We start from the raw sequence: 63941 nt of genomic DNA on the forward strand, positions 1-63941 counted from the left end.
AAATGGTTCGAGATTTAATTTGTAATCTAGTAATTGTTAAGGATCCTCGAGATTATTTCCTGAATTTTCCTTAAGGTGAAATCTTCAATTTAACGGTTTGATGATAAGTTACACGACATGACGAGTCGTGAAAATTTTCAGAGAATTTTTCAGTCACCCGAGTTATTTATTATGAATTTTGGAAGTTTGAAAATTATGGAATTTTTTTTAAAATAAAAGAAAAATTAACTGAGCGATCTGGACCGTTGATTCCAATCACCATTAAATCTAAACCGTTGATTTGAAGCATTAACCCCCGATTTGATCTTATGAATCGAAAGCTCCAGATTTTTGGAAAGATGACGACCCTTTTCTCGACCCGCGAAAGCAACCCGGTCGGAACTCTGCTGTCCGGCCATTAAGAGGCGGCACAGCGGTGACGTTCTCATATCCGACCTCCCTCTGGTCTTGGTTCGTCCAATCTCCAAACGAGGAAGAAGAATCAAAGCCGAGAAGTTTCGGCAGCTCCGGCGGTTCTGCAATTTTTCCGGCGACTCCGGTCACCTTCGGTGATGCATGAGGTATGAAACTCGACCTGATCATCACGCTCTACAAGTTGGTATAATTGGATTTCAGTTTTGATTAAGTTTTTGAGGAGGTGGTATTTGAGGTGAATTCGGCCACCGCGAGTTCACTGTGTGTGGTGGCGGTTTGGTCTTTCAGTTGACTGCTGGATATTGTAGAATTGATTATGCAGGTTTTAATTGCTATTGGACTATTTGTGGTGGTTGATAAATTTCCCCTGTTTTCAAAACAGAGGACTATGTTGATGAACTCGAATCAAGTGACGACTATGTTGATGAACTCGAATCAAGTGACGACTTTGTTGATGCCCTGACAGTGATTCAGCAAGAAGCTCAAGAGAAGAAGGGCCGTCAGGACTCAAGAGAGGCCGAATTGATCTTTAATCGGGTAGGTCCTTCAAATTCTTCACCATTCCGAATTTGTATACGGTTAAGAACTTTTGTTTGTGATAAAAGGTTAGGAACTTAAGATAACACGTACCAAACATCCTACAGCTGCTATTATATGTACGTTTTGCAAACGTGTTGAGTTTTTTTGCTATTGATGGTTGATAACTTTCCCTTGTGTTCAAAGCCTTTTTTCAAAACAGAGGACCATGTTGATGAAATCGAATCAAGTTTGCTTGATTAGAGCTAATGACAGCAAGTTATTGGAAAATAGCTCTGGAGAAAAAGGGCCGTCAGGAGAGGACAAATTTGTCTTTAATTAGTTCGGTCAGTCCAAATTCTTCACCATTCCATTAATCTTGAAATAACTGGTGTTACATTGATATATAAAAGTATAAGGTTAAGATAAACACATATCTACCCTCCTACGGCTGCGATATGAACGTATGTGTTTTTTGACTTTTGTGTATGTAGAACGTATGTGTTTTTGTGCATGTAGCTAGAACCTATGTGTTTTGGTATACCAGTATAATGTTTGACTGTTCTTTTGTAGTCAGTGACATGAGTTGTTTTCATATATAACTTTTTAAGTAAATTGGTGGCTGGGTGCACCGAAAGTGGGTTAGTAGCATTTCCACTTTGTTATCACGATGTTGTTTTTTATTTGCCTCGAGCACTAAATGGTTCACAGTTGGTAATTGGATAAATATACCGGCCAAAGCAAATCGTCCTTTGATCGATTGGTCAGTTGTCCTTTTCTTTGATAGACTAACTAGTCAATGACTTTTTGCATTGAAGCTTTCAGGAAACTGCAAGAGGTTTTGCTAATACATTTAAAATTAGTCTTATCATTTCATTACTTCAGCAAAAATTTAACAGATCGCAACAGTGGGGTGATAAGAATCAATGGAGCTCACACTACAAAACATTTCTAGCCTGAAGTTGCACTGAAGCTTCCATCAACAGTTGTGGAATAAGTTAAGATGATGATCGTGTTCTGAATCTATTTGAGAAACTTTTGTGGAATACAGTATTGTTTTAAATGGAAGTAGATTAATCTTCTGGTTGTTTAATTGTGTCATTGTGATATTCTTTCGATCATTGCAAAAAACATAGCCATTTGAATATTCGAATCCGTGTCAAAGAAAGTTCTCTCTCTCAAAATGGCTCTGCAACTCTGGGAAACACTGAAGGACGCGATCGTGGCCTACACGGGCCTATCTCCGGCGATCTTCTTCACACTCTTGGCTCTGCTCGTGGCCACCTACCATATGCTTTCTGGGCTTTTTGGGCCATCCGATACCCACCAGCGGCCCAGCAGCTTGGAGGAGATGCAGCCTCTGCCGCCGACGGTCCAGCTCGACGAGATCACCGAGGAGGAGCTAAAGCAGGACGACGGCTCCGATCCCAAGAAGCCTCTGCCTAGGGCTATCAATACGGATTCAATTACTCCTTCCTCTTCTCCTCTCACCCGTTCACGTCCATACGATGTGTTTTTGAGTTTTAGAGGTATGGATACACGAAACACCTTCACAGGCCATTTGCACGCTTATTTGGTTCAGAAGGGAATTAATACCTTCATAGATGACGAAGAGCTTAGAAAAGGAGAAGAATTATCAGCTGCACTTCTCAAAGCAATTGAAGAGTCAAAGATTTCTATTGTCATATTCTCTGAAAACTACGCATCCTCAGGGTGGTGTTTGGATGAACTTGTTAAAATCCTACAATGTAAGGAGTTGAAGCAACAATCGGTTTGGCCGGTGTTTTACAAGGTGGATGCCTCCGATGTACGGTACCAGAAGGGTAAATACGGTGAGGCACTTGCTAAACATGAACGCAGATTCATGGACAAGGTGCAAAGATGGAGAACGGCTCTTACGGATGCAGCTAATTTATTAGGGTGGACTTTCTTCGACGGGTATATTTCCATATTTGAACATGGTTTTTTTTTTTTTTCCCTTCATTTTTTTATATAGGCCAAACCCTCACACTGTCACACATATATTAATCTCCAAAACACTGTTTTGTCTAATAAAATATTTTTTGCATTTAAATTGGCAGGCACGAAGCTAAGTTCATTAGTAAGATTGCTGAAGATATTTCAACACAAGTATTAAAACGTACCTATTTAAATGTGGCAAAGTATCCCGTTGGAATAGAGTCTCGTGTACAAGATGTGCTTAAGCTTCTAGATGTCGGCAGAAGTGATGTTGGCATTGTTGGTATATGGGGTATTGGCGGGATAGGCAAAACAACAATTGCTAAAGCTGTTTACAACTTAATTGCTTATAAGTTTGAAGGTTGGTGTTTCTTGGCAAATGTTAGGGCAGCTTCAGTACCCCATCAAGGCCTAGTTCAACTACAAATTAATCTTCTTCATGAGATTTTAGGGGGGCAGAAAATGGAGATGATTGATGCTGATAGAGGAATCCAGGTGATAAAGGAAAGATTGGGTGGTAAAAGGGTGCTTTTAGTTCTTGATGATGTGAATGAATTGAACCAGTTGGACAAATTAGCTGGAGGATTGGATTGGTTTGGTCCTGGCAGCAGAATTATCATAACAACAAGAGATAAACGTTTGCTAATTGCTCATCAAGTCTATCCAATATACAAGGCCAAGGCATTAGGTAATGATGAAGCCCGTAACCTCTTGATTTTGAATGCCTTAAAGAAAAACAGTAATCCAGATGAGTATCTGAAATTCCCAATTGATACTGCTGTACTCCATACTCATGGCCTTCCATTAGCTATAAACATTTTGGGTTCCCTTCTCTGTGGTAAGAGTATAAGTCAATGGCATGCTGCATTAGATAGTTTCAGAAGATTTCCCAACAGCGATATCCAAAAAGTCCTTGAAACAAGTTACAAGGCATTGGATTATCCATTGAAAGAAGCATTTCTCGACATTGCATGTTTCTTAAACTGTGAAGATAAGGACTATGTGATGCAAGCACTAGATAGTTCTTGCCTCAACCCTATAGATGCTATTGAAGCACTTGAAGAAAAGGCCCTCTTAAATACTGATAGATCTGGTATGATTTGGATGCATGACTTGCTGGAGGAAATGGGAAAAGAAATAGTTCGTAGAGAGTCACCTGCAGATGCTAGCGGACGTAGCAGACTATGGTTTCATGAGGATGTTCATCGTGTTTTGACTGAAAATACAGTATGTATAGAACATGTATTCTTCCATAAGTTTTTGTGTGTGTAGAGCTTCTTAATTGTGAAAAATATAGTCGCATATATATAGTACTTGCTCTGCTAAGCCTATATTTTTGTTCCATATCAGGGCTCAAAGAAAGTTAAAGGCATCAGAGTAGAGCTATCAGGAGAAGATGAGATATGTTTGAGTGCTAAATGCTTTAAAAAGATGAACAATCTTCAACTTTTTATAAACATTAATGCACGCTTCTCTGGAGAGGTTAATTATCTCCCAAATCAGTTGAGGTTCCTTGATTGGCCTGGATTCCCAGCACAATCTTTGCCATCCGACTTCAGTCCACAAAAACTGGTCAAGCTCAATATGCCAAACAGTCACATCTCACGACTTGGGCAAGGATTCAAGGTATTCTAAGCTTTTAACTATTAATTTGCTATTTTGCAGAGCTTTTCTATTTTGAATCGTTATAGATTTGTTTTGAAGCTCATAATATTATCTTTCCTTTCTTGTGTTGCAGAATTTACAAAATTTAAAATCTGTAAGTTTTAAAAGTTGCAAATTTTTAACAGAGGTCCCTGACTTGTCTGGAATCCCAAACTTGGAGATGTTGAATTTAAGTTACTGTACAAGTTTAGCTGAGTTGCATCCTTCTGTTGGATTCCTTAATAAGCTTGTTAAATTCGAGATTACAAATTGCGACAACCTTAAGATGTTCCCAAGAATAGTCAACATGAAATCTCTGGACTGTTTTGATTTGAGTGGCTGCATGAGGCTCGAGAACTTCCCAGAAATTGTGGGAAGGATGGAATCCTTAACAACCTTGTTTTTAACTGGAACTGCCATCAAAGAATTGCCTTCATCAATTGGATATGATCTCTTTGATCTTCGAGTTTTGGATTTATCTTTTTGCAAAAACCTTACTAATCTGCCACTCAGCATTTATGAGTTGCAAAAGCTACGGAATCTTGGACCCAACGGTTGCCGAAAACTGGTGCTACCGTCATTTCCGAAGAAGGTGGAATACTGTGAAGTGCCAACTCCAACATCCAGCTCAAAGATTTCACATTACGGCAAGGCAACTTCAACAGAAAGAGAAAGTGATTGTGACGGTGATGATCAAGGAAATTTAGCGTTTCCTTCACTAGAGTGCTTCTCAGCGAGAGGATGCTATACTTCGGACCATGATTTTCTTGTGAGGTTTGATGGTGCCTCCACTTTTACAGTGCTTGATTTTCCAGAAAGCAATTTTGTTAGTCTTCCCGCTTGCGTTACCAAATTTATCTACTTGGAGGAGCTTTACTTGTGTGGGTGCAAGAGGCTTCAACAAGTTTCGAAGCTTCCACCAAAGTTGAGACTGTTAGATGTGAGAGACTGCGTATCATTGGAAAGAATTTCAAAGTTATCAAACATTTTGAAACATCAAGAATCGCAAATGTTTCATTGGCTGGACTTGACCAATTGCTGGAGACTGTGTGACAATCTGGTTCAGGAGGCAGAGAAGAAAGGTTTTTTGGTGAATTATGGTCATCAGGTGGAGGCTGATCTCTTCTCTCTTTTTCTCTTTTCTCAGACTTCTGAATTCGGGGTTGTACTTCCAGGTTATGAAATTCCAAAGTGGTTCAGCTGTCAAATGGATTTCAAAGGGAATGGACTGTTTGAATTTGGTATTCAAGTCCTTCCTAATTTCAAATGGGGGAACACAGGATTGGCTCTATGTGTTGCTGCCGAACGGATGCTAGATTGGGGATTCGAAATTTTTATCAACGAAGTACTACTGCCGATTGATACTTTAAATGAACTTATCCATTGTGCTTGGGAAGTCAATCCTGGAGATTCGGCTTGTGTGTGGCTGCTTTATATTCCGTTCGATAGAATTGATACGAGTCCGTTTGATTATAAGCGTCCGCGGGCACCTTTCCAATGTCGAGTTAGTATTTATCAAAGACTCTGTAGTAACATGGTTCCCTTGAAAAGCTGCGGAGTGCACCTGGTAACGCCACCAAATGAAGTGTGTATGAAACTATCCCACGCACAGAACCTCAGGAATAGACTCAAAGCAGGTCTCTTCTTGTTTGTTGTGGAGACTTTATTTTTAGTTTTATCTTTATCGATTATGGTGTTTTCCCGGTTAGGACTTGAGTTGACTGCTGGATATTGTAGAATTGATTCTGCAGTTTTTCTTTGCTATTGTTGCTGGTTGATAACTTTCCCCTGTTTTCAAAACAGAGGACGAAGAGCTCAAGAGAAGAAGGGCCGTCAGGACTCGAGAGAAGCGTCTTTAATTGGGTTAGTCCTTCAAATCCTTCACCATTCCGAATTTGTATAATTGGGTTAAGAACACCTTTTTTTTTTTTGGTTGGTGATAATGGTTAGGAACTTAAGATAAAACCTATCACCCTTCTGCAGCTGCTATGTATGTGTTTGTATGTATAACAGTATAAACTATGCTTTGCTTTCACACTTAAAAAAATAAAATAAATACGCTTTGCCATGTTTGAACGCTTTTTTTTTTAGTCCACTGACATGAGCCGTCTTCAATTTTTCGGCAACAGATCCAAATCACCTTGTTTCAATATTCCATGAGACCGTGTGCGTTATGTTTGGATTTAATTGATAGACCAGATACTTGTTTCTTATCAGTTATCATGTAATTAATGGAACTTTTCCCAATTGCAGGATTAAGTGAAATGGCTGGTCACAAGATTGCTGATGCTGAAGGACCAAGTGTTGTCAATGAGATCTGTAACATCACTGCCCTTGCTTTAACGCATCACTGGCCGGAATGACCACAGGAAAGTGAAGGCAATAATTCTATGACTTGCTGGATAAAGGTGAAGAAATCAATCTTATCGATCAAGTGAGATGGTAAACTGCTATATTAGACCATCATGTGTTCATGGACACTTCCAAGTTTCAACAGTGTTGTTTTGAATAGAAATTGTTGTTGTTTGCTGCATTGTGATTTTAACCAGGCTTCTGTACGATTTTTCTTTTGACAAATAAATGGTTCATAATATGTAAAATCAAAGTTGACCATTCACTGCTCATCGTCATACTATTTATGTATTACAGATCCGAAACACCCACGAAAATTCATCGAATCACTATTTGCGTAACCCTTTTTAGGTATTTTTTTGGTCTGAATACTATTGCATAAGTCTGCACACACCTCTTTCTTTTTTGGCCAAAATAATACACAAATATTTTACCCCAACAGCTTCATGAATCATGAGACAGGCAATAGAATGTTTTGGTCCTAATCCCCCCTCACCCCAACTTCCTCCCCAAGCTGATTGACCGTTCACCGTTTTGAATATTATGGTACGGAAAGAATATTGGAGGAAAGTAAATTTGGGTTACAATTTTGAATAGTACACCACTAATACAAATGCAAATTGCACCTGAGGAAGCATATTGCTATTGCGCTTTCACAGGGGCGAGCATCATGCTGTTCTGACATAGTTTGTACACGACAATGATGTGCAAACTTATACTCCTCAGCAGCCAAGATCAGCAATGTATTCTGCAGTATATGTAACAAACCAAATTTAACACTCGGCAAAAATGCATCTATAATTTTTGGCAGGAAAGAAATCATGCATCTATAATTATATATATTTGACCCAACAATTAATTGTTGATGTTTGAAGACAAGTTGCTGAGGTCTGAGGTTTGGTCGTTTGGATATGTTCAAAAAGAAGTGACAAGCATGAAGAGATTGTAATATGTTTACAGTGAGTTCTAATTTTGACCATTGCTTGAGTTAATATTACTATATAACTTCATTCTCTGCAAGAGAAGAAATTACCATAACAATGACCTCGGCAAAGAGTCAACTCCTTCATGCTCAGAATTTGACAATTCTGAGCCACAGCCTCCGCCAGTAGCCACTGGTTTGCTTTCAGAGTTTGTAGATCCTGTGCCTATATTGTCTTTACATGCATCTTGATTAACATTTACATCAGAAGTGTCGGACACACAATATTTTTGCAACCACCTGTCAGTTTCCCATAGCACATGCATGATACTCTCTCTTGCAGCATAGCCATGGCTCTCAAAGGGAAGAATCACAAGGCGGCAAAGAGCACCATGACCTTTCAGAGCATTAAAGAAACGATCGGACTGCACAGCACACCAGATCATTAATAGCAAGTCAACAACTTACAAACAAGAAGAAATCCATCACGCCACTAACATTTAAGCAAACTAAACATCCAATATTGTAGGTTACTTATTTGAAACAATGAAGGGCATGAAGGATGACGGAAATTAATAGTTATAAGCAATGCTGGAAGGGGCTGGAGGGCCTTTTTACCTGCATGGTTAAAGTCCCTGGATTATTGTCTTCCTCTCCATGGATAAGCAAGATTGGCTTCTTAATTTTATTAGCTGACATGAAAGGACTCATCTCCACATAAGTACTAGTAGCCTCCCAAAGAGTTCTCTCCTCATTCTATACACAGAAATTAATGAGTCAGACTATCAGAATAAGAAATAAAAATCTACTTGGGGACAATATCTTGGCAAGAGAAGAAGGAAGAAGAAAAAAGAAAGAAAAAAAAAAGGTATTTGTTCAATAATAACACTAATAACTTTTGGAACAGCTAATAATCTAACAAAATATTTAGCAATCCTAATCAAAGCAATGCCCAACCTGAAAACCAAAAGGAGTAAGTGTTCTGCTGTAAGCACCCGAACGAGCAATTCCACAAGCAAAAAGATGAGGAGCATGTGCCAGTAGGTTTGCAGTCATGAATGCCCCATATGAATGTCCCCCAACAGCAATTTTCTTTGGATGAGCTAGGGGTCGTCAACGGGCCGGGCCGGGCCGGGCCGGGCTTTATTAAAAATCAAAGGATCCAAGCCCGTCCATATAAAGCGGGCCTTGCGGGCTTTATTTATAAATAAATATTTAAAGACACAAGTATTTTTTTTTTTAATCAAGCTTTGGAAATTCAATGGATAATGATCAAATACAACTAAAGATAACATATCTATATAACTATATTGTACCCAAAAAAATCTATATTTATATATAGATACTAATTTATTGATAAATAAATTTTTAAAGACACTAATTTTTTATAAATCTATATTTATACATCATACACTCCAAAGAGCTACATATAGCAATTCAAAGAAAATGAGAAACCGACCGTTGGATGAGTTTATTACAATAAATTATGAGTGTGGTAAAAAATTTAGCCAATTTCACCATATTTTCGAATCCGATCGGATTAGTCAACCGTAGTCACTTATATGTTTTATTGGTTGACCGATGGCGTGGCAACCGCGAAACGTGCTTATTTTTTCACATCACGTTTGTATATATTCCATTGATGGATGTGCGTGGACATAAGATAAAAAAAAAATTAATTTTAATTACAAACACATTGGACTATACCAATTTTATTCCTAAAGTTATATCACTTATACATTGCATTTAAATTGTTTAGGTTCATTCTAAAGCAACCATGAAGTGGAAAATGAATTAGGAGAAACCAACCGCTCGATGAAGAGATTGTAATGTTTTATGGTGGTTTTAGAAAATCCAGCCAATTTGGTTCTCGTTTCGAATTCGATCAACTAGGTCAAACGTAGTTACTCTTATAAACTTATATTTATATATCATACACTCCAAAGAGAAACCCCTATCAATTCAAAGAAAATGAAAAAACCGACCGTTGGATGAGTTTATTACAATAAATTATAAGTGTGGTAAAAAATTTAGCCAATTTCACCATATTTTCGAATCCGATCGGATTAGTCAACCGTAGACACTTATATGTTTTATTGGTTGACCGATGCCGTGACAACCTCGAAACGTGCTTATTTTTTCACATGACGTTTGTATATATTCCATCAATGGATGTGCGTGGACATAAGATAAAAAAATTAATTTTAATTACAAACACATTGGTCTATACCAATTTTCCTCCTAAAGTTGTATGACATTCATTGTATTTAAGTTGTTTAGGTTCATTCTAAAGCAATCATGAAGTGGAAAATGAATTCAAAGAAACCAACCGCTCGATTGAGAGATTGTAATGTTTTATGGTGGTTATAGAAAATCCAGCCAATTTGGTTATCGTTTCGAATTCGATCAACTAGGTCAAACTTAGTTACTCTTATAAACCTATATTTATATATCATATACTCCAAAGAGCAACCCATATCAATTCAAAGAAAATGGAAAAACCGACCGTTGGATGAGTTTATTACAATAAATTATGAGTGTGGTACAAAATTTAGCCAATTTCACCATATTTTCGAATCCGATCGAATTGGTCAACCGATATGTAGAATATATATATATATATATATATATATGCACATATTCTATATAGAATAATAGATATATAAGAACCTCCACACACACACACACACACATATATATATATATATATTATATATATATATATATATAAACACACACACACACACATACATATATATATATATATATATATAAACACACACACACACACACACATATATATATATATATCTATATATATATAATTATATATATATATAAACACACACACATATATAAATATATATACATATATATAAACACACACACACATATAATATATATCTAAATATATATATATTTATTATGCGGTAATGCATATATATGTCTTATATATATATATAACACACACACACACACATATATATATATATATAAACACACACACAAATATATATCTATGTGTGAGTGTGTGTATATATATATTTATAAACACACACACACATATATATATATATAATATTTTACGGGCTTTTACGGGCCAGGCCTAGCGGGCTTTTACGGGTCGGGCCTAGCGGGCCTTTGGCGGGCCGGGCCGGGTTTTTGCGGGCTTTTGGCGGGCCGGCCCTCGGCCCACCGAGGCGGGCTTTTGCGGGTTTTTTGACGGGCCGGGCCGGGCTAAAAGCCCTCAGAGCCGGCGGGCCTCCATCGGCCCACTTGATCCGCGGGCTTTTTGATGAGGCCTAGGATGAGCCACCTTAATATGGGTAACCCAGTCACCGGAACAGTCGGGTCAAGTTTTAAGGCCAAAAGCATGTAAACAAAATTCAAGCTGCAAATATGAAGAAGCTTACTCCACGTCGAATGACTTCCTCCACAGCAGCCTCTGCACTTGCTACCAATTGCTCCACATACCTGGTCAAAAATGCAAATGTTATTCATTGATAAAATCCAAATCATTACAGGCGGTTATATAATAGTTTTATTTTTCTTGTTAAAAATGGGAATACATTATGTAATATGAATCTTCAGTCACTCCCCTTAGAGTCCTTAGGCAATAAAGTTTTATTTGTCACCGAAAAAAATTCATAGTTCTGGACGCCAAAACCTGCATTCATAGATGTGTGACTAACAACTTACCTATCATTTGCTTCATCATCACCCTCACCAATAATAGGAATAGTTGGTCCAGATAAAATAGCAAACCTGCATAATTTGGAGCAACCAAAAATTGGCTTAGCATATTCCAAAACAGTCCAGACATAGAAAGGGTCAATTATAAAGAAGAACCATACAAATAGAAATCACCAAAACATAGGAAGACAAACAATGATACCTTCGAGCCATCCAGAGCAGGGCTGATGTTGGACCTATCCCAGCAAATTCATTAGGAGAACCACGAACTTGTCCGGCAGCATCTTTGCTTTTGAATTCTCCAGGATAAGACCAAACCAAACATGGAAGAGGGCCATCTCTGGATGGATCGTAGCCTGGTGGAAGATATAGTGTTGCAGTTAGTTGAACCCCATCCTTTCTCTGGTACCTGACCATCTCTTTCTGAAATGATGCCAGCTGTGGATACGGATGAGGGAAATTTGTAATTTGACATGCTTTCTTTTCCGGCCAGCTTAGGATATAATATTGGGTGTTTTCAGTTTTTGACTCTTTGGAAGTCAATATTTTCAAGGTATTGATGGGAAGATCTCCTTCTTTCTCATCAGACATTAAAGCAACAACACCCTCATAATACTTTTCTTTGTCACTCTTCCATATTCGTTCATTATTTCCTGTATTTCTGAAAGAATTTGGTTTAGACCACTACAGCACAACTTGGAGGATGCACCTAGAAACAAGTAATTTAAACACTTACATGTCAAACAAATCGAGGAAAGGGATATTCCCCTCTGGGGTAGCACCATTTCCATTCAGTAGTAAATAAGTGCCTTCATCATTTTCTTTCTTCACTTTTGCAAGCACATATGTGCCAGCAGGAGTTCTCCGCAGCATGGGGGAGCCAGGATCGGAGTACACATCTTCCGATGACCTATCGAACAGGATGCGGGGACTGACATCATTTGATCCAGGAGAAATTACCCAGGTTCTTGTTCTCCGTGTTTTGTACCATGACTCGTAAACTAGAGCTAGTGAATCATCGGACCAAGAAATCCCTCTGAAAAAAGAAGTTCTCACACATGAAAAAAAGTATGGCTACTGCAGGACACGTCATGGAGTACATTATGCTTACAACAATTTCAGAAGTCTCAAAAAATAAACTTCCTTTTGGAAACATCGCCTTCCAAATTCGTAGTAATATATATATATATATATATATATATATATATATATATATCCTATCCAGAGCGAGGTTAGGGTTTAGGATCACTTTTCGGTCGCATTTCCACATCTCGACCGTTCAGTTTTTAGCTACTAATGTATAGATTATCTCTGCAAAATTTCAACCAAATTGATGGTCGTTAAGGCGTTGATAACTGTCTTAAAGCTAGTACGGTTTAGGTTGGACAGATTCAGTTTGTCCACTGGTTTAAGTGAGTTAGATACCTTAAAGATCATCAATTTGGCTGAAATTTTGCATAGATGATCTATACATTAGTACCTAAAAACTGAACGGTCGAGATGTAGATATGAGACCAAAAAGTGACCCTAAACCCTAACCTCGCTCTGAAATTTCAAAGCGAGGCCTCGCTCTGGATAAAATATATATATATATATATATATATATATATATATATATATATAAACAAGTTGAATTCTTTTCCAAGAGAACATCCACCATTTCAAATTTATGGTTTTTGTTATGAAATTTCAAAATAAAAATTAAGAAGACAAGTTCGTACCCATAACGGAGATCAAGTTTGTGTAAGATTGTTGGATCTTCACCTTCTAGTGGTTCAGCAGGCTGTGTATAAACAATATCACGTGGAGAAACTTGCACTTTCGCATCTCCTTCATCTTGGGTCTCAACCCTAGTAATGAGAGAGTCAAACAGGTAAATGAAACAATATACACAAAAGCAACTCTGTGCAAATAATCTCTTGACCATGGGTTAGACTTTGCTTCGAAATTTAAAATCTTAATGGGTGAGGAACAAGAAGTTGAGACACGGTGATTGAGAGCTGCTTCAGTAAACTGTTTAGTATTTAAGATAAGTATAGGTTAACAAAACATTGTGGGGACAAATAAGAGAAAATCCAAAGCCCACTACTACAGAAAGGTCATCAGACGACGGTGATTTTCTGTTGTCTGATGACCAAACTAACCGTGGTCTAAACGAGTGTTGTGTGATTGAAAAATCAGACAACGGTGATTTCACCGTTGTGTGACAATACTTTGCTCAACAGAATATCTGTTTCCGTTGTGTGAATTTTGCGCAAGCATCTGCCTGGCATGGCATGCGCGCGGATGTGTCGGTACATTCAGACATCAGAAGAAAGAATTCACGGTTGTGTGAGATTCATAACACACAACAGATATAACTCATTCTTTGTTGTCTGAGATATATAACACACAACAGATATTACCCATTCTTTGTTGTCTGAGATCAATAACACACAACTGAAGTGAAATTATATCCCTTGTCTGTTGATTACTCAGACAACGGAGATGATTTCATTTCTGTTGTGTGTTATGAATCTCACACAACAGAACTTTGTTTTCTTTTGTTGTTGGTTGTTAGTTCACACAACTACTCTATTTAGTTTCTGTTGTGTGTTATGAATCTCACACAATAGAACTTTGTTTTCTTTTGGTGTTGGTTGTTAGTTCACACAACTACTCTATTTGGTTAGCTGTGGTGTGAATATTGTAATCAAATTGAGTAACAAACCAATGACTGTTGTAGGAAAAGCCTCAATTTTGAACTCTTTTACAGTCAGACAACACATTGATTTGCATTGTGTTGTAAGACTAAATATTGGACAGTAATTACCACATAAAAAGTACTCAAATCCATATCATTCCATTACCATTTTTCAAACATCCATACATTCAAGTGACTAGGTAATGTACCAAACAAGAAAGCATTCCTAGCTAGCTACACATGAATCAAAAGCTGAAACAAGCATGACTTTGGCTGTTGTACATTATCTCAAATAGTTGCATATATGCCATATCCTGTTGGTAGTAGCAAAAAAAAGGTTTTATGCAGCAGCACCAGCTGCCTTTCCCTTCTTCCTCTGGAGTTTCTTCATGTAAAACTCTAATTCTTTCCCCTCCAAAATGTACCTGTTATACAAGTTCAAAAGTTATATATATGAACTTGAATAAGATTCCAAGGTTAGCATTAAAGAAACAATGGTCATCATGCTTACCCATCAGATCTTCCACATTGGCCTGGGCGGGAAGAAATGCAAGCCAACAACCTACCACCACTAAACTGCTCTTCGATGTGGGAATCAAGAATACGATCTTTCTGGCGCTTCTCAAGCTTCCTCAGGAGATTGCTAGAGCTTTGGATCATCTTATCTATCTAGCAATTAAAATTATTAACTTCTGTGATATTCTGTTTGCTCCTCATTGTACTGAGTGATTTCAAGAAAGGCTTTTGTGAAGCATATATACTTTCAGTTTTGAAAATCAGCATTTTTAATTCCCCCAAAAAACCAAAACAGGAGATTAAAAATTTATATGAAGAGCTCATTATACACTGCCACAACAATCGCATTTTGTGCACCATGCTTAATAGATATTATAGCATAGTCAATGAGAAAATGTAATGCCAAGATAAAATAGTTGGATGTGTTTGCATATAATTTATGGTTGTAAAGTTGCATCTTAATATATGCTACTTTATACAAATCAGATTACTCTGTTATGTACATTGAGAGCACATAATACTTTTCATAGAAATATAGATATTAATGCAGTTAACTAGTATTTTGAAAAATATTGAAATGGTATTTATCATTGACATGTTGTGCACCTTAAACATCTCTTGTAAACAAAGTCTAGTAATACTGGTAACCAAGGAAGGTAAACTTACTCTGCTTATTCAACTTATCAATCTGCTCCTTCAGGGTCTCAGGATCCTTCTTCAAGATCCCCACCTCCCTCACAATCACCAGAAACTTCTGTTCTCTACAGGCAGAAAAGGAACAAAGCAATGAACATTTCAAACGGGAAGATAAATGCAAATTTCCACTGGCAAAGGGAAGATAAAATTAGTATACATGATCTGGTACAGAATCTGATCACAAGTGATAAGTTCCTTGTGTCATAAAGTAATACCTCTAGTGCAGAAAAGCATCACATGTCAAAGAAAGTGATTGCAATCACCAAGGAAGGGGTCACAATCACTTTCTTTGACAACCTGCAAAACAGTATGTAAGCCCTGCAAAACCCCCAGTATCACATAACTGAACTAATTAACCTTCTTATTAACCACTGAGATAGTATTACTAACCAAATTTAAAATTGAGTTTCTTAGAGTTTCAATAATTTCTTTCTTCCCAATAATTTTTTACCATCAGATTAAAGGAAAACTACAAAAGTAGAAATCTACCTTAACCATCTCCCAATGAACTGTTTTGCGATTCTTTCTTTCCTTTTGAGCATCAAAATATTAATGGCACTGCATCACGAAGAGCTCAGTAAGAACATAGTAAGCTAGTGATCTAACCACCATGGAAACAAAAAGAAGCCACAAAAGGAGGGGAAAAATGCCTTTGAATTTCTCCTAGCAATTACTGACAATCTTCATCTGAACATTTTTAGTATCAATTCGAACTTGCCAACAACCTTTACTACAACCATATATGTCTACAATGTATTCAAAAGTTTCAGTCCAATCTAAAGACTTATCTGTGAAAATATTTCTGAATCATTCTCTTTGGTAAAATGTAAATTTGAACATATTAATTGTGCATATATATAGAGATAGGAAAGAAAGAAGAAAAATCTGCAAATGCTATAGTGAGTCACCCTGCAGCACTGAATATTACAGAAAACCACATTATTTGCTTGATCAACACATGCAAGGAATAGAACAAAAAAAAAAATTCAAATTTCACATTAAACAATCTTCAGCAGGCCCAGAGTTAAAGAGTATATTGAAAAACTTACACCTCTACAGAATAATTCAGGATTGCAAGCACACTGTTCAAGAGCTAGAAACATCAGGATTGCAAGCACACTGTTCAAGGGCTTCTACATAATTCAGGCTGCAACAACATCAAATAAACAAGGATAAGCAAATATACAGAATATATGATGCTTATGTTAACTCGAAACAATACAGTAACTGCAAGGAACAAATCAGGATCATTGACAATTTGTTCATCCATGCATGTATGCCTCCAATATTGTATTGACATGTAGTTGCACCAGGGCACATGCATAGAGAGAGAGAGTTGTATTTAGAATTTTCAGTGGGGGCAAGATCTCTTTTTTGGATGCTTGGGGAAAGGAGGGCGGTGAATGATCCTCAATGACTGAAAGAGAAAGGTTATACCTTGAGAATTGAGAAGGATCCTTGTGGAGACAGAAGGCAAAGTTTGCCAGGGCAAAAGAAGAGGATAGACAATAAACTATTTTTCTTTTTGAAAAGGGGCTGAACTGCAAATTAGCACGGTATCATGATCCTTTTAGTCGGTTTTGTCTTCTGTTCAAATTCGACCATGAACATACACCCTTTCAAGATCAATATTCAAACTCAAAACTCACTTATTTATTTTTCTACAACTAGTTGACCACTTCAGCTGTAAACCGGTTCATCTGTGTATGAGTGTGTATTAACTGTTAAGGAGAGAGAGAGAAAAAAAAAGCTGAATGGGATGAAGCCCTACTTTGTCATTCATTCTTTGGAACTTTAGATCATTTTGTCCCTTTACTCAATTATATAAAAGATGTAATGAAACAGTGAACCAATAAGCTAAGGTCAACTTATTGTCTGCAATCAACCATGTTAACATATACGAAGCAATCAAAGATTCAACAATGGCTAACTAACAGAAACAAAACCAAATGAGAGGAGGGGGGGGGGGGGGGGGGGGAAGGATTATCTTATTTGGATAGGAAAGTAAAACAAAACATTATAATACAGGAGACAAGATGTCCATCTAGGTCTAAAGATAAATTACCTTTGATGTGTCATTGCTTGCAAGCAAACAGGTAAGAGTTTGAAGGACACCCATAACCAGAGTCTCTCCATTAGCATCATCAAGGTTACCATTTAGTAAAGAGACAATGTGCAAAAAGCACTCTCCCTCATGAAACAAAGTCTGATAGGACTGAACAAAAAAAAAAAAAGTTTACACTGGAACATTAATTAGAGTACAAAGAAAAGAGCATTAAATCACTGAAAATGTAGCATTCGGTCAAAAAAGATAAAGAATTGACTACTAAAGAGCCAGCTATAATATGTATATACATGCCACGAAACTTTTCTAAAGATGATATCTTCATTTGAAGAAAAAAAAAAAAAGGCCATATTCTAGAGATTCGACCATCAATGTGGTCAAATGCTTTTTCAGGTTACCCACTAGAAACATCCCCTTATTACAAATAACCAGGATTCTGCATCCATTATTACCTGAATAAACAGTTAAGAGGTAATATAGCATGGCAATCAGAAGAAGCAAAATGTACCTGCAGACCAACTGTCATGGTGAGTAGAGCAATTTCATTCTTCCCTGCCTTCAGAAAGATAGGACTTTTTAAAGTGAAGGGTGGATGTGTGCCACTTCCAGATTCACTATCTGAAGATCAAGTAGATATGAGATTCACTAGCAAGACGTTGTCTAAAAAGAATTTAATCTAGAACATTAACTCATCAATAGGTAACCAAAATTTGTTAAAATTGTGTTATTTGGAAAACACAAAAATCTACCCATGCTAAAGCCAATATTATCAGAAAACATAAATACCTTGCACTTCTAGAAATGGTTGGGAAAATATTGGACTGCAGCAATATGACTCACTGCCTTCTGCATATCTATTCCTTTCCCACATGTAATTACTTTTGTTCATTTCACCAGTTTCAAATACGATATATATATATATATATATATATATATATATATATATATAATAGAGAATGAATTACCAGACCTTAAGATGGGTGATTTCACTTTAACAACCTACATTGTTTATGCTTCAGAATAAAACTAATACTGGGATTATGGCATTTGTCCTGCAAGTCAAATTAAGCAAGAATGTTCAAGAGTAGACAGATACAATGTCAATTCATATCATTAGTAATAGAATCGTAATTACCTCTCTAGGAAGAGCCCTCATAATAGTTAGAGTAGTCATATCCAAAACATAATCACTTCCACACTTCTCAAACACGAAGCAGCTCTAACAAAATTACATTCACCAAAAGTTTCCATTTTCTACTTAGAGGCCGATCAATCCTAACAAAATCATAATCACCAAGAGTTTCCAGGAACTATGTTTATGTTCTAGACAAACAAAGGTCCAAGCTTTACTTACAGTGTTCATAATCGAGAGGTCTCAGAACTTCCCCTATAATCTGACCAACACTTTGAAGCGACTTCAAATCATCTTCAGTTTTCCCAAAATCGTTCTTAGCTCCAACCACAGTAATACTCACAGTAGACTCAGATTCTTCAAAACTAAACCCACTTGCGTCTTTACTTTCCTCCACAGACCCAGACGTAGCTGACAGCAACCCGTCTTTCAATTTCTTGAAAGCAGTTTCATTCTCAACAGGCTTCACTGCTGGAGCCACTGCCCACACAACCAACATAAATCCAAATAAGACACGCTAAATTCTAAAGCCACAAGCTTTCCAAGTCCAAATTCAACAACAGCTTAGTTTTACTAAAATCCCAAATGCTATAACACATCAAAGACTTAAACTTAAAGAAATAAAGACTGAAACTTTACATTCAAGTCAACACAGGCTATACAAACAAGACAAGCCCAGAAAACTAGTGCATTGAAAAGAGTGAATGAGCTAACCATCTTGCATGCTGACAACATTTTGCTGCGAAACGGATTGAGACTGCAGAGAAACCTTGGCGGAGACGAAACATTGCGGACTCGGAGAAACGGCCACCCTCTGGAGGCTTCTGTGTACGGAAGAATACGACGCCGATGATGAGGAGGAGTAAGTACGGCAGCAATGGGTGGATGGAAGGGTCGCCATTTCTGGGTTCTGTGTGTTTTCTTGATTGAGAAATTCAGAGGCCAAATTAGAGTGGAGGAGTTTGGTCTTGTTGAGATTGGCGAATAGGAGGAGATGTTAATAAGGAGGACTTGGGAAACATCGAGGGGTCGACTGGGAGGGCGAGTACTCGGGCAAGTGTGACGGAGACGGCGAGAGCGAGTGGGAGGGCTGGACCGGGTTGGTGACGGTGACGGCGGCGGCGTTTTCGTTGTCCAAGAAAGTGGAAACGGCGGCGTCGAGGTCGTAATTATGGAATTCGAGGAAGAAGAGGGCTTCTTGTTTGGAGGCGGAGGTGATCTCGCAGAAGGAGGTGAGGACGGCGTCGTTTTGGGGGCTCGATTCTTGAGCTTCGGCTTCCATAGTGTTCCTCTTCTTCTTCTTCTTCACTCTTTTGATCGGATTCTTGAGCTTTGGCCATGGTTGCAGACTTGCAGATCGAGATTGAGAGAGCTTTCACGAGAGATAGGGGTTTCGCACAGAGATAGAGAGAGAGGATGGTGAGAGAGATCCAAATAGTCAAATAGACTTAGGGTTTGTGAGAGAGGATTGAGAGCGGACCGAGATTTAGGGTGTGTCTGAGAGGACTGAGTTTCATTTCGTTTTGTCGAGAGAGTTTCAAGAGTGTGGGAGGTATAAGTAAACTTCAAATAAAATCTAAAGTGACTCACACAACACAAACCTAACAAACTGTTGTAAGAGTGCACTACAAAAATCAAAATGCCAAACACATGGAGGGAAATATACCGCGCCCATAGCATTTTGGCTTAAAATGTTGCCGCTTATATTCTAACTTCACACAACAGAAAAGTATAACTTCTGTTGTCTAATTTCTACAACTTGCACTAGGTTTACCTTGTGGAAGACATTCAAGCAAGCTTCCTCAAAATTTGGCATCCAGTTTTCAATCACACAATGGAAACCTCAAGCACCGTTGTATCAAGTAGCCCAAATTTCAGATTTCAAGAGGCAACCAAGACTCGAGAGTGGAGGGAAATCTGCCGCTAAATTTTTAAGAATCAGACGACGGACCATGCTTAATTTCTGTTGTGCAATGTAGTTCCTATAAAAAAGTTATCACTTTGTTGGCATTCACACAACAGAATTCAACCAGCACCGTTGTATGATTAAACTGACTTCAACACACAACAGATGATTTGTGTTCCGTTGTGTGATTAGTGTTGTGTGATTAACTTTTTGTACTAGTGGCCGTTAATATCTTAGGTAGTTTTCAAGTGCATGTGTTAGATTTACAGGAAATTAACTATTAGTACAAGGAATCATGAATTGTACGCCTTTATAGAAAATTCTTATTGAATATATGGTCTTATCTTTTACAATATAGCATCTCAAAAACATGTCATTTAAGATATCCAAATAGTTTGACATCAGGGTTACATATACATACCAGTAGAGTGTTGATGGTTTATCCGCTCTCCAGTTGAGAGAGCGCATCCCTCTTCGCACACTATTGAATGCAATGGGGATGTCCTCCGCAAGAGGCAAATCACAAAGTTCTCTAACAAACTTCCCATCAGCTGTCCACATCTCAACCTTCTTGGGAAATCTTCCGCATGGTACAATGAAAGAGTATGGTCTGTGAAGCGAACTAATTAAAAGGTATTTGTGATCTGGGGAGGGGTCCATTGATGTATATACAGCCGCTGGACCAATTTCCTTCACCCTGCCATCCAAAGAAGCTAAAACAAGCTGTGAGGTGGCATAGTAATCAAACAAATCTTCATCGTATTCATCCTTCAGCAAATCCTGGAAGGTCCTGACTTGAATAATGTTTTTCTGCTCGTTAGATTGAATTTTCGGCCCAAAAGGCACCAAAGGTTTCTTTGGCGGGTCTCCACGGGACAGAGGAATGGTGCAAACTAACAAAGAAGAGTCGTTCACCCAAACAAAATTGTCAAAAACCGCATTCAAACAGTATTCATGCGACTCAAACAAAGGCCTGGCTATCCCGGTTTCCACTTGGGCAACCCACACTTTAAGCTTACTACTAGTATCTTCATCATCAAATCGGATAGTGAAGGCCAAATGGCGGCCATCAGGGGACCAAGTAACAAAATTGATCTTAGCACCCTCAGGAAATCCATGCACCTCAACTTCAGAACCAAGAGTACCATCCGGCAACAATTGATGGATCCCAATCCCAGTATAAAACGACATCCGAGTCCTTGTATTGCATTTCCCATCAATCCGAACACCAGCAAGCTTCTCCTCTGGTCTTGCAAGTTCTGTCAACGGCGGCAAAGCTCTCCGCTTAAGAAACAGTATCTTATCCCAACGCGGTGAGAATGACAAGGCCGGAAGCGGCGGAGCATCAACTATATCTTTAATTTCTTTCGGAGGAAGATGATATCTCAACGTGGAATCTTCTACATACACCAAAAAATTCACAACTCACATACAATCCTAAACTCTATATTACGAAAAGAGCCAACAAATTCAAATTCCTTAAGCCAAACTCAGATTATGTGTTCAAAAAGAGCATGAAGCTCCACAAGAAATTCAAATTCCTAACAGAAAACTCAGATGTTGGATTCCAAAAAGTTGTGAAATCACTAATAAGCAACCATAGCTAAGACCGTGAAAGTAAAATTGAAGCTCAGATTTTGGTTAAGATGAGTATTAAGCTTAAATGACTGTAATTAAGTACCTTCATCTTCAAATGGAGTAGTAGCTGTGGCTGAAGAGACGGATTTGAACGTGGTCAAGTTTTTTGCTTCAAAATCTTTCGCGACAGATCAAAATCGGCCATTGAAATTTTACAATGAAACTCGACCTATACTAATCACGGTCTACACATTGGTATAATTGGATTTCAATTTTGATTATTTGAGGTGATTTGGGCCATGGGCCCCCCCCCCCCGGCACATATCTCTTTTTGGAGTGACCGATAGATCATAAAGGGAAATCTCTTTTTGAAGTGACACATATCTCTTTTTGGAGTGACCGATAGATCATAAAGGGAAATCTCTTTTTGAAGTGACCGATAGATCATAAAGGGAAAATATCTGATCTTCCACCGTTTTTGTGAAATTTCTCCAATATCGTCAAATATCCTCAATATTTAAGATATATTTCGATAAAATGAAGAAACATCTATAAAATATGACGAAAGAAATAAAAAAAACAAAAAAACAAAAAGTTACTCAGTTATTCACAGTGAAACACATATTAGGGATTATTGAGGATTGGAGGTTATGTAGGAGTCTAAAATTTTAAGAACAGTTTCTAGTCTGAAAATGGTCTGCTAGAGTGGCAGAGCAACGTGTTTGGAAAAAATGTCTTGAGGTGAAACCCTCAAAGTAGATTTGGGTGAAGCGAAATCCCCTCAAGGCGAATCCAGGTGATAGAAATTTCCTCAAGGCAAATTCAGGTGAGAAGTAATTCACTAAAAGTGAATATGGGTGAGGAGTAATCATCTCAAGGCGAATCTAGGTGAGGAGAAATCTCTTCAAGGCGAATCTGGGTGAGGAGTAATTCCCTCGAGGGAAATCTAGGTGAGGAGTAATCCTCTTAAAGGGAATATGGGTGAGGAGAAATCATCTCAAGATGAATCCGGATGACTATCATGTTCATCATTAAAATACGTACTATATAGGTCATATGTTTTGGTCTAATTATTAGGTTAGTCCTTATTCAAATTCTTCACCATTCTAAATTTTTATACGGTTAACATATATATATATATATATATGTGTATATATATATATATATATATATATTTGTGATAAAAGTTTTTTTTTTTTTTTCCTTTTTGATATGAAAAAAACTATAAATTAAAGTTGGAAGCCCCAAGGGCATTCAGAGTTAACAGAGTCAAGCAGTAAGGCTGTTGAGGCCTCGGATGGAACCCTATTGGTCCAAGTAGATCCTGTTACAACATTGTGACTTACATTAGCAATGGCATCAGCCACAAAGTTTGCTTCTCTAAAGATATGATTTAAACTAATAAAATTAGAGCTAGTGGCAATGGTATGAATATCTCGAATAATTTTAGTAATCTCCGAGGTGGATGTCTAAGCCTGTTTGCTGCATCTATGACCAATTTATGTAGAATCGTTGTAAATCTGTATGTAATTAGGATTCTTATTTATTTAGGTTATCCTGTAATTATAGGAAGGATTGTTTCCTATTAGAGTTAGACTACTCGATCCTTTGTACTTGTATATATACCCGCTTTGTGGGATGAATAGAATCATCACATTAAAACCCTAAATTAAAGTACTCTTTTCTACTTGGAATCAGAGTAGGTTCAATCATTTGAACTTGCCCTGCATCCTTTGAATCCTGAATCCTGAATCCCAAAGCACACCACAAACCGCTGCGTACCACCACCATTAAAATCAAGCCATCCCTGAATTTCAAACCACCATTTTTTGAAACCCTAGAAAAACCAATCCTGAAAAAATCTCAAATCCCTCAATAGCCGGACCTGTAATTGAAGGCGAACAGTCAAGTCCCGAGAAGGCAAAGGTGCCATCCTCACAAATCATCCATCACCACTACACCACCCAACAAGACAACTCTGCTTTCCCCACAAGTGTTGTCTTGAATGAATCCAACTACACCATATGGGCTCCTTTTATGCGAATGCGCATTAGAGCACGAGGGAAGGTTGGTTATCTGACCGGAGTAAAGGCTGAACCCCCCCTGAATTCTGCAGAGTATGAAGTGTGGGCCACATACAATGAAAAGGTGAAAAGTTGGCTCATTGACTCCATGGAATCCTCTCTTATGAACCGGTATATTCGTCTTCCTACTGCAAAAGATATTTGGGAAGCTGTAGAAAAAACTTTTTATGATGATTCTGCTGAAACCCAAATCTTTGAGTTGAACAAAAAGTGTTTTGAAGCAAAGCAAAATGGACGGCCCATTCCGACCTACTACAATGAGTTAGTGGCAATGTTCCAGGAGATTGATCAAAGGGTGGCCTCTCATAATGATAATGTTGCAGTTGTAGTTCAAGAAACTTCAGCGATGTCCCAGATGCGTGTTCACATGTTTTTGAGTGGACTTGCCCTAGAGTATGATCAGGTGCGTGGAGCAATCCTGCGCAAGGAGCCTAAATTCTCCTTGGAGCAAAGCTATGCTTACATTCACAAGGTGCAATCAGAGAAACAAGCTATGGGGCGTTCAGTACCTACCGAATCTTCTGTTATGGCTGTTCAACGCAAATCGTGTCCTCCTCTAGGCTTCTCAGGTCTTTCTCCACGCCGCCCTCAAGGTAAACCAAATCCATATGCAAACAAAAAATGCGTAATCTGTGGGGAATTAGGTCATAGCAAGGAGCGGTGCTATGAAGTGATTAGTTACCCTGATTGGTAGGACTTCACCAAGAAACCGCGAAAGAATCTGGGCAAGGCGACCATTGCTACTACAGAGGAAGAGCATCTAGACAATGCCTCCACTTATGTAGCGCAATCAGGTATGAAGGGTAAGGTTACTTTGAATAATACATAGATAATTGATACAGGTACATCTGATCATATGACCAATGACCCTAATCTTGTGAAAAACCTTAGACATTCCTCTCAAAATGTTGTCTCTACTGCTGATGGTACTCCAACTCCGGTCACCAAAGAAGGTTCTATTGCTTTATCTGATACTATAGCCCTTGAATCTGTCCTAGTTGTTCCATCACTAGCTTATAATCTCCTATCTGTACGTTGGTCAAATTATTTTAGTTCTTGCATGTATTGTGACCTTCTATCCATCTTTCTGTGTGTTTCATGACATTCTGACTCGGCGGATTCTTGGTTATGGTGTTAGAAGAGGGAAATTATACTACCTGGATCTGACAGAGACTGGAGAGAACCAAAAGCATCTTTTAGGGCAAGCTAATCAGATTAATGGGGTAGAGAATGCAAAGGAAGCTGTATGGTTATGGCATCGCCGTTTAGGTCATCTATCTTTTAGTTATCTTAAGAAACTGCAACCTCATTTGTTTTCGGTTGTCAGTGATTTGGATTTCCATTGTGACATTTGTGAAATGGCCAAGAGCCACTGTATTTCATATTCACCAAGTCTTAATAAAAGTCCTGTTCCTTTTATGAAAATTCACTCTGATGCCTGGGGTCCTGCAAAAATTCCTTCTCTTTCTGGAGCTCGATATTATGTAACATTTATTGATGATTGCACTCGCATGACATGGATGTCATTACTGAAGAATAAGAGTGATGTATTTGGGATGTTTACCGAATTTCACAAAATGGTGGCAACTTAGTATCAACAATCCATCAGAGTGTTTCAATCTGACAATGGTGGAGAGTTTGTGAATGGCCCTATGAATGAGTTTTGCCGGTCACATGGGATTCGTCAGCAAACCTCCAATTCTTATACTCCTCAATAGAATGATTTGGCAGAACGGAATAACAGGCAGTTGCTGGAAGTTGTTCGGGCTTCCTTGTTTGGCATGAATGTATTTCGGTCCTATTAGGGAGAAGCAGTGAAATCAACAGCATATCTCTTTAACTGTACTCCTTCACGGGTAATTGAGTTTCAGAATCCTCATCAAAAGCTTCATACACTTTTGACCATCCCCTCTATGCCTAATTTGGAGCCCCGTGTGTTTAGGTGCACAGCTTATGTTCATATACCAAAGCCACACCAAAGCAAACTTGATCCCCGTGCAAAGAAGTGTATTTTTGTGGGTTATGCCTAGTTTCAGAAGGGCTACAGATGTTATGACCAGATCACTAACACAATACATATATCTCTTAATGTCTCGTTCCGTGAATCTAAGCCATATTACTCATGGGAAGCTTCTCAGTCTTCCCTTCAGGGGGAGAGAGGTTGTGAAGGGAATCTTTGTCCAATTGTTGATTTTGATATCTTTGAAGACTTCGAAAATTTGGAGGAACGATTTGAAGGAAGAGATTCTGAAACAGCCAAAAACGATCGATCGTTTGACCCTGACGATCAATCGTTTCGAGAGACGAAAACTTCCAGTGGACAAAACGATCGATCGTTCAGTTCAAACGATCGATCGTTTCCTGAGGCAGAAGCAGACGACGTAAACGATTGATCGTTTGAAGCTAACGATCGATAGTTTCAACAGGCAGAAACTTGCAAAAGACGACTTTTTTGGATAGTTTGAATAAAACATATTTGAAGCTCACACACAAGATATTTCCCCTTCTACATCACCAACTAAAGATTCCGCTCAGAATGATCCACCTTAGGTACCCCTAAACTTTAATGAGTCTTCTGAGTTAGAAAGTGTTGAACCGAGGAAATCACAAAGGGTTACCAAGAGAATCCCTAAGAAACAATATGAACTAGATATCAAAGCCAAAGCTAAATACCCTATATATAACTTTATGTCTAACCATAGGATTTCCGGGTCACATGCACTTGTTGTTGATCAATTGTCTAATATATCTATTCCTAGTAACGTGCAGGATGCATTGACGTATCCAAAATAGGCAAGGGCGATGAATGAAGAATTGGAAGCTCTTCAGAAGAATGCAACATGGAAGTTAGTACCTATGCCAGTTGGAAAGAAGACTGTAGGATGTCGTTGGGTGTTTATTGTGAAGCTTAATGCCGATGGAACTATTGATAGATACAAGGCGAGGTGGGTTGCCAAGGGATATACACAACGCTATGGGATTGATAAAGAGGAGACTTTTACACCTATGGTAAAGATCAATACTGTCCGGATTCTAATCTCACTTGCAGCAAACAAAGATTGGCCCTTGCACCAGTTTAATGTGAGGAATGCGTTTCTTAATGGGAATTTAGAGGAAGAAGTGTACATGGATATGCCCCCAGGTGTTAAGAATTACCCAATTGCAATTGGCAAGGTGTATAAGTTGAGGAAATCTTTGTATGGCCTGAAACAGTCTCCAAGAGCTTGGTTTGGGAGATTTTCAAAGTCCATGAGAGCATTTGGATACAAACAGAGCAATTCTGACCATACCTTGTTTATCAAGCACAAGAATGGCAAGATTACAGCTCTTATTGTGTATGTTGATGACATAATTGTTACAGGGGATGATCCGAAAGAGATGAATGAGTTGCAAAAGTATCTGTCAAAGGAGTTCAAAATGAAGGATCTGGGATAACTGAAGTATTTTCTAGGCATTGAAGTTGCGAGATCTAAGAAGGGGATTTCACTGTCACAGAGGAAGTATGTTCTTGACTTACTTGCTGAAAAAGGGATGCTGGACTGCAGTCCTATCGAGACATCCATTGAGATGAATCACAGACATGCTATTTATCCTGATCAAGTTCCAACTGATAAAGGGAGGTATCAACGTCTTGTAGGAAGGTTGATTCATCTTTCACATACTAGACCTGATATTGCTTATGCTGTGAGTGTTGTCAGTCAGTTTATGCATTGTCCTAGTGAAGAGCATATGGATGCAGTCTTTCGAATTTTGAGGTACTTGAAGATGGCACCGGGTAAAGGGTTACTGTTTGAAAAAAAAGATGAATTGGAAGTTGTTGGATACACAGATGCAGATTGGACTGGTGATAAAACTGACAGGCGTTCTACATCTGGGTACTTCACTTTTGTAGGAGGGAACCTTGTCACTTGGCGTAGCAAAAAACAGAAAGTCGTTGCCAGATTAAGTGCAGAAGCTGAATTTCGAGGTATGGCACATGGAGTCTGTGAAATGTTATGGATTTGTAATGTCCTGAAAGATCTAGGTTACAAGCTTAAACAACCTATGGATTTGCATTGTGATAATAAAGCTGCCATTGAGATTGCATATAATCCAGTTCAACATGATAGAACAAAGCATGTGGAGGTTGACTGTCATTTTATTAAAGAAAATCTTGACAGAAAGGTTATTCGCTTTCCATTTGTAAACTCAGAAGAGCACTTACCTGACGTTCTTACTAAAGGAGTGTCCAGGAAGGTATTCGACAGCTCGGTTGACAAGTTGGGCATGATAGATATCTATGCACCAACTTGAGAGGGATTGTAGAATAACTGTAAATCTGTATGTAATTAGGATTCTTATTTATTTAGGCTATCCAGTAATTATAGGAAGGATTGTTTCTTATTAGAGTTAGACTACTCCTTTATACTTGTATATATACCCCATTTGTGGGATGAATAGAATCATCACATTAAAACCCTAAATCGAAGTACTCTTTTCTACTATTTAGAGTCGCCTTCCACTTCAATTGATGTGTAGCCTTGGTTTCGTGCACACATAAGCCCATCTCTCAATGCGATGGCCTCCGCCAAAGTAACTGAAGTTAAACATGCATTTTTGGCAACTGCTATAAGTTTTGGTGATAAAATGTTAGGAACTTAAGATTACACATACCAAACAGCTGCAGACTATATGTACGTTGTCGAATGTATGAGTTTATTTGCTATTGATGGTTGTAACTTCCCCTGTTTTCAAAACAGAGGACTATGTTGATGAACTTGAATCAAGTTTGCTTGATCAGAACTAATGACAGCAAGTTATTGGAGAATAGCTCTGGAGAAAATGGGCCGTTAGAAGAGGACAAATTTGTCTCTAATTAGGTCGGTCAGTCCAAATTCTTCACCATTCCATTAATCTTGAAATAACTGGTGTTTCATGGATACATAAAAGTATAAGGTTAAGATAAACACATATCTACCCTTCTACAGCTGCTATATGAACGTATGTTTTTCTTTTGGGGAGTGAATTTACACTCCCCAAATTGCAAACCACACTCCCACTAAAATATTTAATACATTTTATTTGCTATTGCTTTTTCATTTCCCAAAATACCCCTTATTAGATTTGTTCTCTCTGGCCTCTAACAAAAACAATGAAACGATGCCTTTCTCCTCTCTCTGTTTGTCTCCTCTTCATCTGTGAAAAACCAATCCCATCACTTAATCTATAATCTATCAAGAGCCACGCTAATGGAAGAAAGAGAAGGCTAAGCCAAAGAGGTTGGGGTAGCTAGAATTAGAGGAACTGACCTCAAAATCATAATCAAATTCATCATCGAGATCATTCATGAATTCCGATGTGTCGATGACGGAGTTGATGGAAAACGATGAACAAGAGCATTCTAATTGTTTGCCTTGCCCCCAGATTAAACAACCCAGAAACCTTTGAATCCCTTGCTGTAGCCACCACCATTTCCACCTTCGAGCGAACCAAGAAGCTTTTCTCTCTCCCTCGTCCATCTCTCTCTCTCTCTCTCTCTCTCTCTATATATATATATATATATATATATATATATATCTATAATCCAACTCCCCAATTTGGTTTTTCCAGAAAACAAACACCAAAATTCTCTGAAATTGTGAAAGATGAAGGTTATGGAGGAAAACTAAGTGAAGCCTTTGACAGTTGAGGAATTGGAGCAGTACGAGTCCGTTTTAGAGTCCTCCGACGACGATGACCTCGAAGACGAGGATGAGGACAGCGATGAAGACGAGGACGACGACGCCGCCGCCGATGACGACGATAAGGATGAGGATGGCGACGATGGCCAGGAGGTCGTACAGTCCTCCGGTGGCCCTTCGGTTTAGTCAATAGACGACGACGACGATGATGAGGACGAAGAAGATGAGGAAGACACGACGGCCACCACCGCTTCCGACGAAGCAACAAAACCTGATCAACACGATCTCTGCAAAGCAATAGCGAGAAATAACCACAGAAAAGATAAAGACTAATTTGAGGAAGAGAGTGAGAAATAGAGACAGTAAATTGGTATTTGATTGGGTTTATGGATTAGGTGATAGGATTGAGGTTGAAGTTCTCTCTACTTTTCTGGGTAAATGTTCATAGCTCGGGTTGCAGATGAAGAGGATGAATGGGAACATGGGTCAGTGAAATTTGGTGTTTCATATAAGGGCAAAAAAGGAAGTGCAACACATAAAATTATAAAATAGATTAAATTTAGATAGTGGGAGTGTGGTTTGCAATTTGGGGAGTGCAATTGCACTCCCCTTTCTTTTTTATGTATGTAGAGCGTATATGTTTTTGTGCATGTAGCTAGAACCTATGTGTTTTGGTATACGAGTACAATGTCCGACTGTTCTTTTGTAGTCAGTGACATGAGCTGTTTTCAATTTTTTTGCAACACATCCAGATCATCTTTCAAGGATAACGAGCTGTTTTTGTAACGTCCCATATCTTAATTTACCTGTTTACTAGTTATGTGGACGGTAAACGACAGCTACTGTCACTTTTTATTCTGTTTCGATATTTTTAGTGGCCCTAAATGTTGACTTTTTGCTCGGGTCAAAATTTGAGAAAATGTTCTTCATGAAAGTTGTAGAGGACGTTAAACCGAGCGCGTGCATATGTGGTACGTAAAAATCAGAGTTCGTTTGCGAAAGTTATAAGCGAAATACGAAAGTTACTGTTTATGATAATTAGTATATATATGGAAAGTTACCACTGTAGGTTTCCATTTTCGGAAACCCACAGTAAATTTTCTCTCTCCTCTCTCCCGATCTCTTCCTCCCTAATTTTTGCCGGTTTCTTCTTTCCCTCAATTCTTCGCTGTCTGGCCACCAACCGGTGGGCAACCGGCCACCACGTGATCGCCTCATCTGCCTTTCCACGTTGGTGCCTTCGGATTTCTACAATTTGGCCGGAAAAGCTCGAATCGAAGCAAGGTTCCTCACGGGGGCAGTTTGAGCTTTTCCGGCGATTCAGCCATTTCCGGCCTTCTCCGGCCACCAAACCAGCGTCGAAGGTTTGGTTTTTGCCAAGGATCATTTTGCCCCTAGCCTTGAGCCACGATTTGCAGTGTGGAGGTCGAATCGACGATTTCAAATTCTAGGGTTCGGAGGTTTTTTCTGGGTTTTCTTCACCTGCCAATTTCGAGTGCTTTAAGGTAAAATTGGAATGTGTTGTAGTTGAGAAAATTGTTGGGCCTGTTGTGATGTTGCTGTTGCCAAAATTTAGTGGCCATCGAAGGTGGTGGTCACCCCATGCGCCGCCACTGTGGGTGGTGCGTGGTGGCGCGTAGAGCTGAGTTTTAACTACTGTTTTGGTCCAATAAATCCTATAATGGTTGTAGAACTTTATACATGAAGTTTGGTGGAAATTGGAGGAGATACGAATTGAGCATAAATTTTCAATTATTGAATTACGTGAATTCGATCGCCGAATTTCTTTCGAATTCACTTTAGAATTTATACTTCGATAAATGACTATTATTGGAGAATTACAGATGGATTTTGATGTGAGTTTAGGAGTTGGATTTTGAAGGGGGGATGTTTTGAATTTCCATTTCTAAGTATCATAAAATTAAATTTCCGTCCTGTAAATAAATTTTTATGAGTGCTATTCGTATAGGACGAGAGGAGTCTCCATACTAGGAAAGTACCGAGCGACGTTAGGATTGACCGCATACTGTGAGTGGACTTTTGTTTTTAAGTAAATGATGCATGCATTTATTTCTTTAAGTATGCTCTATTTAATTATCATCATACAATTCAAGCATGTGATTTAAATTCCAAGGTGATTTCCGGATCGAATTATACTATTTATATCTGTCGATTTGAGATTTTTAAAAGATTTTCGAAATGGGATTTCGATGGTACATTAGTTCATTATTGAACTTCCTTGCTTAATCGTCATTGATTCGAGAATATTATTAGTGTGTGGGACACACCGTTGATTTATCGATTTATTTCTTATTTATATATCGACTTTCGGTTTTGGTATTGGGAATGCCTTGATGATGATCTTGGAATTGGTTTTGTTTCGATTTATGGAGATTATGTTTTATTATTATTTCTCTCCTATTTTTTTTTTTTTTTGAACTTGAGATTATCTTGGCGTGTGGGACACGCCATTGGAAATTCTTTTACGAGAGATGGGGAAGCCTTATGTATTTATGGATTTATTTGGTTTTCGGATTTTTTTTGCCATACTTTGGGTGATTATTTATCATGCTAGCATTGAGTCCGCCTTTGTGGCGACGTGATGGGATCACGGAAGCCCGTCTGCCTTTGTGGTGCTGGTTACTGTCTTTGTGACAGTAATACTAAAGCCCAGTATCCTCATTGCCACACATAGTGGCGTAAGGGTATATATGGGAGTATATGGGAGTACTTTAGCCTGGGAGGCTATCACCCGAGCCTGAGAGGCTCACTCGTACGGCTATCATCTTCCCCTACTCATTATATTATTTATTTTTGACTAGCGGGGCTAGTCCAATTTCCCTTAACCAGCGGGGCTGGTTTGTCTTTACGAGGTTCTCGTTTTTCAAAGATAAATGTTTTACCATTGTTGCATGCATCGAGTTTTTAAAGGAATAAATGTGGGAAAGTATAAAATCCCGTTTATTTACAATTACTTATTTTTGTCCACTCACGCTAACGTTTTTGTGTACTTTCCCCTGGGCCCTTCGGTTTCTAATGCCCAGTCTGCAGTGTAGCTGTTCGGCTTAGGAGCTGAGGCTTAGCACCACCGTTGCCATCTATCCTTCGTAGGTTACATGCTAACCTACTTTGTTTATTGTTGCTCTTTGATTCTAGATTGCTCTGATAACCATGAGACTATGATATTATTATTGTAACCTATAATTTGGTTGTATTTGAGTTACTCGGATAATTTTATTACTCTAAACTTTGGAGTTGTTAAATTTTGGGGGAGCACGGTGGCTCCGAGGGGTTTTGAGAGTGATTGTTGGAAGTGTTATTTTGGTTAACAGGTTGTTGGGTTGTTCACTTTTAGGGGAGGTTCTGCCAAATTTCTTGTACGATTTTCTCGAAGAGTGGGCCCCGCAGGAGCACCTCGGTTTCTAGGGGGGATCTTGAGGTGGGTCCTGACAGTTTTTCAAGTGAAATGGCTGGTCACAAGATTGCTCATGCCACATTGAAAGGACCAAACATTGTTAAGGAGAAAACCATCGGGCTGGTGCTTGGTTTGGCTACTGGAGGCCTTTGGAAAATGCATCACTGGAATGAGCAGAGGAAATTAAGGACATTTTATAACTTGCTGGAGAACGATGAAATCAGTGTTGTGGCCGAAGAATAGATCTTCCGAGTTTCGAATCATGATTTTTGTGGACTCATTTGAAGTTTGTTAATCACTGTCACTACTTTCCATTTGGCTCTTGAACTTAAGATGATGAGCTCAGTCTGCGTTCTCAATTAGTTTCTCAAATTGTTGTGGAACACAGTACTGTTTTAAATGGAAGTTGATTAATCTTCTCGTTATTTAATTGCTTCATTGTGATTGCTTTCATGGTTGCTCAAGCTGAGCTTGTTTTATATTATCTGGTGAATTTCCCGTGCTCTTTCTCCCCGTTTCAAGAATGATTATGGTTTGTTTGTATACATATATAAATTTTTAAGTGGGTGCGCCGAAGGGGGGTCAGCAGCATTTCCACTTTGTTATCACGATGTTGTTTTTTGTTTGCCTCGAGCACTAAATGGTTCTCAAAGTTGGTAATTGGATGAATATACTAGCTAAAGCAAATCGTCCTCTGATCGGTTGGTCAGTTGTCCTTTTCTTTGATAGATTAATATACAAGCAGTTGGTGACAAAATTAGTCAATGCATGACTTTTGCATTGAAGCTTTCAGGAAACTGCAAGAGGTTTGCTAATACATATATAATTAGTGTTATCATATATAATTAGTCTTATCATTACATTACCTCAGCAAAATTTTAATAGACCGCAACACTGGGGTTATAAGAATCGATAGAGCTCACAGTACAAAACATTTCAAGCCTGAAGTTGCACTGAAGCTTCCATCAACGGTTGTGGAATAATTTAAGATAATGAACTTAAGATTGTGGCCGGCTTAGTCTGGTATCTGAATAAGTTTCCCAAACAGTTGTGGAATACAATATTTTTTTAAATGGAAGTTGATTAATCTTCTAATTGTTCAATTGCGCCATTGTGATATTCTTTCATGGTTGCTCGAGCTGAGCTTACACTACTACAAATGTGGGCAAAGGCCACACTCTCTTAGCCACGAAGAAGTTAATCGTGGAGATTTTGCTCATATAGTACTTAGCATGGTAAAGACTCCCACTTTTCTGATTATAATCGTGCCTACGCAATTGTTTATCTTTTCTCTCACCACTGGGGCCCACTTTTACTGTTACGAATAGAGAACCAAGCAACTTACCGCACTCTCAACTTCAATTGGAATGGTAATTTTTTTTCTTTTTCTTTCCAAGCTTTTTGTCCATCAGACTTTATCTTTGCACGTGGTAACCGTTCACTCTTCTTCTTCTTCTTCTTCTTCTTCTTCATCTCATCTCTCTCTCTCTCTCTCTCTCTCTCTCTCATGTTGCAGCCATCTCCAGTCCATGGCAACAACAGCAGTACTTTTCCACTTGCTCTCTCTATCAGATTAGCAATCCGCTGCTCATTGTTAGGGCTTCAAGAGTATCGGCCATGATCTTCTATTACGGATGGTCTCTATATGTGTTTGGCTTCATCTCACTTAAATGGCTAGACTGAAATCTCAGATCTGTAAGAAAGGTGCAACAAATTGGTTTTCTTTGTTAACTTTAGCGAATTGATTCTTTTCTTATGTTTGGTTGTTTCTTGATTTTGTTTTTAGGCTCTTACATGCCCCTTTTTGTAAGGCAGATCTAAATTTTGGGGTTAACCTTTGAAGGTTAGAAACTTAGAATGTAACTTTTCATATTTTTCAAAAAAAGCTGACTTCTTTTTATGATCACTGGATTAGGCAAAGTTGGGATAATTTAGAGTAGTAACTAGGATTTCAAAATAGGTTCAACATTGTTTTTTACCTTCCCTAAAAGTGTGCTGGGTTCTTCCAGAAACATGAGAAAGGATGGTGCGTTTTAATTAAACAATTTCAAGTCATGTTTTATCCTTTATAAATTGTGTTGGGTTTGGGGTTCTGACCTTATAAGTCATGTGAATTTGTGTGGGTCTTTCGTATTTTCTTGTTGTTATCCATTAGATTTTTGCTGAAATGGTTAGCAATTTATATTTTTTCCTTTTAAGACTTTCGTTGTTTCTATTATCTATAGATGTAAGACATATAGTTGGAAAACAAAAGAGAAGCCTAATTGGTTTCTGTTGGTGCAAGAGAAGTTGTACTCTTATCTTTAGCCAATGTACTTTCCAAGTCTTTAGCATTGTAATAGACTATATGAGTAAGCCAGATAGTGATTTCTTATTTGTTGTTGTTGCCTTGTTGGGTCTGAATTTTTGTTTGCAGAAAGGACTTGTCGTAAGGACATCACAAATCAGGGGTCACTGGATCTTACACATCATTAGAGAAGGTTGGGCAATTTGATCATTTAGAACTTGTTACTCTTTACATATATGGATTCCAACATAATCTATATAAAATAAGGCTTTTGCCCGTGGAGTTTGATACTCATATTATCTTTATGAGCTAAAAAATCTCATATACGTATGTTTGTATTTTTGCTGGTTGGCTGGGCATGTCAATCAAATGATAACCACAATTTATTTAAATTTTTTCTCTTAGCACATAAGAGGGCCAGAGGGTGAGTTCGAGTTCGAGGTCATAGATGTGTAATGTATAACTCTGTTTAGCCAAATTAGAAGCATTTTGTTGAGGTGGTATGGCCTCTGATCCATTTCTTGATTTGCAGGTTTGCGAACGAGTTTATCAGTACTTAGTTGAAGTGATCAAGTTGGAAGAGTTGCAACTTGCAAGTAAATGACTTCATATCTTATCATGTGTGATGTTTTGTACTATACTACATTTCAATGTTATATGCTTGTTCTTGCTATGGACTTCACATGATTAGCTTTAGTAATAAGAGCTTTTGTCTTTATTAGTTCTACTAGGTAACTTTGTGGGACAATATGAACTACATTAATGTACAAGGTATCTTACTAATATAGTCATATATGTCAAATGTAAAAGATAACAAATGACTCTATAAACTTGCAACTGTATGGTATTGCCTACTGGTTCTAGTAAGTTTATAGGATGCTACCTTTTGATAGAGAATGATTCTGTTAAGTTATGTTCTCATGCTAAAACATGTCAATGATCCATATAGAGAATTAATGGAGAAATAGAAAGATTTGTATTGAAGGGTGATTTTAAATTTGTGCCAACACCCATATGTTGCAATTGGAATTTAGGTTTGCAGTTTGCTCACAGCTTTTATTGCAATTGTCATTTAGTGTTTGATTAACAGCTTTGTTCATGTATCTCCGTATCTTTCATTTATAGACCAGATTTTGCAGGAGGTGGAGTTGCTGTTGGAGTTTCAACTTGAAGTTGTAGTCATAAGCCATTGAAGTTATGATTAATTTAGACTAGTATAGATGTACTGATGTATTCCAATTAGTATAGGAGGGTAAATTCTTGTTAGTACAAGCTATGTATCTATATTTCAATAGTAAGAGACTACTGTATTATTTTTATTTATCAAAATTGAGGATTTAATATTTAGTAATCCGTTTCTACATTTAAAAAAAAAAAAAAACTTTTTATTGATGAAGGCACGAACAAAACAAAAGTGGTTTGTATATATACTGTAATCAAGGTTTTAAATTTCTCCGAAATTGCCGAAATTTCCGTAATTTTGAAGTACCGAAACGAAATTCATATGCTATATCATTTCCATCAGAAGTTTCCTGAAATTTTCCAAAATTTTCCGTACATTTCCGCGAAATTCTTAAATTCTGAAATATCTACACACAAAATATATATTTAAAAATTCACACCGAAATTTCTCTAAAATTTCTGTTAAATTTTTATGTCACATACAATGAATTTTACTTCATACTTTTATAGAGAAAATATGAAATTTTGATTTTTTTTTTTTTTTTTTGCAATCAAGTTGAATACAACAAAAAACCTTTTTGTTTGGGGTAATTCCCGTTTGCCCAAAATTCTTAGGTATTGTTCCCAAATGCACCAAACCTTCCGTATCTTACTATTTGCTTAGGAAAAGACTAAAAAGGGTTTGTTCCTATGCTATTTTGAATTTTTAGAGCTTTTGCCTCCCTTAGAGACTTTATTAAAAAACAAAGACGAAAACAAAACTAGCCTTCAACATGCCTAATTTTCTCCTAACGGCTTCCTGCCTAACGGATACTTTAACAGGCGGAATCACTGCTGCTTGTCTCAATCTTAGTTTTAAAACTGGTTTCGTCTGTTTAGCAAAAACTTTTCAATTTTCAAAAGGCAAATAGGAAATGGATGGTGATGTTTGTGGATGGTATGCAGGAATGAGAAATAACTATAGATAGAACAAAGATGTAAAATAGAAGTTTAATAAAGGTTTTTGACAAACCGGGTGGGTATCTCTTATTTATTCAACAGTAATACATGCTAATAATTCAGAGCCTCATTCTTAGGTAAACAGTAAAAACTGTTTAGCTAGCCATAAGGATGAGATCAGATACTTACTTGTAATGAAAACACACTATTGCTGAATGAGAAACACACTGCTACTATGGCTTTCGTACTTCTTGAGTGAAGACTCTTCTCTCAATTTTCTGATACCTTACAAATGGAACTTAACGCTCTATATATAGAGAGCGGAACTCAAACTAGAATTCAAAACATAAAAATGTACAGGACAGCTCCGTGAACAACTTTTGCTTTTCTAAGTGCTCCTGCTGGTGGAGGTCGGGAAGAGAAAAACAAAAGCAGAGGTGAAAGTTGGTGAGTGAATTGCTTTCCGTCATTTCTTTTGGAAAAGTAGCTTTAACTTTTCTCAAAGTCAAAAGTGCTACAGTATTTTGCTTTTGGACAATTCACCTGTTTTTCACCCGTGATGCTACATGTTTTCGTCTGTTTCTGAATGATAGCCAAAGACAAAGGAGCTGTTGTCCGCCTGGGCCATTCTAACAGTGGTAGCATTGTCTTCAACGTCAGTATCAACATACATCTTATAGTGGTTGTCAATTTCAAGCTTTTCCACCCACCGCATGCATGCCATAGTTGAATCTATCTCTTTTCTGGTGAGAGATAGGAATAGGTCACTGCTGACTACGTCAGGATGATCGTAAGCAGTGATTATTATTTTTTCTCCTGCTGCCAGGAAGGTGTTGCTGATGTCTTCAGAGATGATCTTTTTTATGTATTCCAGAGCCATAGCTTTCATCCAAGGAATGCTTGAATTTGGCTGGCCATTGTATGCTACACAGGCTGGTTGAAGATATTGTCTTTGAATAATTCGCACATAATGCTATGGAGGAATATATTCAACTTCTCCGTTTGCCTTCTGACTCCATTCTGGGGGAGTAGATCTGAACTTCAGCCGAAGTGTACAGTCATTTTTCCGGATGTTCTTGACTGTGTTGACAATAATAGGTGGCAAACCCTTTAGATCATCATTAGTTTTAGTCCACAGATTATGGACAAAACCATTTTCAACAAGCCAAAGCTTGTGTTCTTGAGGATGTTCACTCTGAACATTTACCAAGTATCTTCCAACGTATGGTCCAGCAACAATGAAGAGTGTTGGAGGAACTAGGTCTTCTGAATTGTGCCTTCCTATCAGATTGTGGAATTCATGCCACTCTGATTCATTAAGTGCCATGATAGGGACTTTAGCACTTTCTGGACTTTCGAGGAAGGAAATTTTTTCTTTTCTTACAGCACTCTGCTGCATATAGATTTCTTCAGTTTGTGGTCTAGCATTCTCATAAAGTTCTTCAGCTAAGGCAAAGAGAGCTGGGAACATTAGACCACTGCTTCTTTCTTGAAAGGCAAATAAAAGATTATCCAGGATTGCCTTCTGGTGATAAGCTAGTCTCCTGCCAGTTCTGAACACAGGAGTATCAAAAGTTCTTAGTTCATAATTAAAAACATTTATAACTCCACTAGGAGTTGGTCTGCTTTTTGGCAAAGCAGCAGCCATCAACGGTCTTGACGAGCCTTTACCGTCTGCCGTTTGAGACGGGCTAGCCAATCCTTTACCCTGGGATTGATCAGTTGAGGCCAAGCTTTTTGAGCTTAGCAGAAACCTTTTAAGGATTTTTTCTTTGGTTTCTTTTGGATCTTCTTCAGGTTCTTGTTCTTTCCCAGGCCTTTTACTTCTGGGATTACGACCTTCGTCGTCTTCTCTTTGGCTGAACATTGCCAATTCTCTGGTCAATGCGTTTGGGAGATAGTTCTTGTTTCCTGCAATTAATTCAACAGTATAATCATATTGGTTAAGAAATAATTGCCAATTTGCTAATCTTCCTCTGTCAGCAGCTTTATCAAGTTTAAAATTTTTGAAATTCTTTACTCTGGCACAATCGGTGCGAACAGTAAAGGGTTTTCCAAGAAAAGCTGGAGAATTTAAAATCGTTTTCTTGACAGCTAAGATTTCTTTTTCCCCTGTGGGATAATTCAGTTCTGCAGGGCTGAACTTGCCGCTACAAAATTTGCAAATCTTTTCAATGTTGGTTCCAGGCGCTTTCGCCAAAACAACACCAGACCAGTAATTATCACTCGCATCAGTTTGGAGGATAATCTCATCATTCTCTTCTGGTTGTTGGAGAGGAGGGAGGTTTTTGCAGAGATTTTTTATCTGCTTCACGATCTTTTCATCATCTTCTGTGAAGTTCCATTTTCGTTTGGAGCTTGTCTTGGGAGATAACATTGCTGTTAATCCTGAGATTTTAGGGATGAAATCTCTCCCATAATTTATGACACCAAGGAATCTCTCTAGACTCTTAGCATCAGGAATTCTGTCTGGGAACTTCCAGATCTTTTCAAGAATATGAGGTTGGAGTTTTATCACTCCATTCTTGATGTTTATCCCTAGGAAATCTACCTCATCAAGGATAAAGAAGATTTTCTTTTCTCCTAGGATAATTCCATGCTGAACTATCAGCTTTGTTACCTCATGGAGGTGTTTCATGTGTTCTTCTCTGTTTTTGGAGAAGACCAGGATGTCATCTATATAGACGACGCAGAACTCCGATACATGCTTGAAGATGTTGTCCATCTTTCTTTGGAAGATTGAGGGAGCTTGCTTTAGACCAAAAGGCATTACCAGCCACTCGTAATGACCTTGTGGTGTTCCAAATGCAGTGAGAGGGATACTCTCTGGATGCATCTTGACCTGCCAGAAACCCGACTTTGCATCGAATTTCGAAAAGACTTTAGCTCCTCTGAGTTGGTTGATTAGGACTCTGACTTGAGCGATCTGATATCCGTCTTTGACAGTCTTCTTATTGACATCTCTGTAGTCAATAACCATTCTAGCTTTTCCTCGTAGATTTTCTGCATGATTTCTCACATAAAATGCTGGAGCATGATGAGGGCTAGTGGAATGTTGAATTAATCTCTTTTTCAAGAGATCTTCAATATCACTTCTGAATTCCTTTTGATCTTCCTCTTTATACTGAGGAATGGCTTTGACATGGCAGATAGCGTTCATGTCATGCAATCTTAATTCACAGACCACTGGGTCTTTTTCCCAAAACTTCTGAGGATTTGTATCTACATTCTGCTCGAGTAGTTTCTTGATTTTGTCAAGAGTGGGAGTTTGTTGAGACTCAAGCTTGTTCTGAAAGTGCTTGAGGTTATGCTCGAGGATGAAACTAGCTTCTTCGTCTTCACTAGTTTCTTCTTTTTCTTCTTCTGAAGATTCTTCAACAAGCAGTTCTTCTTGTTGTTTAATTTGGAGTATAGGCTCAATTTTGGGTTTGTATGGGGTAAGATCACCACTATTCGGTTGCGATCTCTGATAGTGCACCGTAAAACCGGGACCTACCACACTGAATGCATGTGTGAGCCGGTCTGCCCAGAACACCCGTTCTCCTTTTCTGAAGCCTATCGCTTCTTCATCTTGAATGAAACGTTGTTGGAGAATAAAATCATTTCCCAACAAGAAATCAGAGCCCTGGCCTTCAGATTGCCAAACATTCTGGATGATAAATGTTCCTCCACCAATGGTGATATGAACATTTTTTGCTACTTTTTTCATGGTGAGATGGCTTCCATCAAATGTAACACCAGTAGCTGATTTTTTCTTATCTTCTTTCCAGAGTTCATCTGGAATTGCAAATCTCTTTGCAACAGTAAATCCTGATCCATTATCTACAAAGGCATGTAGATGATATTTTTTATGATCAGGGAATTTTAGTCCAATCTCTATGTAGTTGCTGTATTTACTTGTAGAGACGACTTTTGACTGATGAAGCGCATTTTCTTGAGCTTGTTCCGTTGGAATGAATGGTTTACATTCTTCTTTCGGAACATTTTCCTGAGTAGATGACTTATCAATATCATCCCAATCTGTAGGAATTATCTCTTGGTTGTTCGAATTTTTGAACCAGGATGGAGGATCATATCTGACTTTATAATCAAACTTGCCTGATGGTTGGCCAAGTAGATCCCATGTGTCAGTAGTTTCCTGTCTTTCCAAGAGATGAACTGTTTCTGGTGGTTTTACCAGTTCAACATTTTCTGGTATTTCAACCAGTTCAATATCCTCATCGATTTTTATATCCTCATCGATTTTTTCTTCATCGATGATTTCTTCCTTTTTCGAGGAAGAAGGTTGTTCCATGGTTTCCCGGAACAGAGTTTCTACTTCTTTTGCCTTTTGTTCGGCAAAATACTCTTCATATTCTTGTTCAACCAGCTGGCTGACAAGACCATTCTTGGTTTTTCTTCTTGCTTCAGCTATGAAGCATTCTTTATGATAAGTCTTCTTAGACTCTTCACAGAACATAGGAAGACCATTCTTTTCGTGACAGAAGCAGTAGTCACAAACGAATGAACCAGGGTTCACCTGATAGGAAGACATGAAGGATTCTGTCTTGCTTTCTTCCCAGTTTTTGATTTTCAAAACATTCATTTGTCTGGATTCGAAGTACTCTACTTCAGAATCATTTTCAGACTCTGCTGATGAAGTTTCTTCTTCAGACTCGTCAGACCAGGCAGAATAGACTGACCTGCTATCTTCTTCATCATCAGAATAGGCTATTTCGTAGCCTTTCATATTTGCTACTTCTACTATTTGCTCATATTCTTCAAAGAGAGCTTTAGTAGATCTTTTACCCTTTTCTGGACATTCATTTGCATAGTGTCCTTCGGCTTTGCACAACCAACATCTGCAAGCTTTCTTGCTAGGTTGTTTATGCTGAGAAGAATTCTTCTTTTTCTTGAAGAATTTCTTTTCTGGACCTTCTTTTTGTTGCTTCTGGTAATTGGAACTTTTCTTGAACTTCCACTTCTTCTTCTGATTACTCTTTTTGAATTTTTTAGAGTAATATCTTTCTTTTTTCTTTTTCCTGTGGAAATTGGATTCATGACATCCCCAGTTTGTGGGCATATCAAGTATTCCATAGCAGAAATTTTCAACTCCTTTGAGTTGTTTTTTGGCCATCTTAGCTCTAAGATTGGCTTTGCATTGCTCCTTCAGTAGTTGCCGGATTCTGTCGGCAATTCCTCCAACTGAAAATCTTTCAATTGGTTTTTCAGCTATGCTTTCTCTAACAGCTGTTCTCCATGGTTCAGGGAGCTTTCTGTGCAACAGGTTGACTAGATCAGTATTTTCTAGTTCACCAATAGTACAGTAATATTCCTGAAACTCATTCAGGTATTCTTCAAAATATCTCATGTCACAGATTTTGAGAGCATAGATATTTGATTTCGCCGTTTCTTTAGCTTTATCACTCAGATTTGAGAGATCTCCACAGAACTGATCGTACAGGGGTACTGCAAAATCATACGGAGATTTTGAATTTTTTATCTCTTCAAGCCAGTCTCTTCCTCTGGCAGTTTCTTTGAAAGATAGGTAATACTTTTTTGCTACTCCAGTGAGAGTAGTTTCATAGTACACCTGCAAATCTGGTGCTTCAAATTTTCCAAGGGTGAGTGCAGAAGCCATCATCAGGCTGTTTACCCATTGGTCAATAGTTTTTCTTTTGTCTAGACTCTTGTCTAGATTCAACCAGATTCCGTAGTTTGTGATAGGAACTCTGGGCAGATTATCTTCTGGGACAAATCTTTGAGAATTTCTTTCTCCTTTTTTACCCGTGGGGGCTTTTTGGAATGGGAGTTTTGTTTCCCTTGTTTCTTTTTTGATGAAAGTTCTAGAGCTTTCTCCATCTTCCATTTCAATATCTTGATAAGGAAAGACTTTTCTTGTCTTTCTGAATTTGAATTCTTTCATTTCTTCGATTAGTTTTTCTAATCGTTCAGGATTTTCACAATTCTCAGCTTCTTCATAAAGATCATAGAGTCTTTTGGCTCTAAACATATGGACTGGTCTGTTTAGATCAGCTTCCAGATCTTCTTCTGATATCGGCTCTTCTATAGTGGGTTTTGTTCCACTGATACTTGCTTCTCTGGTGCTGTAGCTTCTTCTCAGAAGATTGCTGTTTATCCTGAGGTTCTCAGGACAGACATCACTTTTTCTGTGATTGTCGAAGTTGAGGCTGATTTCTCCAGTTCTTCTACTCTCGTAGATTTTTGCTTTTGCTCTTTCCGGTTGCTTTTTTGGACCGGATAGTTTCCATTCAAGAGGAAATGTTACTTCATTCCAAGTAACTTTGTGGATCTGCTGTGAATGGTTCTTCTGATTGGTGAGGAATCCAGTAGTAAGACCTGGGATATTTGTAATCCGTGTCTTAGGGGCTACTGTAGTACTCATCAATTTATAGTATATCCTGTATACTATTGCTAGTTCTTGCATATCTTCTTTCATGGATATGCCGTCCGTCTTGACTCTCAGTCTGAGACAATGAGCTGCATCTTTCAAGCTGGTGGTGAAGTTGGGGAAGCAGTTGAAATATGCCACTTGATCACATAAAGATGCTTCGAGTGTTCCCAACAGACTAGCTTGGAAGTCTGTTAACCTGTTGTCCTGTAGCACACAGAGGACTGAACAGTTTATACCTTCTCGAGCAAGTAGATTTATGCCTACTTGGACTGCTCCAATATGCATAAATTGATATTTTTTCGCTTGTGCTCTGGCAACTTCTGCTAGAGTGATCAATAGAAGATCAGTCTCTCCACCGGCGGTTGCTGGGGTTGTAATCTCCAGTAGTTTAAAATAATGGCTGTCCATTAGATCAAACTTTCCTCTTTTGTAGATCTGTTTGAAATCTAACTTTGGGATTGAGGAATTTTTTACTTCTTGTTCAATCTCATTGAACTCAAATTCTTCGGCATTTAGAAGTTGAACTCCTTTCTTTTTCCCAAAGATGCTTAACATCTTCATTTCTCTTTTTTCCGGGTTTTCATACCGGATACTAGTCTGACTAGTAGAAGGTTCCAGAAAAATCATGTTTGGAACACGATTTGTGTCTGGTTTTTCTAATGGTTTGAATCCATTAGTCTTCTTTTTTACTGTAGGCAATTTCTTGTCCTTCAGTATAGAATCCAGCGTTTTTTGCTGTTCTTTGATTTTTCTACTAACACTTGTTAGTTTTTCTTCTTCCGTTTTTGGAAGCTCTTTGATATAATCCAGTTTGTTTTCCAATCTTTCCAATTGGTGGATTATAGCAGGAAATTTTTCTAGAGTCGACTGACATCTAGATATTTCTAGTAACAACTTCTGATATTTCTCATCAGAAGATTTCAGTAGAGAATTTATTTTCTCTAGTAACAATTCTGACATTGTCCCCATTAAGGAGGGGTTCTCCTTGAGCTATTTTACAAGCTCTGATACCAGTGATGTGCGGATCTAACCAATGCTCAAATAATCAAGAGGTTTTTGTTCCTCTTTCAGAACATCTAAGAGATTATCTATCTCTTCTTCTATTTGATAGATTCTAGTCTGTAGTCTATAGATAATATCCCAATAGTTAGGTGATTCTCTATCAAGATTATCTCTAACGGCTTTTAGTTTTCTCAATTTTTCTCTTTCCTTTTGCAGTTCTTTGCTTGTAATTTTGCAGATGGCTATTAATTCGAGTCTGTCAACAATCGGAATTATGAATAGTAAAGTGTACTGTTTACCTTTAGGATAGAGGATGAATTCGTATCATGCTTCTGTTTAAATAAAATAAAAAATGGGCCCACCACGTTTCATCAAAGGTTTTTTTTAAAAAAAAGGAAACAGAACGTACTATGCAAAAGATATCTTAAAGGATATGATCGGGAGAGAAAAAGAAGAGTTGGGTGAGAAGGAATGAAAAGGACAGAAGTCTGGGTGGAGAGGAACAAAATTAGTTTAGTGGGGTTTTTGGGAAGTATTTTATCAGAAACCGGGTGTATGAGCATTATCCCTTTTTGTTTTTATCTGCTACAAAGTTGAATGCTCAAACCATAACATGATTTCCTTTTTGATTCGTCTCAAATATTGTATGCTTCATACACTGTAACACATCATATTAGGTAATTCCACAATATCCGATATATGGATTGCATGTGGAAAGGGAACAATACGTACACATACAATAACCATGTGATGAAGTACGAAAATCATTTCCAAAATTCATGTACTTGGGAGCAGTATTGTATGATACTAAATGAAAGCAGTTCAACCAGCTAGATCGAACCACATCATAGTAGCTTTTATATTCCTTTTGTTGTACTTGTTCATTTTCATTCACGGGGTTTTGGTTTTACGTGCCCCGCCCCATCCCCTTGCAATTTTCTAATTATTAAAAAAAGTAAATCATATTTACATTATCAATATACAACACATTATCAATACACATAGATAAAAACACTAGTTTATCAACCTACTACAGTACTAGTTAATTACTCATCCATATAAAATATCATAACTCTATTATAAATGTATAATTTTAGAGATGTTACATTGTAAATAGGTTTATTATATGTTAGTTTAGTCTATGTAAAAGTTTCATTCAAAAATATCATTTTATAAATGCAATTAATTTGATTTCTTTATTTTTAATAGAAATTTCTACCGAAATCGAAACTTTCTCCGAAATTTTCTTAAATTTGAAGTACCGAAATCGAAATCGAAACCGAAATTTGAAACCTTGAATGTAATAAATGACCAGTTTCAAATGCATACGTGACAATTTCAATTACATGGGCCCACCAAGTCAGAAAGTGAAACAAAGTCACAATCTAAAACATTCGTGACTGTTTTTGCCAAAGCGACGGCCCTACAGGGCACTGACTCAATTATAAGTGGCTGCAACGTAGCTGTTGCAGATAGACACATTTATTCGTGGGTAATTGGTTGCTGTTGGGTCAGAGGCACGGATAAAACGTATGTGGCTTTTGCTCAAATTTGTAGCAGTGTTATGTTATGTTTATCTGGATGATTTTTCCATACTCTTCCTATCTGTTTCGCGTAACGAACAAAGAGTGATGATTTTCTACAATGGAATATGACTTCACAAATGGTCTTAAGGATGTTAAAGAAAATGGCAATCCCACCTACTTTCAAACTAATTGGCTACTCAGCCATCGATAGTCCTGCAAGATGGTCAAGTTAATGGTATTATAATCTTTCGGACTGATTCAAACTAATGACCACTAAAAAATCATTACCAAAAACATAGCTATTTGAATATTCGAATCCGCGTCAAAGAAATTAAGTGCTCTCTCTCTCTCTCTCTCAAAATGGCTCTGCAACTCTGGGAAACACTGAAGGATGCGGTCGTGGCCTTCACGGTCCTATCTCCGGCGACCTTCTTCACACTCTTGGCTCTGCTCGTGGCCGCATACCATGTGCTTTCTGGGCTTTTTGGGCTTCCGATACCCACTAGCGGCCCAGGAGCTTGGAGAAGATCCAGCCTCTGCCGCCGCCGGTCCAGCTCGACGAGATCACCGAGGAGGAACTGAAGCAGTGCGACGGCTCCAATCCCAAGAAACCTCTGCCTATGTCTCCCAATACGGATTCAATTACTCCTTCCTCTTCTTCTCTCACCCGTTCATCTCCATACGATGTGTTTTTGAGTTTTAGAGGTGTGGATACGTACTCGATCGAGACAACTTCACAGGCCATTTGCACAGTTATTTGGTTCAGAAGGGAATTAATACCTTCATAGATGACGAAGAGCTTAGGAATGGAGAAGAAATATCATCTGCACTGCTCAAAGCAATTGAAGAGTCAAAGATTTCTATCGTCATATTCTCTGAAAACTACGCATCCTCAAGGTGGTGTTTGGATGAACTTGTTCATATCCTACAATGTAGAGGATCATCTGTGCAACAGCAATTGGTTTGCCTTTGGCCGGTCTTTTACAAGGTGGATCCTTCCGAAGTATGGTACCAGAAAGGTAAATATGGTGAGGCACTTGCCAAACAAGAGTGCAGATTCAAGGACAACATGGACAAGGTCAAGAGATGGAGGACAGGGATGCAGCAACTATATCGGGGTGGACTTTCTCCGACGGGTATATTTCCACATTTGAGTTTGGTTTTCCTTTCAATTTTTTTTAATATTTCAGCATGTCTCAATAGTACTTACTCGTTTGTTTTATAAAATTTTGGATCAAGTTACCATCGCAGAGTTGATTCTAATAAAAATATTATTTGCATTTAAATTGGCAGGGATTAAGCTAAGTTCATTAGAGAGATTGCTGAAGAGATTTCGGTACAAGTAGCAAAACGTAGCTATTTAGATGTGGCAAAGCATCCCCTTGGAATAGATTCTCATGTACAAGATATGCTTGAGCTTTTAGATGTCGGGGGAAGTGATGTTCGCATGGTTGGTATATGGGGTATTGGCGGAATAGGCAAAACAACAATTGCAAAAGCTGTTTACAACTTAATTGCTCGTAAGTTTGAAGGTTGTTGTTTCTTGGGAAATGTTACAGCAGATTCACTACCCCATCGCGCGAGGCCTAGTTTGACTACAAAATTATCTTCTTCATGAGATTTTAGGGGGGCGGAAAATGAAGATGACCGATGTTGATAGAGGAATCCAGGTGATAAAGGAAAGGTTAGGTAGTAAAAGGGTTCTCTTAGTTCTAGATGATGTGAATAAATTGAACCAGTTGGACAAATTAGCTGGAGGATTGGATTGGTTTGGTTTGTGGCAGCAGAATTATCATAACAACAAGAGATAAACATTTGCTAATTGCTCATCAAGTCAATAGAATATACACATGCAGCCAAGGCATTAGATAATGATGAAGCCCGTAACCTCTTGATTTTGAATGCCTTCAAGGAAAACAGAAATCCAGATGAGTGTGTGCAATTCCCAATTGAAACTGCTTTACTCTATACTCACTGCCTTCCATTAGCTGTGAACATTTTAGGTTCACATCTCTGTGGTAAGAGTATAAATCAATGGCATGCTGCATTAATTAGATAATTACAGAAAGTTTCCTAATTGCATTGCGATATCCAAAAAGTTCTCAAAACAAGTTACAGTGCATTGGAAGATCCGTTGAAAGAAGCATTTCTTGACATTGCATGTTTCTTAAAAGGTAAACACAAGGACTATGTGATGCAAGCACTAGATGGTTCTCACCTCAACCCTATACATGCTATTGAAGTACTTGAAGAAAAGGCCCTCGTAAAAACTGATAGATCTGGTATGATTTGGATGAATGACTTGCTGGAGGAAATGGGAAAAGAAATAGTTCGTAAAGAGTCACCTAAAGATGCTGGCAGACGTAGCAGACTATGGTTTCATGAGGATGTTTATCGTGTTTTGACTGAAAATACGGTAAGTATAGAACATGTATTCTTCCATAGGTTTTAGTGTGTGTAGAGCTTCTTAATTGTGAAAAATATAGTCGTATATATATAGTACTTGCTCTGCTAAGCCTATATTTTTGTTCCATATCAGGGCTCAAATAAAGTTAAAGGCATCAGAGTAGAGCTACCAGGAGAAGATGAGATATGTTTGAGTGCTAAATGCTTTAAAAAGATGAAAAATCTTCAACTTTTTATAAACATTAATGCACGCTTCTTTGGAGAGGTTAATTTTCTCCCAAATCAGTTGAGGTTCCTTGATTGGCCTGGATTCCCAGCACAATCTTTGCCATCCGACTTCAGTCCACAAAAACTGGTCAAGCTCAATATGCCAAACAGTCACATCTCACGACTTGGGTAAGGATTCAATGTATTCTAAGCTTTTAACTATTAATTTGCTATTTTGCAGAGCTTTTCTATTTTGAATCGTTATAGATTTGTTTTGAAGCTCATAATATTATCTTTCCTTTCTTGTGTTGCAGAATTTACAAAATTTAAAATCTGTAAGTTTTAAAAGTTGCAAATTCCTAACAGAGGTCCCTGACTTGTCTGGAATCCCAAACTTGGAGATGTTGAATTTAAGTTACTGTACAAGTTTAGCTGAGTTGCATCCTTCTGTTGGATTCCTTAATAAGCTTGTTAAATTCAAGATTAAAAATTGCGATAACCTTAAGATGTTCCCAAGAATAGTCAACATGAAATCTCTGGACTATTTTGATTTGAGTGGCTGCAAGAGGCTCGAGAACTTCCCAGAAATTGTGGGAAGGATGGAATCCTTAACAAACTTGCATGTTGCTAAAACTGCCATCAAAGAATTGCCTTCATCAATTGGATATGATCTCTTTAATCTCCGAATTTTGCATTTACGTTCATGCGAAAACCTTACGAATCTGCCACTCAGCATTTATGAGTTGCAAAAGCTACAGATTCTTGGACTCAGAGGTTGCCGAAAATGTTAGGAATTTGACCTAAAATTCCTCTTGCGGAAGCAGACAAGTGCAAAACAATATAGATAAACGATCGAGAAAACAAACATGAACTTGTTAACGAGGTTCAGCAAAGAACTTTGCCTACGTCCCCGGGCTGCTTGGGTTTCACTATAGAAGAAGAAGAATACACGAACAAGAATACAAGAATCTCTCACAAGAAGTTATCACCAACTCTCAAGATCTCACTTGCTCTCTCTGTTTAATGCTTCAAAGACTTGATCTACTACTACAACCTATGCCCTTATTTATAGATATCTAAGTAGACCCTATAAGACATTGGAAACCTATTCCCAATAGACATAGAAACCATTACCAAGTAGGATTATGTAAGTAGGTAGGAAACAATCTAAACTCCTCTTTGATCAAGGATTAACAAATCCTTATCCTATGTGGAATCGGATCCACACACCCAACAATCTTCCACTTGGAGCCGATTACGCTAGTAGCTAACATTCTTCAATACTCTTCAATCATAGCCAACACAAAACTCATTATCACAGCCAACATCTCCTTCTTCAAACTTGGAGACCAACTGAATCCAAGCACAGCTTCAGATTACTTATTGACACAGACTTAGTCAACATATCAGCAGGATTCTCACTTCCTTGAATCTTCAACAATTGCAGCACTTCAGTTTCCACGAGTTCTCGTATGTAGTGATACTTCATAGGAATGTGTTTAGTCCTTGAATGAAAAGCAGGGTTCTTTGCCAAGTGAATTGCACTTTGACTATCACTGTGCAATGCACAATTTTCTTGCTTTTTACCCAATTCCTCCAACAGACCCTTTAGCCACACCATCTCCTTACCAGCCTCTGAGACTGCTACATACTCAGACTCCGTTGTAGACAGGGCCACTTGCCCTTGCAATTTGAGACCCAAGATACGGCAGCACCACCCACATATACACATAACCAGTAGTACTCCGACAAGTATCATGATCTCCTGCCAAGTCTGCATCAACATATCCTTGTAGTTCAGCACTACCTCTCTTGAAACAAAGAGACATATCAGTAGTACCCCGAAGATACCTCATGATCCACTTCACAGCCTCCCAATGTTGCTTTCCTGGATTACTCGTGTACCTACTCACAACTCCAACTGCATGAGCAATATCAGGTCTAGTACACACCATAGCATACATTAAGCATCCAACTGCCGATGCATAAGGTACATTCTTCATATATTCTTTCTCTTTTTCGCTCTTGGGTGATTGTTCCTTGGACAATTTAAAGTGAGCAGCCAACGGTGTTCCTACAGCCTTCGATTCATCCATATTGAATCGCTTAAGCACCTTCTCAATATACTCTGCTTGTGAAAGCTTCAGAGTACCAGCCACTTTATTAGGGATAATCTTTATACCTAAGATTTTCTTCGCCTCACCCAAATCCTTCATCGCAAACTGGTTTGACATCTCACTCTTCAACTTCTCAATCTCATTGAAGTCTTCCCCAACTATCAACATATCATCCACATACAGTAAAAGAATGATATAAGATTTGTCAAACCTCTTGAAGTAACAACAGTGATCGGATTGACATCTTATGTAGCCACTCCCACACATGAAAGCATCAAACTTCTTATACCACTATCTTGGGGCTTGTTTCAAGCCATAAAGGCTCTTTTGCAGTTTGCATACCAAGTCCTCCTTACCAGGTGCTATAAAACCTTGTGGTTGCTTCATGTATATGACCTCCTTCAAATCACCATGAAGAAAAGCAGTCTTGACGTCTAGCTGTTCCAAATACAGACCTTCAACTTCCACTAAACCAAGCACCACCCGGATTGTGGTATGTTTCACAACCGGCGAAAAGATCTCATCAAATCAATTCCCTCCCTTTGCTGAAAACCTTTCACAACCAACCTTGCCTTGTAACGTTTGCTCCCATCAACTTCTTGCTTAATTTTGTATATCCACTTGTAATGCAATGCTTTCTTACCTGTTGGTAACTTAGCTAACTCCCAAGTATTGTTGGACATGAGAGAGTCCATCTCATCTTGCATGGCACCCTTCCACTTAGCAGAATCTTTATGTTGCATTGCCTCATCATAACTCATGGGTTCACCACAGTCAGTTAACAGCAAATAGTTAGCACAAGGCGAGTATCTATCAGCTGGTATTCCTTTAGTACTTCTTGACGATACTCTTGGCACAAAAGGAGGTGTCACTGGCTCATCACTAGGAACTTGTTCTTTAGGTTGTGCGAACTCAGGAGCTTCTTGTTGTTGTCGTTCCTCCCCATGATTTCCCTTAGACACATCTTCATTGGACAATTCTTCCAACCTTGCAAACTGCCGATCTTTTCTTACATGACTTTTAGGCTCTGCTGCTTGCCTATTCTTGTACATCACCTCTTCATTAAAGAGGACATTCCTACTCCTTATAACTTTCTTATTCTGCATATCCCAAAACCTATAGCCAAGCTCGTCACCCCCATAGCCTATGAATATGCACTTTTGAGACTTGGGATCCAACTTGCTTCTCACACTAGACTCAATGTGAACATATGCCACGCAACCAAACACTCTTAAATGCGATAGGCCTATCTCTTTTCCACTCCATTTTTGCTCAGGTAGGAGATGATTCAATCGTACTGATGGTCCACAGTTAATTAAATAAGCAGCAGTATTAACCGCATCAGCCCAAAACATGTCTGGTAATCTTGCGTGTATCCTCATACTCCTTGCGTGCTCATTCAGAGTCCTATTCATGCGTTCAGCCACTCCATTTTGCTGTGGAGTTCCGGGAATTGTCTTCTCCATCCTAATCCCATTCTCTGCACAATACTCTTTGAAATCATTACCACAGTATTCACCTCCATTATCCGACCTCAGACATTTGATCTTCGACCCGGTCTCATTCTCTACGATCGCCTTCCACTTCTTGAAAGTATCAATTACTTCCCATTTATTTTTCAAGAAATAAACCCATACTTTCCTTGTGGAGTCATCAATATAAGACACATAGTACTTTGAGCCACCTAACGAAAGCTCCGGTGCAGGTCCCCACACGTCAGTATGAACCAACTCTAGTTTTGTATCTTTTGGTGCCTTGCCACCCTTTGAGAAACTAACAACCTTTTGCTTCCCAAATATGCAGTCTTCACAAAGCCCAATCTTCACTGAGTCCACACCATGTAGTTTACCCTTCGACTGAAGTACACCCATACCTTTCTCACTGATGTGCCCAAGTCTATGATGCCATAAGTATGCATCTTCATTTTTCTCAACGATCGTAGTGCCTTCTTTGTTCTCAACAATAGTAACAATATTCAAGGTCGTATAAAGTGTTCCTGTCTTGATTCCACGAGCTAACACCATAGCTCCTTTACACACCTTCCACGTACCTTTCTCAAAGGTAGTGCGACATCCTTCATCATCCAACTGACCCACAGAGATCAAATTCCTCTTCAACCGCGGTATGTGTCTAACATTGGTCAAGGTCCATGTTCCACCATTTGTCAGCAAAATCTTCACATCACCCCTTCCCACAATCTCCAAGGCTCCACCATCAGCAAGAAACACTTTGCCAAAATTGCCACGTCGGTAATTCACCATGAGCTCTTGTTGTGAAGTTGAGTGAAATGACGCTCCAGAGTCTATGATCCACGACTCCAATGATGCTTCAGTAACGCTTAGTACAAGTGCATCCGAATCAAACTCGGTTGTGTTTGCCATCTTCATTGTCTCCTTCCACTGGTTACAGTCTCTCTTGACATGTCCAGATTTCCCACAATGCCAACACCCATCGGACCACTTTCTTGATTTGGACACGCTTCGGCCTTTTCCAGGTGCCCTAGACTTGGACCTTCCACGATTGTTGTTTGAGTTCTTGTTGAACGTTCTACCTCTATTTTCCATAGAGAGCGCAGAACTTGAAGGATCTTCAAGGTTATTTTGTCTTCGCGTCTCTTCATTCAGAAGAATGTCACGCATATCATTAAACTTCAGCTTCTTCGTAGTCCAGCTCCACTACAAATCGAGTTCATAGTCACATCCCAATCTGAAGGCATGGAAGTCAACAACACCAAAGCTTTGATGTGTTCGTCGAATTTAACATCCACCGATGCTAGTTGCTCGATAATATCACCAACTATCCCAACTTGCTGGCGAACAGATATACCCTTACCCATCTTCAAAGTGAACAGTCGCCTCATCCAGTACAACTGTTGAACGGCATTTGGCTTCTCATACATGTTGGACAAACTATCCATCATCCCCTTCAACGTAGTCTCCTTGATAACAAATCGCCGTACATCATTCGAAAGCAATAGTCGAACGGCTCCAAGGGCCATCCTATCCATCTCGACAAATTCTTCCTCCTTCATATCTTTTGGGAGCTTGCCCTCTAAAGTCTTAGCAAGTTTCTTCATATTCAAGTAGTCCTCAATTTGTGACCTCCATAGGCTAAAGTCATTACCGTCGAACTTACCGACCCTCTTCTCAACGTCTTCTATGCTCATTGTTTCCACTCTAGAGCCTAAGCTCTGATACCACTTTGTTAGGAATTTGACCTAAAATTCCTCTTGCGGAAGCAGACAAGTGCAAAACAATAGATAAACGATCGAGAAAACAAACACGAACTTGTTAACGAGGTTCAGCAAAGAACTTTGCCTACGTCCCCGGGCTGCTTGGGTTTCACTATAGAAGAAGAAGAATACACGAACAAGAATACAAGAAGTTATCACCAACTCTCAAGATCTCACTTGCTCTCTCTGTTTAATGCTTCAAAGACTTGATCTACTACTACAACCTATGCCCTTATTTATAGATATCTAAGTAGACCCTATAAGACATTGGAAACCTATTCCCAATAGACATAGAAACCATTACCAAGTAGGATTATGTAAGCAGGTAGGAAACAATCAGAACTCCTCTTTGATCAAGGATTAACAAATCCTTATCCTATGTGGAATCGGATCCACACACCCAACAGAAAACTGGTGCTATCTCCATTTCCGAAGAAGGTGGAATACCGTGAAGTACCAACTCCAACATCCAGCTCAAAGATTTCACATTACGGCAAGGCAACTTCATCAGGAAGAGAAAGTGATTGTGACGGTGGTGGTGGTGGTGATGATCAAGGCAATTTAGCTTTTCCTTCACTAGAGTGTTTCTTTGCGGGAGAATGCTATACTGCGGACCGTGATTTTCTTGTGAGGCTTGGTTGTGCCTCCACCTTAACAGAGCTTCAGTTTCTAGAAAGCAATTTTGTTAGTCTTCCCGCTTGCCTTACCCAATTTATCAACTTGGAGTCGCTTTACTTGAGTGGATGCAAGAGGCTTCAACAAGTTTCAGAGCTTCCACCACAGTAGAAAGTGTTAAATGTGAGAGACTGCGTATCATTGGAGAGAATTTCAAAGTTATCAAACATTTTGAAATATCAAGAATCGCAAATGATTGAGTGGCTGGACTTGACCAATTGCTGGAGACTCTGTGACAATCTGGTTCAGGAGGCAGAGAAGAAAGGTTTGTTGGGGTGAATTATGATCATCAGTTGGAGGCTAATCTCTTCTCTCTTCCTCTCTCTTCTCAGATGTTTGAATTCGGGGTTGTACTTCCGGGTTATGAAATTCCAAAGTGGTTCAGCTGTCAAATGGATTTCAAAGGGAATGGACTGTTTGAATTTGATATTCAAGTCCTTCCTAATTTCAAAGGGGAGAACACAGGATTGGCTCTATGTGTTACTGCCGAACGGATGTTAGATTGGGGATTCGAAATTTTTATCAACGAAGTACTACTGCCGATTGGAAGGTTAAATGATCATATCCGTTGGGATTGGGAATTCAATCGTGGAGCTGATTCGGCTCATGTGTGGCTGCTTTATATTCCGTTCGCTAGAATGGGTCTGTTTGGTTATGAGCGTCGACTGCCTCCTTTTCAGTGTCAGAGTTAGTATTTATCAAAGACTCTATTCTGGTGCGGTTCCCTTGAAAAGCTGCGGAGTGCACCTGGACCTGGTAATGCCACCAAATGAAGTGTGTATGAAACTATCCCACGCACAGAACCTCAGGAATAGACTCAAAGCAGGTCTCTTTTTGTTTTGTCTGTTGTGGAGACTTTATGTTTAGTTTTATTTTTATCGCTTATGGTGTTTTCCCCGTTAGGACTTGAGTTGACTGCTGGATATTGTAGAATTGATTCTGCAGTTTTTCTTTGCTATTGGTGCTGGTTGATAACTTTCCCCTGTTTTCAAAACAGAGGACGAAGAGCTCAAGAGAAGAAGGGGGCCGTCAGGACTTAAGAGACTTATCTTTAATTGGGTTAGTCCTTCAAATCCCTCACCATTCCGAATTTTTCTTTTTTTCTTTTTTGTTTTACCCTTTGTCGGTGATAAAACCTATCACCCTTCTGCAGCTGCTATGTATGTGTTTGTATGTATAACAGTATAAACTAAGCTTTGCCTTCACACCAAAAAAAAAAAAAAAATCCTATGCTTTGCCATGTTTGAATGCTTTTTTTTAATCCACCGACATGAGCTGTCTTCAATTTTTCGGCAACAGATCCAAAGCAGCTATCTTCCTTGAAAAAGAAAAGGAGCTGATTCTCATCACCTTGTTTCAATATTCCATGTGACCGTGTGCGTTATGTTTGGATTTAATTGATAGACCAGATACTTAATCATGTAATTAATGAAACTTTTCCCAATTGCAGGATTAAGTGAAATGGCTGGTCACAAAATTGCTGATTCTGAAGGACCAAGTGTTGTCAATGAGATCTGTAGCATCACTGCCCCTGCTTTAACGCATCACTGGCCAGAATGACCACAGGAGAGTGAAGGCAATAATTCTATGACTTGCTGGATAAAGGTGAAGAAATCAATCTTGTTGATCAAGTGAGATGCTAAACTGCTATATTAGACCATCATGTATTCTCGGACACTTCCAAGTTTCAATAGTGTTGTTTTGAACAGAAATTGTTGTTGCTTGCTGCATTGTGATTTTAACCAAGCTTCTGAAATTGACAAATAAATGGTTCACAATATGTAAAATCAAAATTGACCATTCACTGCTCATCGTCATACCATTTATGTGTTGGAAAATTTAATATTTGTTCAAGGAAAACCTAATTTGTGTTTAGCCCAAACCCTAGATTACTTGACCTAGTGGTAATAGGATTTAATTAGAAGGATCTAGAATCCTAATCATTGTAGAATTACTTTCCTTGTATGATTGAGATTCTATGCATTGTAATCCTCTATATAAAGAGGCCCCTATTATCAATGAGAATACACAGCAAATTCCTCTCAAATTCAGTTTCTCTAAAACACGTTATCAGCACGAGCCTCTAACCCTGAAACCCTAATTTCGTAGCCCTCAAAATCCTGCAACCACCGCCCCACATATCGAAGCCCTAATCCCAAGAAGCCCAGAACCGGCGGCGGACCCACCGGAACCGGCCGGAAAACCCCTGAACCGGCCGTCGGAAAAATCGGACCGGTCTCTGCCCCTGTCGAGACCTGCCGAGTGCCTGCGCGCATCTGCTGAAGCCCCTGCAAGCACCTGCGCGCATCTGCCGAAGCTCCTGCAGACCCCCCTGCAACATCTGCTGACAGGCTATCGACAGCCCCTGCACGAGCCCTGCATAGCCTCCACACAGCTGCTGCACAGCCTCCTCATACCCCCTGCAGCGCCCCTGCACAGCCCGGCCTAGCTCCGGCCACCACCGCCGGCCACCAATTTCCGGCCACTTTTCCGGCGACCTCCGGTGACCTTTTTCAGGCCATCTAGAGTAGCTTTTTCCGGTCAAGATTTCCGGCCATCTTTTAAGGTAATTTTCTAAAAGTTCCCGTTTTTGAAGTTTTTTTTTTTTCAAATTTCTTCTTCTTTTCTCAGGGACTTCAAACATCCCTTCTTCTACCCCCCTTTCTTCTTCATAGGGGAGACCAATAGCTGAACTGTGGGGGTTCGTGCTCACTCCAAGCTTGGAGCTTGTAGAGTCCTCCAAACTTAGAGTTTGTTGAGAAGAAAACGATCGACCACATACATCGTCGTTTCGATCTAATCCAAAACCCCTCTTGGAATCGGATTTTCTTGGAAGCGACTACGCTCAGAAAATCCCTAATTTCTTGGAAGCGACTACGCTCAGAAATTATATAGTTTTTCGTGGTAGCCTTCTTCGCTCCGAAACTAACCCTATTTTCTTGTTGTTTTTCAGGATGAGTAACCTGAACAAGTTGAGCTTCACTCCACTTGAGACAACAGGCGCAGGATACCATAAGTGGGTCCGTGATGTGCGCCAGCATCTTAAGGCTGATGGGATCATGAGTACGATCCAAGAGCCAAGTCAGGACGTGCTTACTCCTCAACAAGCTGCTGCTTTTGAAGCAAATAGAGCTACGAGAGAGGCTAATGAAGCAAAAGCCATCATTCTCATGACAAGGCACATGAATGACGCGCTCCAAAATGAGTACCTCAATGAGGAAGACCCAAGAAGGCTATGGGTGGAACTCGAGCAGCGTTTTGGCAACGTCCGTGATTCCCTGCTTCCAAACTTAGAAGTGAAATGGCATAGCCTTCGCTTCTGTGATTTCAAGTCTGTACTTGACTACAATTCGGAAGCACTTCGTATCAAGTCTATGATGGAATTTTGTGGACAAGACATCACTGATACGATGTTGATCGAGAAGACTCTCTCCACCTTCCTCGTCTCTGCGTTGATGATAGCCAAAAACTATCGGATTGATGTCAATGCTAGACGCATCACAAGATTTCATGAGCTAATTGGTGCCATGAATGTAGCTGAAAAGCACGACAACATACTTGTGAAGAACTATAACTTTAGACCCGTGGGAACCAAGTCAATTCCAGAGTCTAATTATAGTCGCGCCCCCAAGGGAGGACGCAAGGAGCGAAACCCTAAGAGTAGGGATAATTCTGGATGTTCTGGTCCATATTCTAGCCCTAAAGAGGAAGGAAATCGCCAAGATAGGCGTGCACGGAACCGTGGAGGTAAACGTGTGAAGAGAGAGAGAGGCCAAGCCTCCGGTTATGGTGGTAACGCCACCAAAGGTAATAACCGTCTACCAAACTCCCCCAGAGCGTCTCGATCAAAGGAATCTGACCATAATGATGCTTGTCTCAGATGTGGATTAAATTGACATTGGGCAAAGAAGTGTACTGCATCCCAGAATGTTGCAAACGCATACAAGATGTATCGTGAAGCAAGGGAGGCACATTACATGGAACAAGAAGATCAAGATGGAGATCTCGATCTAAGGGTGGAAGACTACAAGGATCAAGAACCAGAAACTGGCGATTTTGATTAAGTCTTTTTATTTTCCAAGAGATGTAGGCAATTGCCATATTACTTTTGTAATAGATGCCAATGATACTAGTCTTTCTTCAAAGTAGGCGTACTTAATGTAAAAGTGATGTCTAGAAAGGTTTTGAGATAAGTGGTTCTTAAGCGAGCTTTGCTCCACCGACATCTCTCTACTTAACTGGTCACATTTACATTGAAATTACCGAAAGAAGATAGGCAACTAACATTGTTTTGCATTAGCTAGTTTATTAGATTAGGTTTACTTTGGCTATAAGAAACTATGATGTAATTCCGTTTGGCTTATTAATAAAAGTTGAGTTCTTTTCTTTATGACTCCTTTTTAATTACGAGCTCTTTCTTTTAGGAATGGATGAACTTCAATGTCTTGCGGATAGTGCGACTACGCACACCATTCTACGACATAGGCAATTATTCTTAGAGATGTTGCCAAAATATTCATCTGTGACTACGATGGCTGGGCCATCTAGTTTAGTTCAAGGACATGGAATGGCCCAATTCCTTTTGCCCAATGGCACCTTGATTAAAGTCACTGAAGCTCTCTACGCTCCTAAGGCAAATCAGACCTTATTGAGTTTTAAAGATATTAGAGCCAACGGATTCCATGCGGAAACACATAGTGAGAACGGAATAGAATTCCTTTGCATTACCTCTAATGATTGCGGAAGAAAGCGCATCTTAGAGAAGCTTATGTGTCAATCTAGTGGACTTTATGTCACTACAATTCGACCTATTGAATCCAATAATATCATAAGAGAAGATCTCTTGGATTCAGACACATATTGGCTTTGGCATGACCGACTAGGACATCCTGGTCGTGATATGATGCTCCGTATACTAAATACTTCACACGGACATCCATTCTTTAGAGTGAGAAGAAGCAAGAATCGAAAATTGATTCCAGGACTTAGCAAGACCGCAACCATTGCAGCATCTGGAACTGCAGCTGTCTTGGGGCGCCACAAGACCGCCCATGTCCCATGTGATGACGCCATTAATGGCGCCAACCGTGAGCATGACGCCATGGTTGTTCCTCCTAGTAGCCATGACGCTACACACACCAATTTCCATGGCTCTAACGCCATAATGGGAGATGTAGTCACACACTTTGCTTCTAATAGCGCTACGGACGCTCAGGCCCAACCAAAATCCTCATTGGTTGCTTCTAAGGCTCCTCTCTCTTTCTGCAAAGCCTGTTCCTTAGGGAAATTAGGACCGAGACCGTCCTACGCAAAGGATCCCAAAATACTTATTCCGTTCTTACAAAGAATCAAAAGGGATATCTGTGGACCAATTCAACCATCATGCGGACCTTTTAAATACTTTATGGTATTGGTTGATGCGTCGACACGCTGGTCACATGTCGCGATGTTGTCCACTCGAAATGCTGCTTATGCTAAACTCCTCGCCCAGATTATCTGTCTACGGGCTCACGACCCTGACCATCCTATTAAGTCCATTCGACTTGATAATGCTGGGGAGTTTACATCGAAAACGTTCGATGACTATTACATGTCACTGGGGATTGATGTAGAGCATCCAGTTCCCCATGTTCATACCCAAAATGGTCTCGCAGAAGCCGCTATCAAACGACTACAGATGATAGCGCGGACATTGGTTATGCGCACCAATCTCCCTGTTTCTGCTTGGGGATATGCCATATTGCATGCAGCGACGCTAATTCGTCTACGACCCACTGCCACTCAATCTTACTCTGCGTTACAGCTAGTGACTGGGTACAAACCTGATATCTCGCACTTACGCATTTTTGGGTGTGCCATTTATGTGCCTATTACGCGCCACAGCGTACTAAGATGGGTCCACAACGACGAATGGGCATTTATGTTGGATATGAATCTCCAACTATCGTCCGCTACCTTGAACCCTTGACAGGCGATCTCTTTACCGCTAGATTTGCGGATTGTGACTTTGATGAGACAGTCTTCCCGTCGTTAGGGGGAGATAAGAACACAGATGTTCAACAGGAACGACAGGAATTGTCGTGGTCTGTCCCCACTATGTCTCATCTCGATCCCCGTACCGCACAGTCCGAACTTGAAGTACGAAGAATAATTGAGCTCCAGAATGTAGCAGACACTCTGCCTGATGCGTTTTCTGATGTTGCTAAAGTGACAAGATCACACATACCTGCTGCAAACGTGCCTGCAAGGATCGATGTCTCAAATACTGGACATCACGCCACTCCTGTCACACCAGGAGATGGCGTCATTGCCCAACATGGCAATGATATGGCATCTATGGCCGCAGGTCCCGCAAGAAAGCGAGGTAGACCAATTGGTTCGAAGGATACTCGCCCTAGAAAAAAGGCGAATGAGGCACAAACAAATCCTTTGATCATCGATACTCAAAATCCGTCCCATGAGAATGTTCCGGATTATGGTTATGTCCAAGAGACATCATTGGGGGACGCCTCAATGTCAGAGCCTATCCCTGAGAACGTAGAGATCTCTGTTAATTACACTAGTGTACATGGGACATGGGAAATAAACTCCATCATCATTGATGATGTATTCGCGTATTCAGTGGCGCGTGAGATTATTGAGACCGATGACATCGAACCACGCTCCGTTGATGAATGCCAACGTAGAGCCGATTGGCCAAAGTGGAAAGATGCGATCCAGGCAGAACTTGATTCTCTAGCGAAAAGAAAGGTATTCGGACCAGTTGTGCCAATACCGCCCAACACCAAACCAGTTGGTCATAAATGGGTATTCGTTAGAAAGCGTAATGAGAAAAACGAGATTGTAAGGTACAAAGCTCACCTTGTGGCGCAAGGTTTCTCACAACGCCCTAGAATCGACTACGAGGAGACCTATTCTCCCGTAATGGACGTCATTACATTCCGCTACCTTATCAGTTTGGTAGTTTCCGAAAAACTGAATATGCAGCTTATGGATGTGGTTACTGCATATCTATATGGGGATCTAGATACGGAGATATACATGAAGATTCCAGACGGAATTCAATTACCCAAATCAAGTGGCTCTAAACCACGGAGCGCGTTTGCGATTAGATTGAAACGCTCACTATATGGATTGAAACAATCCGGACGGATATGGTATAACCGTCTAAGTGACTACTTGATTGGAAATGGATATGTCAACAATTAACTATGCCCATGTGTGTTCATAAAAAGGATAAGTTCCGGATTTGCAATAGTAGCGGTTTATGTTGATGACATGAACATAATTGGCACCCTTAAAGAGTTAAGGGAAACCGCTGAACACTTGAAATCCGAGTTTGAGATGAAAGATCTTGGGAAAACACGATTTTGCCTCGGTTTGGAACTCGAGCACCGTAGAGATGGTATCCTGATTCATCAACCAGCTTATACCCAAAAGATGCTTAGGCGTTTCAACACTGATAAGATTAAGCCTTTAAGCACCCCAATGGTCGTCCGTAGTCTTGATCCAAAGAAGGATCAATTTCGTCCAAAAGATGACGATGAAGATGTGCTAGAGGCGGAAGTGCCCTACATAAGTGCAATAGGCGCATTATTGTACTTGGCACAATGCACAAGACCGGATATCTCATTCGCAGTGAACTTGCTAGCTAGATATAGCTCTGCGCTAACACGACGCCATTGGACTGGTGTTAAAGATATCTTTCGATACCTTAGTGGTACGATCGATATGGGCCTGTTCTATCCCTATAGAGAGATGATGGATTCGGACCCATCAAATACTAGGGACGCTACACATGTTGGATTGCGTTCCCTATCCCCAACCCAAAATGATATAAGTGTTTTGGAAGGTTTTGCTGATGCTGGGTACCTCTCTGACCCACACAAAGGTCGCTCCCAAACTGGTTATGTTTTCACCATGGGAAAGACCGCGATATCTTGGAGGTCTACAAAGCAGACTTTAGTCGCTACCTCTTCGAATCATGCAGAGATTATTGCTCTTCACGAAGCAGTTCGTGAATGTATATGGCTTCGTTCCATAGTTACGCATGTTCGAAGCAATTGTGGTTTGAAGTCTACCACAGATGAGCCAATGAGCATTTATGAGGATAATGCTACTTGCATTGAACAAATGAAGCAAGGCTACATTAAAGGCGACAACACCAAGCATATATCGCCTAAATTCTTCTACAATCAGCAACAACAGAAGCTCCTCAAGATCAAAGTAAACCAAGTTCGATCTGAGGACAATGTGGCAGACTTGTTTACTAAGTCATTGCCCAAATCCACATTCGAGAAACATGTGGCAAGAATTGGCTTGCGGAAGTTATCTGAACTCCCATGATCGTAGTCATCAGGGGGAGGCGCAGACATCAGGGGGAGATGTCTACATGTTCGTCTCGAATCGTGAAGGGTGTGTTGTGCTCTTTTTCCCCTTTGACCGAGGTTATTTTTGTCCCACTGGGTTTTTGTTACTCGGCAAGGTTTTTAATGAGGCAACGAGAGAAGCACCGCGTTTGGGCAACACAAGGGGGAGTGTTCAAGGAAAAGCTAATTTGTGTTTAGCCCAAACCCTAGGTTACTTGACCTAGTGGTAATAGGATTTAATTAGAAGGATCTAGAATCCTAATCATTGTAGAATTACTTTCCTTGTATGATTGAGATTCTATGCATTGTAATCCTCTATATAAAGAGGCTCCTATTATCAATGAGAATACACAGCAAATTCCTCTCAAAT

The 63941-nt window shown here is 39.2% G+C and overlaps 4 protein-coding genes, 1 long non-coding RNA gene and 1 pseudogene across 12 annotated transcripts; 5 read left to right on the forward strand and 1 right to left on the reverse strand.

Annotated features, from left to right (window-relative positions):
* The first annotated feature begins 321 nt into the window (after positions 1-321).
* Positions 322-7155, forward strand: LOC112175978 (TMV resistance protein N). Of its 4 annotated transcripts, none has more exons than XM_024313726.2 (8): positions 322-560; positions 797-951; positions 1138-2868; positions 3012-4116; positions 4240-4515; positions 4628-6170; positions 6337-6396; positions 6787-7155. In XM_024313726.2, exons 3-7 carry the CDS (start codon positions 2114-2116, stop codon positions 6390-6392), a joined length of 3735 nt encoding a protein of 1244 aa, XP_024169494.1. In that variant the 5' UTR covers positions 322-560; positions 797-951; positions 1138-2113; the 3' UTR covers positions 6393-6396; positions 6787-7155. The 4 variants fall into 4 exon arrangements, with proteins under 4 accessions (XP_024169494.1, XP_024169493.1, XP_040368169.1 ...); XM_024313725.2 differs by having other exon boundaries at positions 1154-2868; XM_040512235.1 differs by having other exon boundaries at positions 1830-2868.
* A 263-nt stretch (positions 7156-7418) lies between these two features.
* LOC112178453 (probable glutamyl endopeptidase, chloroplastic) lies at positions 7419-23806 on the reverse strand. Its single transcript, XM_024316596.2, has 11 exons — positions 23800-23806; positions 20920-21898; positions 13222-13350; positions 12237-12536; positions 11703-12161; positions 11507-11572; positions 11217-11281; positions 8765-8910; positions 8426-8563; positions 7919-8232; positions 7419-7633 (listed from the first exon to the last, which is right to left on the reverse strand). Coding segments are annotated over exons 1-11 (2604 nt in total). The 3' UTR covers positions 7419-7632.
* Positions 23807-33286: 9480 nt separating this feature from the next.
* On the forward strand, positions 33287-33478 carry LOC112175808 (probable cytochrome c oxidase subunit 5C-1). Its single transcript, XM_024313555.1, has one exon. It carries the CDS (start codon positions 33287-33289, stop codon positions 33476-33478), a length of 192 nt encoding a protein of 63 aa, XP_024169323.1.
* A 1154-nt stretch (positions 33479-34632) lies between these two features.
* Positions 34633-36885, forward strand: LOC112179160. Of its 5 annotated transcripts, XR_005804110.1 has the most exons (4): positions 34637-34939; positions 35652-35715; positions 36055-36118; positions 36662-36885. It is a non-coding gene; the product is annotated as an uncharacterized LOC112179160 (long non-coding RNA). The 5 variants fall into 5 exon arrangements; XR_005804109.1 differs by having other exon boundaries at positions 34633-35547; positions 36055-36885; XR_005804108.1 differs by having other exon boundaries at positions 34634-35715.
* A 10011-nt stretch (positions 36886-46896) lies between these two features.
* LOC112178455 lies at positions 46897-49948 on the forward strand (annotated as a pseudogene).
* Positions 49949-55192: 5244 nt separating this feature from the next.
* Positions 55193-56777, forward strand: LOC121050404. The gene is made up of 3 exons (XM_040510176.1): positions 55193-56028; positions 56200-56261; positions 56653-56777. The coding sequence occupies exons 1-3, from the start codon at positions 55758-55760 to the stop codon at positions 56656-56658; spliced, it is 339 nt and encodes a 112-aa protein (XP_040366110.1). The 5' UTR covers positions 55193-55757; the 3' UTR covers positions 56659-56777.
* Positions 56778-63941: the final 7164 nt, after the last annotated feature.

The sequence above is a fragment of the Rosa chinensis genome, chromosome 7 (assembly GCF_002994745.2).
Source record: "Rosa chinensis cultivar Old Blush chromosome 7, RchiOBHm-V2, whole genome shotgun sequence".
NCBI lineage: Eukaryota > Viridiplantae > Streptophyta > Magnoliopsida > Rosales > Rosaceae > Rosa > Rosa chinensis.

Excerpts from the sequence above, each read along its gene's own strand:
- LOC112175978 (XM_040512234.1), top strand. The coding sequence starts at position 2,114 with ATGGCTCTGCAACTCTGGGAAACACTGAAGGACGCGATCGTGGCCTAC. Across the intron at positions 4,117-4,239 it reads GTGTTTTGACTGAAAATACA|GGCTCAAAGAAAGTTAAAGG; the intron begins GTATGTATAGAA and ends GTTCCATATCAG. Across the intron at positions 4,516-4,627 it reads GACTTGGGCAAGGATTCAAG|AATTTACAAAATTTAAAATC; the intron begins GTATTCTAAGCT and ends CTTGTGTTGCAG.
- LOC112178453 (XM_024316596.2), bottom strand. Across the intron at positions 13,351-20,919 it reads AAACCATCAACACTCTACTG|GGTTGAGACCCAAGATGAAG; the intron begins GTATGTATATGT and ends TCTCATTACTAG. Across the intron at positions 11,282-11,506 it reads GATGATGAAGCAAATGATAG|GTATGTGGAGCAATTGGTAG; the intron begins GTAAGTTGTTAG and ends ATTTTTGACCAG.
- LOC112175808 (XM_024313555.1), top strand. The coding sequence starts at position 33,287 with ATGGCTGGTCACAAGATTGCTCATGCCACATTGAAAGGACCAAACATT.
- LOC121050404 (XM_040510176.1), top strand. The coding sequence starts at position 55,758 with ATGATCATATCCGTTGGGATTGGGAATTCAATCGTGGAGCTGATTCGG. Across the intron at positions 56,029-56,199 it reads CAGGAATAGACTCAAAGCAG|AGGACGAAGAGCTCAAGAGA; the intron begins GTCTCTTTTTGT and ends TTTTCAAAACAG.